The sequence below is a fragment of the Rutidosis leptorrhynchoides genome, chromosome 1 (genome assembly GCF_046630445.1).
Source record: "Rutidosis leptorrhynchoides isolate AG116_Rl617_1_P2 chromosome 1, CSIRO_AGI_Rlap_v1, whole genome shotgun sequence".
Lineage (NCBI taxonomy): Eukaryota > Viridiplantae > Streptophyta > Magnoliopsida > Asterales > Asteraceae > Rutidosis > Rutidosis leptorrhynchoides.
This window is the reverse complement of record NC_092333.1, coordinates 654,821,353-654,893,441: the sequence shown is the minus strand read 5'-3', so window position 1 is coordinate 654,893,441 and position 72,089 is coordinate 654,821,353. Positions and strand designations below refer to the sequence as shown.

The following is a 72,089-nucleotide window of genomic DNA, read 5'->3' as shown; positions in this document are numbered from 1 at the left end:
AAATCAAAATCACCCAAAGTCATCGGAATAAGACCGATTTCAAAAGTTTCGGTACCAAACACAACATTACAATTTTTACAAACATCAACCCCTAGCACCGTTTTACCATCCGCTATTTCGACTTCTACCTGATGACTTAACTTAGCTAGCGGTTTATTCAACTTAGGCACAAATCTTGGAGACACAAACGACAAGTTAGCACCACTATCAAAAAGTATACGTGCCGGACTAGAGTTAACCATGAAAGTACCTGAGACGACTTCATTTGATTGTTTGGCTTCTTCATTCGTCATCAAGTAGTTGCGACCCCTAGCCGTACCCGCCGCTTTCTCCAATTTCTTAACATGATCATTGTTCAAATTGGGACATTCCAGCCTCTTATGACCTTCTTTACCACAATTATAACAAGTGAGTTTGGTTGTAGAAGGAGGGTTGGTGCAATCACTGGCCATATGTCCCTTTCATCCACAATTGTGACAAGAATAACGGAACTCTCCGGGAACACTTTTCTTTACACTACCGACACTCTCGGTTGCACCCTTACTCTTCTTGTTTGAATGACTTGTAGCTTCGAACTTCCTCTTGCCAAAAGTAAAGCCACTCTTTCTTAACACGAGCGCCTCAAAACCTTTGGCCATATTAAACAACTCATCGAAACTTTTCACCACATTTACACTTATCTTCTCTTGATAACTATCATTCAAGATTCGATAGAAATCTTCTTTCAACATTTATCATTCCCAACATACTCCGGGCAAAATTGGGTCTTGGACAAAAACACGGATTTGAGAGTGTTCAAATCCATCGACCCTTGCCTCAAGGAACTTAACTCGTCCTTAAGCCTAGTAAGATCGGCCGAAGTTCGGTATTCATCGAAAAACTCCGCCTTGAACTCGTCCCAAGTAAAATCCATGCATTTTTCTTCACCATAGACTTAGATTTTCGCGTCCCATCACAATTTAGCATCGCCTCTTAACATGCTACAACCATATCTCGTCTTTTTATCGAGAGGGCATTCACATGTACGAAAGGCCCCCTCCATATCGGAGATCCAGCGGGCACACTTAAGTGGGTCCCGTTCACCATCGAAGGTGGGAGGTTGAGAGTCCTTGAAATTCTTATAAAAGAAGTCCCGTCTCCCCACATTATCCCCTTGAAGAACAAGCTTAACTTGTTCCCTTACCACATTAACTAATTGCTCGTCGATCGTATCTAGAAACATCTTCTTAACGTCTTCGAGAAACTCCGCTTTTTGACATTTAAAGATGGCCTCAACTTTGGCCGTGAACTCGGGGTCCTCGCTCGTGCCCCCATTGTCGGTGTCGTGTCCATTTCTCATCTTCATTCTATAAAATGAAAGAGGTTAAACAACGAACAAAAGACATGACATAAACATGTACACATATACATCATACCGCTCCATCTTGCTCAACAATCGTCGTACATCGCTCGTTTGACACGATTTACACCAGTAACAATGGTAGCTAGTCATTGCTACGCGAGCACGTCGCATTAACTCGTTAGTACAACGTCTATCTCACTTGATGATTTCAACTACATCATAAAACAATTAGTGCAAGGTTAGATCACATAAACCTATGCACTAACAATTCCCAATCTGACCCGAAGCCCTACAAATCCCGCATAAAGTGCACGCACAATAAAGTCTAAGTCTAGGCACCTATCTCAAGTCGCCTAAATCCCTTAGACCATGCTCTGATACTGTGATGACCCGGGAATTTCCGACCAAATTTAAACTTAATCTTATATGATTTCGACACGATAAGCAAAGTCTGTAATGATGAAGTCTCAAAAACTTTGAATTGTGTCCATGTATACATTTTACCTATAGACTATGCTCGACGATTCACGAACAATTGTATGTAAATAAATGTGTACATATAATATAATATAACAAAAGTATATATAATAATTGGAAATAGAAAAATATAACTGAAACATTAAAATTAGGTATGTAAAATAATATGCAAGATAATAATATTATTATTAAGTAAAATCCATATTTAAATATATATATATATATATATATATGATTTCTATACATGATTAACATTATATGTATATTGTAAAATATATAAAATTAAATAATCAATATATTTTATTATGTATTAGATAGTTAATAAATATTATATGGTTAGTAATATCAACATGTTGAACTTACAAGATAAATAATAATTGTTACATTAATATTATCATTACTGTTATTAACAGCAATATAAATATTAATATCAATATTAATACTATTACTATATATAATATAAAGATATGAAATTAGATACATTTAACTTGTTATAATATTATTATTACTAATATTATTGTTATTAATAAAATTAGTAGTGAAATTATGATTAATATTATAATGTTATAATCAATAAAGACATTATTATTATTATTATAAAATTAATACAAATAATTATTATTATCATTAAAAATATTATTATCGCCTTTATAATAATTATAATTATTATTAAATATCAGTATTATTATTATTAATGTAAATTTTTATTTATTAATTATTAATTATATATTCATAGAATCAAACAAAAGAATTGAAATTTTGTTTACTGACCCTACTAGCTTTATTCGTTTTTGTCAATGTCCCTCAAATCTGTACGAGATCAGATTCAATTACAGATACCACCAAAATCAGTTAGCACTCAATATCATCTTTTATTTTATTTTTTTTTATTTTTTTCTCTGATGGTATTTTCTGTTCCACATAGGTCGACTAGTATTTTTTTTTTGTATAAAACAAATCAATCAGGTGTTAAACGAATTACCCAAACTCTTCATTATCAGTTATCAATTCCAAACACCCTTAATAAATCCCATTGAATCGAATTAAAAACATAAATCGATTAACTGCACCCATTTTCTCTGTTTCTTAACTTTTTCGCCAAAATCAGATTTTGAATCAAATTTTAAAATCTATTAATGCAAAGTTATTAGGAATCTTGTGTCTAAACTTCCTGCAAAGTTTGAACTTCCAATTTTTCGAATTGAGATTGAATTCTTGAGTCAAAGTTCGATGTCAAAAAGTCAACTGAATCGTTCATAAGAAAATCTGAATTCGATTTGAGGTTTCAAATAAAATTGATGATTGATAGAGTTTCTAACTATGATTTAAAACAAGTTTCATGTTTTAGATATAATGTAAAACGACCTGCAAATCGAAATTAATTTTTTTTCTTTTCAAACGTCGAACAGCAGTGGCTGTGTATATTTTTTTTTTTTCGTTTGCTAATTAATTTAAAACCCATTCTAAATGTTTCTATTATATTTTAAAACCTAAATAAATTTCGTAACTCAAACTGATGATTGTTGAATTAGACGGGATCGACTAGTTATGATGAAGGAGAAGAAAACACATTTAAGATACGGGTTATACAAATTTAGTTTTAGAATAATACAAATAAAAAGGGACAGCGGAATGGTCAAGGGTGTATGCGTGTGAGTGAGGGGTCTCGGGTTCGACTCTGGTTGTGGGCACTTATTTTTGGGAAAACATTTGGAGGTAGTTTTCATTATTATTATTATTATTATTATTATTATTATTATTATTATTATTATTATTATTATTATTATTATTATTATTATTGTTATTGTTATTGTTATTGTTATTGTTATTGTTATTGTTATTGTTATTGTTATTGTTATTGTTATTGTTATTGTTATTGTTTTGCTATTGTTATTGTTATTGTTTTGCTATTGTTAAGTATTAAGTATTACTCTCTTTATTATCATTATTATTATTACTAAGTATTATAACTAAGTATTATTAGTATTATTATTGCTATCATAATGCAAATTATTATTATTATCATTAATATTAGTATTAGTTATGATATTAATATTAATTTTAAAACTTTAATATTATTATTATTATGATATGATGGAAAGGTTTATTAATATTAGCATTATGAAAATAATACAAATTATTATTATTTTCGTAAATATTAATATTTATATATTTTTAAATAATAAAATTGTTAATATTAACGTAAGTATAAGTATTATTAATTATATTATCACGAGTATTATTATTATGTAATTTCTAAAATCAGTATTATAACTATCGTTAACAGTAAGATTAATACCTTTACAAGTATTATTATTATTAATATCATTGTTATTGTCATTAATAGAGTAGTTATTAACATAAGTATATTATTAAAATTATTATCATTATTTTTATCATTACTAATATTAACTTAGTATAATTAGAACTATTGTTTTGATAAACAAATGAAATACATAAATATATATATATTTAACACATATAACATAACAAAATATTTTATAAAAGGAATATATGAAAAATAAACATAATATTAATATAAAAATAATATCATTAATAGGTTATATATATACTTATTCGATTACGATTATGTGTATTAATATATATACACAAATGATATAGGTTCGTGAATCCGAGGCCAACCCTACATTGTTCAGTTGTTCAATATAATCATATGTATTTTTACTACAAAATACATTAGGTGAGTTTCATTTATTTTTTTACCCTTTATATTTTTGGGCTGAGAATACATGCGAAATTTTTATAAATGTTCTACGGAATAGACACAAGTAATCGAAACTACATTATATGGTTGAATTATCGAAATCGAATATGCCCCTTTTTATTAAGTCTGGTAATCTAAGAATTAGGGAACAGATACCCTAATTGATGCGAAACCTAAAGATAGATCTATCGGGCCCAACAAGCCCCATCCAAAGTACCGGATGCTTTAGTACTTCGAAATTTATATCATGTCCGAAAGAGGAGCCCGGAATGATGGGGATATTCTTATATGCATATTGTGAATGTCGGTTACCAGGTGTTCAATCCATATGAATGATACTTTTGTCTCTATGTATGGGACGTATGTTTATGAGAAATATGAAATCTTGTGGTTTATTAAATTGATGGAAATGATTATTTATGTTAAACTAATGAACTCACCAACCTTTTGGTTGACACTTGAAAACATGTTTATTCTCAGGTACGAAAGAAATCTTCCGCTGTGCATTTGCTCATTTTAAAGATATTACTTGAAGTCATTCATGACATATTTCAAAAGACGTTGCATTCGAGTCGTTGAGTTCATCAAGATTATTATTAAGTCAATTATAGTTAGATATATTATGAAATGGTATGCATGCCGTCAACTTTCGATGTAGTGAAAGATTGTCTTTTCAAAAACGAATGCAATGTTTGTAAAATGTATCATATAGAGGTCAAGTACCTCGCGATGTAATCAACTATTGTGAATCGTTTATAATCGATATGGACTTCGTCTGGATGGATTAGGACGGGTCTTCACAGTTGGTATCAGAGCGCTGGTCTTAGCGAACCATGTCTGCATTAGTGTGTCTAACTGATAAGTCGTTAGGATGCATTAGTGATTCTGGACTTCGACCGTGTCTGCATGTCAAAAGTTTTGCTTATCATTTTGTGTCAAAAATTACCTGCTTATCATTCTTAGAGAATCACTTGCTTATCATTCTTAATCTAGACACGTTTTACTGCATTGACTGCATGAATAGTGTATAGACAAAATTCATATCTTAGCGTATCTGCTACTTCATATCTTAGCGTATCTGTTACTGTAATTTTGCCTGACAACTTCCGTAGATTCCTCCGTAACTTATGGGATTTTAGTATTATATATGCATATGTAAATTATGTATTGCAGGGTACTAATCTACATCCTATAATCTATTTCTTATCGAAAATCCTTCATCTGATCGTACGGGATGAATCCTTCAACCAGTTCGAGTCCCTCGAATTCCGATAACTATTCTGATAGTTATTCCGACAGCTATTCCGACGTGGACGTTCACCTAAGCTCCGAAAGCAGCGTCACCGGAATGAATCAACCAACCAGCCATCCCCAATTCATATGATAAGTTCGTAGTCTACTTAATCATTAGAGACAAGAAGAATCGATCCCTTTCACTCACCATATTGTTCGCTGGGCGAAGAACTTGAAACATTCACTGGCGAACCAATCCGAAACACCAGCTTCACCCTCATTTCCAGAGTAGCTTGACATGATTGTATTCTATCCACAATTTGAAACCTTACTCATCTGCTCGTTCCGACCGACAATTATTCCGGAGTAATATAAGAAGTCAACGAACTTCGCGATCGAGTAATCAATTTGGAGAATATGGCGCAAAATGTACCAGCTTCAGCAACATCACCGACACCAACAGTACAATCAATAACAGCACCAGTACCATCAACAATCCATGCTTCAATATCATCATCTGTACTTTGAGTATGATCTTCGTTCGACATGTCGAATATGTAATCTCTAAAGTTTTAAAGATTATTTATTCTTGTTCCAACCGAAAAGCAAAGGAGTTTAATATTATATTAACTCATTAAATCCATGAATATATCTGAAGAAAATATATATGTATATATATTTTCACAAAGATTGTAATTAAAAATTCTCTTGTACAAACTGTTAATGGTGAAAATATTTTAACGATTAGGTAATACCCGAGGACTATTTAAATTTCACATTAATAAGTTACATTGTACGTTCTTCGAATCTGTTTCAACAGTCATATATTATCCTATTTACATCCACCGATATACAAATCCGTTCACCACAGAATAACCATATTCATCCAATTACATATTTGGATTTTGACCTATCAGAATCCAACAAGTGGCATAATGAAGAAATAATGGACACAATAAAAAAAAATTGATTAGAAACAGATTAATTAACAATATGAAATTCTATTAAGAATCCACGCTAACAAAATCCTAGCTAACTGTTCCTAGCTAACTGTTAAATTCCGTATTACCATTTAATTATCGCAATTTATTTATCGCAGTTTATTTATCGCAATTTACATTCTAGCAATTTTATTTATCATCATTTAATTTCTGTTATTTACTTTACGCACTTTATTTATCGTCATTTAATTTCTGTTATTTATTTTACGCACTTTAAATATCGGGACACGTATACAAAGTTTTGACATATCATATCGACGGATCTATATAATTATTTGGAATCACCATAGACACTCTATATGCAGTAATGATCGAGTTCTCTATACAGGGTTGAGGTTGATTCTCAAATAATATATATAGTTTGAGTTGTGATCGAGTCTGAGACGTATACGGGTCACGACACGTATTAATTAATTCGAATATTATATATTAAACTATACATAAATTATTGAATTTCTAATTGTGGACTATCAACTGTGGACTACCAACATTGGACAATTAAAATGAATTAAAATATTGACTATAACATATGAAACTAAACAATTCTTCAAGTTTGCCACTTGACTTCATCTTAAACCTCATTTGTATCTTGACGATTACAATCTGCGTTCAAACCTTTCATGATTCTTGAAGACACCTCAAACGTTAGGATGAATCAACCGCACTTCATTAACGGAAGGAAAGATTTATGCATATAGTTATGCACCTGAGAAACTTTCGGCAACTGAGTAAAAGTTTAACACGTAGTCACGTCAGATCCTTTGACATTTATTAGCAAAAAAAAAATAACTTTGCAATCCCTTTTTAAAGTAACCAATTTTGTCACAGCTCCAGCAAGTCAACTTCGACTTTTCATTCGAAGTAGCCTTACTATAATCCTGATATATACAATTACCCTTTTGATACCGGAGAATTCTTTTATATTCCACCATATTACCAGCAGACGTACCAGCAACCTCGTTGCTTTTTGGCTTAAATCTCTCTGATAAATCATTATATTTATTCATTGAAACCCTATCATATACTCATCCACATCTTATAACTTGAACTCCCATAACAATTACCGGGAATTAGCAATCAGTACTTTGAAAACTCACAGCATATCTACATCAACAGTTATATATATGACATTTATCTCTTAGAATTATGACCTCTCATTCTGAAATTCTGAAAAGCATTCAGTCACAAATCAATACTCTGAATGTTGAAAAAGCTGAATGAAGCAGCATAAACTGTAGATAACCATAAACGACCATAATCATCGAAAGTTTGATGATAAAGATTAGTATGTTGGAAAAGCTCAGAAAAGCTGGAACTGGAAAGCGGATTGAGCTAACCATAAAGGAAACCAAGGAGAAATACAAGTAACATACCCTAAATTCATAGAACCCAGATAAATCTAGATCCGTTGAAATCTTTAGAGAATATCTTGCTCCGAAGTCATGTTAAAATCTTGCGGAAAATCTTTCTCCATCAACCATCGAACTTAGAAATTCCAAAATATCATCATCAATATCTTCGATATTTCTAAGGATATTTTCAAAAATATTCTCGTCCGAAATTATATACCTCTTCGTGCTTCCTGTGTATCATTATATTGGAAACATTCAATAGAAAATTTAGTACCGAAAAACAGATTATGCGAAACTATGAAGAAAGCCGTGGACAAATCACAAAGAATAAGTTTGATTTCAAAGAATCCAAATGATTCAATGTCTGCTACAATCTTTAGTAAATATCTTTCTCCTTACTCTAAACCCTTGCAGACAATAGTTTCTATCATCCTCTGATCTTAGATATTTCGAGATATTATCGTATCTTTCATTATAAATATCCTCCATATTTCTGGAGATATTTTTATAACTATTCTTATCTGAAATCATTAATCTCTTCGTGCTATCAGTATTACATCATATAGAAACTGTTAGTTTCTATATTCTGTAAAATTTCGAGCTTAAAATATGAATGTTATTGAAGTAATGTTGGGAACTGATGCATGAGTTAGTATAATATAATGACACTTGATCAACGTGATTATATTATAGTAAGTCATGCTGAGCTTCTAATGGAATGTGATGATTCACAGATCATAACGCCATCATGTGCCATGTTACATAACTCTGTCATTCTGCTTAACTTCTGAACATATCAAGAAAGTATATTCTTGATAGTTCTATTCTCAGTGAATCTGGTAATTTGACCAATCAAATCGTGCTATTACATTCCTTCTTATTTAGAACATTAATAATGTTCATTCTGAAACTTATATCTGCGAATTCTGGACCATTACAAGAGATGCCAAATCGCCAGAAGAAGAAAAGAAGGGACAAAGCTCTAAAATAGAAATTCGAGTATAAATCGCAGTAAATAGGAGGGAGTATTAACTGTGGATGACAATGATTATAGGAAACAGAAAGGGGGACATTGAAATATAAGGAGAGATATAAAGCCCTATAACAACGCATAAATTACAAACCGTATATATCAATGTTTATCGCAACATAAAGACACGGGAGAATTAAAAGCACTATAACCCCAAGAGCAAAGTAGAAGTAATCAGATTCCTCGGGTGGAAGTTGGAAAAGGAGAATGATTGTTACGATTGTAAGGATAAGGATAAGGATTAGAACTGGATTAAGCATTTCCACAATCTTTTGGATGAATGAACTAAGAAGGAAAATATAGAAATGGTGAGAATAATAGAACGGAAAAGCTTAATTTATAATGGAAATATCAGACAGAGTAATCGAGGCAGATCACCGTATTTAGTTAGAGAGATCTTAATTTCCTTATTTCCCGAAGAATCGGATCTTATAGATCTTCAAGATTTTCTTTTAAATCCCTTGAATTCCAGAATTCAACCAAGGCAACGTAGTAAGGTAAGACACACCTTATTTTTCTAAATTCAATTGTGACTACGTCAGAAGTGAAGACAAATTTCATTTCTTCATTTCACTCTTTTGTGATAACTTCATTCGTGCTCTTCGAATAATCGAATTATTTTATCTGTATTATTCAATAATGATAAAACTCAATTTATCACCTCATATTCGTCATGAAAACATTTTTATTGTTATTCATGACCACCTCACTCAAATTTCGGGACAAAATTTCTTTAACGGGTAGGTACTGTGATGACCCGGGAATTTCCGACCAAATTTAAACTTAATCTTATATGATTTCGACATGATAAGCAAAGTTTGTAATGATGAAGTCTCAAAAACTTTGAATTGTGTCCATGTATACATTTTACCTATAGACTATGCTCGACGATTCACGAACAATTGTATGTAAATAAATATGTACATATAATATAATATAACGAAAGTATATATAATAATTGGAAATAGAAAAATATAACCGGAACATTAAAATTAGGTATGTAAAATAATATGCAAGATAATAATATTATTATTAAGTAAAATCCATATTTAAATATATATATATATATATATATATATGATTTCTATACATGATTAACATTATATGTATATTGTAAAATATATAAAATTAAATAATCAATATATGTTATTATGTATTAGATAGTTAATAAATATTATATGGTTAGTAATATCAACATGTTGAACTTACAAGATAAATAATAATTGTTACATTAATATTATCATTACTGTTATTTACAGCAATATAAATATTAATATCAATATTAATACTATTACTATATATAATATAAAGATATGAAATTAGATACATTTAACTTGTTATAATATTATTATTACTAATATTATTGTTATTAATAAAATTAGTAGTGAAATTATGATTAATATTATGATGTTATAATCAATAAAGACATTATTATTATTATTATAAAATTAATACAAATAATTATTATTATCATTAAAAATATTATTATCACCTTTATAATAATTATAATTATTATTAAATATCAGTATTATTATTATTAATGTAAATTTTTATTTATTAATTATTAATATTAATTATTAATTATATATTCATAGAATCAAACAAAAGAATTGAAATTTTGTTTACTGACCCTACTAGCTTTTTTCGTTTTTGTCAATGTCCCTCAAATCTGTACGAGATCAGATTCAATTACAGATACCACCAAAATCAGTTAGCACTCAATATCATCTTTTATTTTATTATTTTTTATTTTTTTCTCTGATGGTATTTTCTGTTCCACATAGGTCGACTAGTATTTTTTATTTTTTTTTGTATAAAACAAATCAATCAGGTGTTAAACGAATTACCCAAACTCTTCATTATCAGTTATCAATTCCAAACACCCTTAATAAATCCCATTGAATCGAATTAAAAACATAAATCGATTAACTGCACCCATTTTCTCTGTTTCTTAACTTTTTCGCCAAAATCAGATTTTGAATCAAATTTTAAAATCTATTAATGCAAAGTTATTAGGAATCTTGTGCCTAAACTTCCTGCAAAGTTTGAACTTCCAATTTTTCGAATTGAGATTGAATTCTTGAGTCAAAGTTCGATGTCAAAAAGTCAACTGAATCGTTCATAAGAAAATCTGAATTCGATTTGAGGTTTCAAATAAAATTGATGATTGATAGAGTTTCTAACTATGATTTAAAACAAGTTTCATGTTTTAGATATAATGTAAAACGACCTGCAAATCGAAATTAATTTTTTTTCTTTTCAAACGTCGAACAGCAGTGGCTGTGTATATTTTTTTTTTCGTTTGCTAATTAATTTAAAACCCATTCTAAATATTTCTGTTATATTTTAAAACCTAAATAAATTTCGTAACTCAAACTGATGATTGTTGAATTAGACGGGATCGACTAGTTATGATGAAGGAGAAGAAAACACATTTAAGATACGGGTTATACAAATTTAGTTTTAGAATAATACAGGTAAAAAGGGACAGCGGAATGGTCAAGGGTGTATGCGTGTGAGTGAGGGGTCTCGGGTTCGACTCTGGTTGTGGGCACTTATTTTTGGGAAAACATTTGGAGGTAGTTTTCATTATTATTATTATTATTATTATTATTATTATTATTATTATTATTATTATTATTATTATTATTATTATTATTATTGTTATTGTTATTGTTATTGTTATTGTTTTGCTATTGTTATTGTTATTGTTTTGCTATTGTTAAGTATTAAGTATTACTCTCTTTATTATCATTATTATTATTACTAAGTATTATAACTAAGTATTATTAGTATTATTATTACTATCATAATGCAAATTATTATTATTATCATTAATATTAGTATTATTTATGATATTAATATTAATTTTAAAACTTTAATATTATTATTATTATGATATGATGGAAAGGTTTATTAATATTAGCATTATGAAAATAATACAAATTATTATTATTTTTGTAAATATTAATATTCATATTTTTTTAAATAATAAAATTGTTAATATTAACATAAGTATAAGTATTATTAATTATATTATCACGAGTATTATTATTATGTAATTTCTAAAATCAGTATTATAACTATCGTTAACAGTAAGATTAATACCTTTACAAGTATTATTATTATTAATATCATTGTTATTGTCATTAATAGAGTAGTTATTAACATAAGTATATTATTAAAATTATTATCATTATTTTTATCATTACTAATATTAACTTAGTATAATTAGAACTATTGTTTTGATAAACAAATGAAATACATAAATATATATATATATTTAACACATATAACATAACAAAATATTTTATAAAAGGAATATATGAAAAATAAACATAATATTAATATAAAAATAATATCATTAATAGGTTATATATATATACTTATTCGATTACGATTATGTGTATTAATATATATACACAAATGATATAGGTTCGTGAATCCGAGGCCAACCCTGCATTGTTCAGTTGTTCAATATAATCATATGTATTTTTACTACAAAATACATTAGGTGAGTTTCATTTTTTTTTTTTACCCTTTATATTTTTGGACTGAGAATACATGCGAAATTTTTATAAATGTTCTACGGAATAGACACAAGTAATCGAAACTACATTATATGGTTGAATTATCGAAATCGAATATGCCCCTTTTTATTAAGTCTGGTAATCTAAGAATTAGGGAACAGACACCCTAATTGACGCAAAACCTAAAGATAGATCTATCGGGCCCAACAAGCCCCATCCAAAGTACCGGATGCTTTAGTACTTCGAAATTTATATCATGTCCGAAGGAGGATTCCGGAATGATGGGGATATTCTTATATGCATATTGTGAATGTCGGTTACCAGGTGTTCAATCCATATGAATGATACTTTTGTCTCTATGTATGGGACGTATGTTTATGAGAAATATGAAATCTTGTGGTTTATTAAATTGATGGAAATAATTATTTATGTTAAACTAATGAACTTACCAACCTTTTGGTTGACACTTGAAAGCATGTTTATTCTCAGGTACGAAAGAAATCTTCCGCTGTGCATTTACTCATTTTAAAGATATTACTTGAAGTCATTCATGACATATTTCAAAAGACGTTGCATTCGAGTCGTTGAGTTCATCAAGATTATTATTAAGTCAATTATAGTTAGATATATTATGAAATGGTATGCATGCCGTCAACTTTCGATGTAGTGAAAGATTGTCTTTTCAAAAACGAATGCAATGTTTGTAAAATGTATCATATAGAGGTCAAGTACCTCGCGATGTAATCAACTGTTGTGAATCGTTTATAATCGATATGGACTTCGTCTGGATGGATTAGGACGGGTCTTCACAGATACCACTTGAAACAACCCAACCCGTATTCTATACGATAATTTTTTTTTTATAATACACATTTACGCGCCAATAAAATATGTAAACCATTCCACAAGTTCCATTTAAAACGTACCACAATTCAAATGTTTACAAGGCACGAAGGCCATTAATTAAGTTTAATATAAGTTCGACCCACTACAAATGATAGTTTATAATCCAAACGACACTTCGAGCATGGTTTGGGATTAAACTACCCAAAACGTTAGGCCAACTTCCAAAAGCTCCAACGAAACATCATCTAAGGGCACCTAGTGCCCAACAACCCCTTTTCCCCTATCCGCACCTGCATCTAAAAAGATAAACAATGAGAGGGGTAAGCTAATTGCTTAGTGAATGCAATAATTATACATGTTCATATATAATCTACTTACTTGCAATCACTTACACAACACCGCATACAAGCTAGCAATTCGATAACCATGCAAACATCATGCATAAACTACTACTATCCACAATTCACAAAAGCTAGCAACAACAATAGCATATAGTTCACAATTTAATATGCTAGATACGAATTCACACAACCATAGTTAACCAATCGTACAAGGGAACGGTACTCGTAAAAGACCGTCGGAGTTCATAACATCCATTAGTGTTACTTAAACACCGCGAAATCACTAATCCCCCGGGTGATGTCTTGAACACCGCGACTAACTCACCCCCATGACAAATGTGGCGTCCTGAACACCGTGACGATTCCACACGTCAATCCAAACAATGAATGGTGTCTTAAACACCGCGACATCCACTCTCATGACAATGTGGTGTCTTAAACACCGCGATAATACCACATGTCAATCAAACAATGAGTAGTGTATTGAACACCGCGACAATACTACTCGTTACTTAGAATGTGGTGTCTTGAACACCGCGACAATGCCACATTCATACTACACAAATAAATACATTATATACGTACAAGAATAATTATTCCACTCACCTTAATACAAGGATGATGATTATGCACTTTCGAACTTCAAAGAAATGTACCTAATACATTAAGTACACTTTCAATACACAACTATTGGAGCTAACCACATTACTTACACTTGAGCATTTAATGACCCAATTTGCATTAAATAACTCAACTACACCAAAACCGCCCATAAATGGCCAAGACTCAACTTCAATCACTAAAGCTAGTGAATTAAAGTCTACTAACACAAACTTGGGGTATTTCATACCCATTTCACCCAAACTAGGTCAACATTACTCTTTTGACCCATTTTAATACTTAAACCTACAATTTTAGTCAAACATGACCCATTTACAATTCCTCCTTCAATTACAAGTGCATTAGTGACTAAAACACCATTTAACACTTACAACCTCCAATCATAAGACCAAACCCTAGGTTATGGCCATTAGGGTTTTCTTTCATCAACATGACCCAAATCCACCCATATTACCCCCAAATGGGTCTTACAAGTTCCAAATGAACCAAACCCTAGCATAAACTAATTAAAACTCAAAACATGGAGTTAGGACTTACCAACACTATCCTCTTGTAGCTAAAAACAAGGAGAACAACTTTAATTCTTGCTCCAAGGTTTGATTCACAAATCTCCACTCTCAAATCCCACTTGAAATCAAATGGGTTTTTAAGTTTTGAGAGAAATTAGAGAAAGAAAATGAAAAAGAAATGAATAATAGAAGATAAGTGGCTGAGACTTAAAGTCTCCATCAGATCTATATGCGAAAATATGATTTTGACCTTGAACCACTTATTTTAAAAGCAAAATCCGGAACCAGTTCACCCAGTGGGTCGCGGCGCGGCCCCAATTGTCGCGGCCCGAATTACGTATTTTACGAGCTCTCTTAAATCATTCCTGACTCAGATTCTAGTTATTGGTCGCGACGCGGCCTTCTTCTCTGCGGCGCGACATATAAAGGAAAACTCGACCCTTCTTATCATGCCTCCTGACTCTGGTGTGAGTTCAATGTCGCGGCGCGACAAAGGCTTCCGCGGCGCGGCAATGGCCTTCAACTGGCCCATTCGACAACTTACACAACTTAACGATTTATTCAACTTGTACACCTTGTTCACGCTTCCTATGCACGTCTAAACTTCATCTTTTAGTCTCACAAGACTTAACATCAACTAAGACCCATGCATATATTTATACATGCATATATTCTAAACACGTATATATAGACATACAAATTCGGATATATATATTTACACAATAACTAGCACTTAGGTCTTTTAATCACATACGCACAAGTTATAAGCGTACTAATAAATAAGTTTGTACCTTTAAATATGTACGGGAAAAACGGGATGTTACACGATTTGAACAGGGTAAACCCTATTCACTGCCAATTGATCAATACTAATCATTTCTGGTGTCTTCAAGACAAAGAAAAAGGGTTCAACCCTAACCTTGGATCGAAATCCCCTTGCACGAGCAAGAAAGCATCCAAATCGGCTAAAAGGGAGAGAATAATCTCAAACCCTAATTTTATTATGAATACAGAACCCACGTTTAGAAAAAAAGAAAAAGGAAATGGGGATATTAGTAGTACTGTACCCGATAAAACTAGTATTGCGGGAGGTGGGCTAAATAACTTGGCCCAAAAAGAAGAGAAGGGTAGGCTTAATAGAAGTGTTCAGGCCCTAACCCAAAATTATCATGATATAAATAAAAAATCAGCCCAAACCTTTTCCGAAAATAAACATGTAACTAATAGTTCTTTTACCGGAAAAGCTAATATCATGTCGAATAACTCTTTAAAAAGTAATGAATGGATTTTTGACTGTGGTGCGACGCACACCATGACTTTTGAAAAAACTGATTTTTGTTCTGAATCTAATCCTCGGGTAAATAAAATACAAACTACTAATGGAGGGGTTGTTCAAGTGAAGGGGGCTGGGAAAATTGAAATTACTCCAACCTTGAAATTATCTAATTGTTTATATATCCCGGACCTGTCTTATAAACTATTATCCATTAGGCACGTTACAAAAGAACTAAATTGTTCTGTTCTATTACACCCCACCTTTTGTATCCTCCAAGACATTAGGACTGGAGAAATTATTGGACGTGGCACCGAACGGGGTGGGTTGTACTATGTGGACGAAGTAACCCAACAAGGTACCGTGATGCTTGCTCACGGAACACCTACGAGGGAAGCTTGGTTATGGCGTAGGAGGTTGGATCATCCATCTGCTGGATACTTACATGCGTTATTTCCTAGCCTCTTTCCATCCAATGTTACTTTAAACTGTGAAACCCGTATTTTGGCCAAAAGCCACCGAAGTACATTTAAACCTAGTAATACTAGAAAAGATGTACCTTTTGCTTTAATTCATTCTGGTGTATGGGGTCCCGCACCGGTTATTGGGGGGAGAAATTTTCGGTACTTTGTCTTATTTATTGATGACCATTCACGAATGACTTGGATCAATTTTTTAACCCACAAATCAGAAGTTTTTGATAAATTTTCTCACTTTTATAAAATGGTACAAACTCAATTTAATAAAAACATACAAATGTTAAGATCCGACAATGGGGGTGAGTTTGTAAACTCATCAATGAAACTCTTTTGCGAAAATAATGGGATTATTCATCAAACCTCATGTGCTCATACTCCAGAGCAAAATGAAATAGCCGAACGCAAAAATTGACTACTTTTAGATATGACAAGAGCTTTATTAATTGAATTCAAGGCTCCGAAAAGTTTTTGGCCTGAAGCTCTTGCTTCCGCTACCTATCTTATCAACCGATTACCTACTAAAGTTTTGGGCACAAAAACTCCTAAAGATACTCTTTCCCAATTTCATACCCTTCCAACCTCATTTAGCATTGAACCTCGCATATTTGGGTGTTCCGTCTTTGTTCACATCCCAAAAAGTGAGCACACCAAACTAGATCCATGTGCGGAAAAATGTGTGATGGTTGGTTATGGGATCAACCAAAAAGGGTATCGGTGCTATAGTCCAAAGAAACGTCATGTCTACACTACCATGAATTGTGACTTTCTCGAAACTGAATATTTTTATCATACCCAACTCACGAGTGAGGGGGAGAAAGAAGATAATGACACTCTAAGTTGGATACAATGGATACCTAGATCCGAAAATATCCAAACATCAACACCAAACCCATGTCCCGATTCACCAAACCCATGTCCCAGTTCACCAAACTCAAGTCCCGAGTCACCAAACCCAAGTCCCAATTCACCAATTATTATGCCACAAGATTCACCAAATACTATGCCACAAGATTCTGAACCTACCAAAACCTCCTCAAACAATGAACATCCAGTTCAAGAGGAACAAAACAACACAACTTCCGATACCTCAAATGAAAACAAAACCACAGAAAGATATGTCTTACCTCAGAGAGTCAACAGAGGTGTACCACCAAAGAGATACTCTCCAGATAAAGAAGCTCAAAGATCAAGATACCCAGTTGCTAACATTGCACAGGAGAACCTATCAACTGAAGCACATAAATTCAATTATGCTTTATATTCTGAAGACATTCCAGCTACAGTTGATCAAGCAATGAAATCTGACAAATGGAGAAAGGCTATGGTAGAAGAGATAGAAGCACTCAAGAAAAATGACACATGGAAAAAATGTGTTATTCCTCAAGAAAAGAAACACGTAGGATGCCGATGGGTGTTTACAATCAAACGAAAACTAGATGGCACCATTGAAAGATATAAAGCACGCATTGTTGCCAAAGGATATACTCAAACATATAGAATAGATTATTCCGAGACTTTCTCACCAGTTGCGAAGATTGATACCATCAGGGTTCTTTTCTCAGTTGCTGCAAATGAAGAATGGCCACTTCACCAATTTGATGTGAAGAATGCCTTTCTGCATGGTGAACTAAAAGAAGAAGTCTATATGGAAGCACCTCCAGGATTCTCCGAAAACTTCAAAAATGGGGAAGCTTGTCGACTTAAGAAATCTTTAAATGGGTTAAAACAATCCCCACGGGCTTGGTTTGGGAGATTTACACTATTTATGAAAAAATATGATTTTAAACAAAGCAACTCAGATCATACTCTCTTTTTTAAACGAAAAGAAAATTTGATTACATGCTTAATCATTTATGTTGATGATATGATAATAACAGGAAATGATAAAGAGGAAATCTCTAACTTAAAAATGAACTTATTTAAAGAATTTGAAATGAAAGACTTGGGCAGACTTAAGTATTTTTTGGGAATTGAGGTATTACGATCCCAACAGGGAATATTTATCTGTCAAAAGAAATATGTTCTTGATTTTCTTGCAGAAACAGGTATGATTGATTGCAAACCAGCTGATACTCCAATGATTCCAAACCAAAAGCTATATATGGAAGATGAAGTTGATCTTGCTGATAAAGGGCAATACCAAAGGATGGTGGGAAAACTCATCTATCTTGCTCACACTCGACCTGATATAGCACATGCAGTTGGAGTTGTGAGTCAATTCATGCATCAACCACAAGTTCACCATATGGAAGCTGTAATGAGAATCATCAGATACTTGAAGAAAACAGCAGATCATGGAGTTGTTTTTAAAAGACATGGACACCTAAAGACTCAAATATATACAGATGCAAGTTGGGCTGGAGAAAAAGGGGATAGAAAATCTACATCCGGATTCTTCACACTTGTCGGGGGTAATTTAGTGGCATGGAGAAGTAAGAAACAAAAGGTTGTCTCCCTTTCAAGTGCCGAATCAAAATTCAGAGGAATAGCCAAAGGAGTGGTCGAGGCATTGTGGATCAAGAAGCTATTGACGGAAATTGGTTTTCCACCACAAGAAGCAATTCAAATCCTGTGCGACAATGAAGCAGCAATCGCTATTTCAGAAAACCCCGTTCAACATGACCGAACAAAACATATTGAAATAGATAGACATTTTATCAGACAAAAATTAGATGATGAAATCATTTTACCATCAATAAGATCAGAAGACCAGCTAGCCGACATCCTCACCAAATCAGTCAACGAAAGACTCTTCAGCGAAGTTCTCGGCAAGTTGAACATTGGAAACCCCACTATTCAACTTGAGGGGGAATGTTAGAATACAACTACAAAATCAACAAAAGTCAAATTACCATTTTAGGTAATTTGACTTTAGGATCAGAAGAAAACACTCTTCATCACTTCCCGATACAGAAGTTCACAAGTGGGACATCTGACTGAGCATACAACGGATACAAGCAGCCCTCCAAACAGCATTTTTCCCTATTTATCAAAGTGGTTCCAAAAGTGTAATGGAGCCTTACTTCAATTAGAATTAGCTGTTATGTATTTTGTGCATATAAACTCTTGTCATGTATCAAATTGTATTAATTCAAGTCTTGTAATACAAAAACTGATCAATACAAATTCATACAATCTTTTAATTCCTTCAAATTAACAATAACATGTAATATCGATTGAACATATCAAAGTCACCCAAAGTTTATAATTCATGCATACAGCCTCCTAAATCATCCAAGTTAGAAAACTATGTTACTTTCGTACTAATATCATTAATGTAATCATAGTCATAAACTAGTTATTTATAACCTTCTGAAGATATATATGAAGTACCAACACATAAACTAGGATTAAGGACTCCTAAATCATCCAAGTTAGAAAACTATGTTACTTTCGTACTAATATCATTAATGTAATCATAGTCATAAACTAGTTATTTATAACCTTCTGAAGATATATATGAAGTACCAACACATAAACTAGGATTAAGGACTCTGTTATGACCTTGTTAACTGTTAAGATTGGCGATTGGAATGACAACAACATGAGTGGGTCATTTAACTGTTCAAAACGAGCAACTTTCTAACACGAATCAAAATTAGTCTGGTACTCTGGTTAGGTTGTGTCACTGCATCACAATTTCTGGTCATTGTTTTAAACATTTATTTATATGAATCATTAGTGTTTACAAAAAATATGGGTTGAAATAATAATCAATTTAAAAAAGAACAATTTAAGAGGTCTCAACTTTAAAACAATTAGGAACACTTTTGAGTGATCTTTGATAATATTGATATACTTATAAGGGAAGACTACATTTTTTGGCTACTTCACTATTTTCCCATTTGAGCTCTGATGACAAATAAAAATGAATAATACGAAAATCCCCAACCAACCCAGCTGTTAATGAACGGGTTAAAATTGACCCTCTAGCAGTGTCAGACCGTGAGGTACATGATTTCCTCAACCCAACTAGCCTCATATGGTACCACAATGCTTTTGTGTATAATATGCCCGGCTCATACAAAAAAGTAAAAATAATTTAACTTCATAGTTAGCAAGAAAGAATAAATGTTGATAATGTCACATTATCGTAAGACAGTCCAAAAAACGTAATTAGTTTAAGAGTACTTGTAAGGCTACATTGGACCGTATATCAACTTAGAATACATAACCAGAAGTTGGCATCACAATCTCTACACCATATGGTTATTATTTCATTTTATGGTGATTGTTGTGCCTCAACAAGCCAATATATTAAGAGTAAACACATGCTCGGTTTAATGCCTCTATACAATCTCCATGAAAGGGAGCTGAACGCCTTTTCTTCGCCTGAAATAACCAAAAAGCATAATAGACAAATCTAAAAATCATATAACAAAGGAAATAAAAAATCAAAGGATGAAAATGCACCTAAATGCACACAACTGTGGATCCACGAAATCAACATCAAGATCAACAATCTTCTTAACATTCCCATTTCCATAACAAACATCATATTTACTTGTACTAACAGATCAACAGAAAACTAAAAACAGATTGCATATGTATGATACTAGAAATGAAAATCAGTACCTGTTATATCCACATTATCATGTGCCGATGTCACTCTGTTCAAATAAAGGTAAGACTTTTTTTTTTTTTTTTTGGAAAGCAAATAAGGGTAAGACTATAGCACAAAATTATAACCAATAGATGATCTTCGTAATAGTCATGGGTAACAATAAGTTATCTCCCTCCATGCAAGAAAAAATATGTTCTAACTCAGAAAATGACTTCTAAGCTTCGGTGCAAGGCCTAAAAGAATGAAATAACTGCAAAAGACGGAAAAAAATAAAACAATATAAGCATCGGTTTCACTACATTATCAGCTTCTAACAAGCAACTAATAAGAATAGATTCTAACAAGCATTTGGAGCAAATTAAGACTGCAAATACAAACGCTAACATTCAAATTGTAGCATAAAGATAAATGTTATTGATGCGAAGTATACGTATTAAATTAACCTAGGTACAAATGACATAACACCCATTTAACATTCCCAAGTCAGTCTTTTCAATCTGATGACGGGCTTCATCTACAAATTTCAAACACTATATTACTTGATTTATAAATATAATTATTTACTAGTTACTACAGGACTTCAAAATCAAAAATAAAAAACTTACACGGGCACATAGTAACGTAACTCAAATTTCGAGGGATAGATCCAACTGTGTCTGTTTTAAGATCCACACAGCAATACAATTTTATAACTAAATGATAACTAAAGACTACTTACTGGCTTACTGCATGATTTTACATTAAAAAAAAAAATAATGAACTTAGACGTAAAAAAATGAAGGTACTCCAAATTTCAAGGGCATCAAGTAAGAATTGCACATTCCGGCTATTTCCAAATGACCAAATCTTGTATGTCCAAATCACAGTTTGACACATAGAAATAATGTTATGCTAATGTACACACATTTGTATATCCAATACAAGAGTTACAATCAATGACAGGGTGAGATAATTCAACGCATACCAGGGATAACAACTACCAAGAAACTCATAATTCTGGATTTTCATGGAACTAAACAAGATCAAGAAAGATTAAAACCCTAATTCTTCTTACGAAATAAAACAAAATCAGAAGAAAAAGAACCCTGATATTGAATATGTTAGTGCATATTTTGTAATCCCTAGTTCCATGAACTTTAACGTTTTATTCGATCATGTTGTAACCTGTAATATTGTTAAACGTTGATTGTCGATGTGTTATTTTATATTTGTAAACGTTTAAATATAATTCGTAATATTACTTGACAGTCGGCCGACTGACATGGTCAGTCGACCGACTGTCATCTACTGTCGACCGACATAGGAACTGAGGTATTTAAGCCTAATTAATCTTCATTAATTTGGTTAACAACTCTGCACATTACACACACACGAAAACAGTTCTAGGTCGAGTCTCTCTCAATCTTCATGTCCAAATACCACAGAATATCAGTCTAGGCTTCGTGTTTATCAAGATCTAATCTTGGTTTGACTTGTACGAACCCGAAAACCCATAGATATTCGTTTAAGCTCTTTCTAGTGTTATTCCGCCTCTAGATCGTGTTAGGTTGATTCTAAGATCCTCTCTCAGCGTCTACAAAGTGGTATCAGAGCGTTGGCTTGCTGAATCAATTGTTTTAAACGAGTTCTTGGTATATTTTTGGGTCAAAAATTCGTTTTGGATTGAATTTTGTATACTTTTACGTTAAACCTTTGGTTTTAATTGCTTTAGAGTGTTTACAGAAGTCATTCTAAGTTGCTTAAGGTGTTGGTCAGTAGTTTTAGTTCGAAAATTGAGCTTGAAATCGTTTAGAAGTCAAAAACCTGATTTTTTTTTGATTCTAGCTCTGAAAGAAAGTACAGTCGACCGACTTAGGAGACAATCGACCGATTTTCGTGTATTTCGACCGATTGTCATTAGTTCGACCGATTGTCTTTAAACCGACCGACATATGCTAAACCGACCGACTTAAGTTGTAAACCGACCGACTTAAGTACTAAACCGACCGATTGAAGGAACATCGACCGATTGAAAAAAGTACTACCATTTGACTAAATGTAAACAGAACTTCGACCAATTAACCATTGACAGTCGACCGACTGTAGTTGTTCATCGACCGACTGTAGCTGTTAATCGACCGACTGTCACCAACAGTCGACCGACTTAGGATCAGATTCAACCTTAATTAAATTTTAAAATGTCTGATCAGGCAATGGCAATTACTTCCGGCGTTCAAAACATTTTACTATCTGATAGTGAATCAGGCAGTGCCAATCGTGCTCCTAGACTTGATAATACAAATGATTACATTAGATGGAGGGCTAGGTTCATGAATTACATTAGAGGCCTTGATCCTAGAATGTGGGATTTGATACAACATGAATATAAAGAGCCTTTAGGTACTGATGGTAATAGTAAAAAGTATGAAGATTATAGCGTGACAGAAAAAGAAACATATGCCTTAGAATGTAGATGTTATGCTCAATTGACCCAGGGTTTAGACGGTGATATTTATCATCAATTTCAAATGCACTTAACTTCATATTCTCTTTGGAATGCTATTAAGATAGGTGTCGAAGGAAATAAGGCGTATCGTGAAAAGAAAGCTAAAGTAATCAAAAGTGAATGGAAAAGGTTTGCTGCTCTAATTCATGAAACGTTAGAAGAGACAATCATTCGTTATCGTCATCTTGTCTCTGAATTGGGTAACTTAGGTGTAGAAGTTACAGAACAGAAAGCTATCAAACAATTAACAGATGGTTTACCACACAAGTGGGATGCGTTTATTGAACAGATAGAAGACAGAGCTTCGTCTACTGGTGAATCACTGACCCTAGATAAATTCACATCAAAATTGATGGTAAAGGACTTGGATATGGAAACCAAGAAGAAATGTCTTGAGGGTCAGCAGAGTCCTATAATTTACAAAGCTGGTACTTCTGGATTGAGCAATGTTCATGCTCCCTTACAAACAGCGTTTGTTTCTAATGATAGTGCATTAAATAGATCACAACCTGCTCAAAATGTGATGTTTCCAACCCATGTAAATAAGCCTAGTAGTACAAATCAGTCCACCATTAGACAGGAGCCAAAAACTGTAGTTCTCAACACTGAGAATTTAAGAACTAGGCCCCTTTCAGTTGTAGAGGAAGATATGGCTTTAGTTGCTTTGGTAGTTAATTCTTATAATGAAATGGTTGGTGGTCAAATTGGTAATGCTCATTTAGAAGCAGAAGATTATGAGCAGATTGATGAGGATGAACTTGAAAAGATGGATATCCTCTGGGCTATGGGTAGTGTGATTAGACGAGCGAAGAAATTTCTGAAAAGGATAGGTCAACAGAGCTTAGGTGTTACTAGAGATACTAAGTTAGGTTTTGATATGTCAAAAGTGAGATGTTTTAATTGCAATGAGTTAGGACACTTCAAAAGAACATGTACCAGGCCACAGAAAACTGGTTTTCACAACCCATTTCACAATCAGTATAATAAGACAAAGGTTAATGTGCCAGTTGAAACAACGAGCAGTGATACTATCAGAAATGATAAAGCAAAAGGCTTAATTGCAACATATTCAGACGAAGGTTGTGATTGGACAGTATTTGCTGATGATGAAAATCATGCTAACATTGTTAGAATGCCTAAGACCGAAGAAGAAACTGAAAGTGAGAAACAAGAGAGAGAGAGAAAGCTGGTTGTGTTGGTACTGCGAATGAATGCATGTGTTACATATGCAAGATGGAAGCAAGAATTGAGCGAACTTATGCAATGATCAGATATGTTAGAAGAGGTGTTCTTAACAAGAGAGTGTATGAGAAGTTCAAGTACGCAATGCACAATGATGGCGATGTATGGACGGATTACAGTAGTTCGTCTTCATCAGATGGAGAAACTATTGTAGTAGATGATGTCAAGACTTCAGTTGAGTTGAATAATTCTGACTGTTCCAGTTCCAGTTCAGAATCTGAACCTGAATCAGAGACTGAAGAAAAGGAATATGCGTTCATGGCAAACACATCAAGTAACTCTAAGGTACAAACTGAATTTCCTTTGGTATGTAACGATTGTGCTGATCATAAGTTAGAAATTGCTAAACTTGAATCCATAGTTTCTAAATTGAATGATATCCCCTTAGGATGTATCTACTGTCCTGAAGTAAAACAGGAACTTAGGATTGTTAAAGCAAGTTATCTTGAGGTAAAAGGCCTATACGAGACTAATTTAACTCAGTTTAACAATAAAAAGGAATTCAGGGAGACAATCAAAACTCTAGAAAATCAAGTTCATGATTTAAGAGCTACAATTTCAGGTGACCAAAAGGCCATAATGATGTACTTAAATCAACTTGAATGTGCTAAGAGAGAAAAGGAAGAGTTTAAGATTAAGTATGAGTCAGAAAAGGCTAGAAATGACACTTGGCAGCGAATGTCATATGTCATTGACTATACTATCTATAACAAGAATGATGGTAAAAAGGGTTTAGGTTATAAAGAGTGTCCTCCTCCTCTTAGGAATGAGTACATTAATAAACCTTCTGATTCTTGCCTTAGTGAAATCCTAAGTGTTAAGCCTGTAGAGAATGAAAAATCAGACAGTACTAAGCCGGTTGTTGAAGACTTAGCTGAGGACAGTAAATCTGATTCAGAGTATGGAAAAGTTTCAGAGTTTGTGACACCAAAATCCAAACCAATTACTATCCTGAAAAATCCATTGAATGCTAGTAAGGCTAGTGAAAGCGGACAACCCACACCTAGAAAACAAGTAAACTCTAGGAACGCTAATGGAAAGAAAATATTTCAGACACCTGTCAAGTATCAGCAGGGACTCAACCTAGATAAAGAATATGTTCTTACACAAGCACCTGAAGAACTATTTAATAAAAGGAGCCCTAATACTAACAATGTGCCTAAATATGTGCATCCTAACCGTCGACCAGGCTTGAAACATCATGTTGAGAAGCCTATGTCACCCATGAAACAGTCTTTTCCCAATAAGCATCTGAGTTCAAAAACACGTACAAAAGAAACTCAAAACTGTAATAAATGTGGGAAAAAGGGTCATTGTGCTGTTAACTGTCAACAGGGTTGGAAAACACCAAAAAGAAAATCTGACACTGAAACGAAAACTACACACTATGCTTCTAGTTCCAGTTCCATAGGTACTTCAAGTAATAGTTCGAAAAGTTTTTATAAACCAAAGTCAAATTCTATTGCTAATTCATCCACAAGGGTACAGTCAGGTGTGAATAAAATTTTTCAAACGAATGACTATTATGAGAAATCTGTTGGTAAACGTACCGTTTGGAAGCCTAAAACCGAGACAAAGGTTGTTGACAAGTCCAATGATCCATCGGGATCAAAGGGTCAATGGATGGATGTGCAAGTTATTGGTGTCGATGGGAAACCCACTGCCATTCGGGCATGGGTGTCCATCTCAAACTAACTTCTTTTCTTGTTGTGCAGGTCGCCTACGATCCGAGTAGAAATACCTGGATTGTTGATAGTGGGGCGTCCCGGCACATGACAGGAAACATGTCCTTACTTTCTAATGTCAAATCAGTAAATGGAGGATCTGTTTCTTTTGCAGGAGATGAAGGAGGTTTTATTACAGCTCAGGGTGTGATTTCTAATGCTAATGTTAGTTTTGATAAAGTGAATTTTGTGAAGCAGATGTCAAATAATCTGCTGTCAGTTTCGCAACTAGCAGATAAAAAGCATACGGTTGCTTTTGATGATCAAAGATGCTACATTTTGAAGAAAGAGTATGTAATACCGGAAGAGATGATTCTTATGACAGCTCCCAGAAATAAAGATTTGTATATTTTGGATATGTCAACAGCCCATGTTAAAGCTGCAACAGGTCATCAAGCTTTCATATCCAAAGCTACAGAACAAGAATCAATTTCATGGCACAAGCGTATGGGTCATTTGAGCTTGAGAAAGATGAACAATCTTGTTCATAATAATCTGATTGAGGGAGTAAATGTTAAGAGTTTTCAAATTCCTGAAGGATGTCTTCCGTGTAAGAAAGGCAAACAGACTAAAAAGTCACATGCAACAAAGAAACATCATTCAATTGTTGTTCCTCTAGAGTTGTTACATATGGATCTTTTTGGTCCGATTAATCGAACAAGCATCTCTGGAGATTCATATTGTTTAGTAGTGACTGATGAATACTCACGATACTCTTGGGTAATGATGTTAAAGAAGAAGTCTGACACATTTCAAAATATAAAGTTGTTGTTTTTGAAGCTGGAATCTTTGTACAAGTTAAAGGTTAGGAAGACTCGAACAGATAATGGTACTGAATTCAAGAATCAGCAGATGGAGAGTTTCTGCAACGAGAAAGGCATTAAACAACAGTTCAGTCCAGCTTATACTCTGCAATCAAATGGTGTTGCTGAAAGACGTAACAGAACGTTAATTGAAACTGCGAGAACTATGTTAGCCGATTCAAGTTTACCGGTTAACTTCTGGAGTGAAGCTGTGGCTACAGCATGTTATACAATGAACCGATTGTTAGTAGTCAAGAGACATGGAAAGACTTGCTATGAATTGCTACATAAAAGGAAGCCTAACATTAAACATTTCGAACCCTTTGGTGCACCGTGTTCAATCATGATACGAGATACTGGAGGAAAATTTAATCCTAAGACTGTTCCTGGTATATTTCTTGGTTATGGGAATCCAAACAAAAGAGTTTTCAACACTGTATCTAAACGTGTTGAAGAACATTTCGAAGTTGATGTTCAAAGAAATGTTGCTATTCCTGCTGGGAAAGGTTTTTCATGGCAGTTTGATTATGAAGATTTGTTTGATTCTTTTGGTCTTCCGTCCGTTGCTACTGATGATGAAGTTATTGTAAGATTACTGAATGAAATGCAGACGTCTCCATCACAAATGGTTCCGAAATCTCAAACGGCACCACAACATCACCCAGTGCCGCAACAACAACTTGTTTAAGATGATGAAGAATCAGGTGATTATCAAGATGATCCATCTTATGATGGATCTGATTCTGAAGAGGAGTCACAACCTATAGACAGTGGCGAAAGTTTTCATAATCTGCCACAAATTGTAGAGGTTCAGGAAGAACAACCTGAACCTGAAGGTGTTCGTAGATCATCACGAACAGTTGTCCTACCTCGATACTTAGATGATTTTATTGTTGATTCGAAAGGAGTTTCTGGAGCACCATCAAATGATGCCTCAACGTCTGAAAATCAGAAAGCTTCAACTGAGAATGTTATGCAAGCTTTCTATTCTTCACTAAATAGGTCAGGCAAACTCTTCTTACATGCATATTCATGCTTTGTGTGTCAAATTGAACCAAATTCTGTTGAGGAAGCTCTTCTTTATGATGATTGGGTAAATGCCATGCAAGAAGAGCTTTTGCAATTCAAGCATTTAGGTGTATGGAAACTAGTGACTCCGCCTCATGGTTGCAAACCTTATGGGCTTCGATGGGTATAGAAGAATAAAAAAGACGAGCAAGGTATTGTAATTCGAAATAAAGCTAGACTGGTTGTGAAGGGATATCAACAGATCCCTGATATAGATTATGATGAAGTATTTGCACCAGTGGCTAGACTTGAGGCAATTCGAATATTTTTGGCATTCGCATCTTTTAAAGGCTTCAAGGTCTATCAAATGGATGTCAAAAGCGCCTTTTTGTAAGGGACTCTTAATGAGACCGTGTTTGTTAAGCAACCACCGGGTTTTACAGATCCACACTCCCCAGAAAAGGTATATCGTCTAGAAAAAGCACTGTATGGGCTTCATCAAGCTCCAAGAGCGTGGTATGGTACGTTGTCCAACTATATGATTGATAATGGTTTTAGAAGGGGTGTCATCGATCAGACACTTTTCATCAAAGAAAAGGGCAAGCATATAATGCTAGTACAGGTGTACGTGGATGATATTATCTTTGGATCTACAGATAAGACGATGGTGGATGATTTTGAGGAGGTAATGCAGAAACGGTTCAAGATGAGTTCAATGGGAACTATTAAATTCTTCCTTGGTATTCAGGTTGTACAAACAAATCAGGGTATCTTTTTACATCAGACAAAATATGTATCAGATATTCTGAAAAGATTCAAAATGGAAGATGAACGTCCTGCAAGGACGCCGCTATCGGTGAATCACGGGATTACACCGGATAAGGAAGGTGATAAGGTTGATCAAACCTTATATAGAGCCATCATTGGTTCGTTGATGTATCTAACAGCGTCTCGCCCTGATATCATGTTCGCAGTTTGTTTATGTGCTCGCTATCAAGCAAATCCGAATGTACATCATTTGCTTGTGGTGAAAAATATTATGCGTTATTTAAAGCAAACTCCGAATTTGGGCCTATGGTATCCCTGTGATAATGATTTTGTACTGACGGCTTATAGTGATTCCGACTATGGTGGATGCAAGAAAGATTTTAAGTCAACATCAGGAGGTTGTCAATTCCTTGGAATCAGACTAGTTACACGGCAGTGCAAGAAGCAGACAGCAGTGGCCTTGTCTACTTGTGAAGCTGAATACATTGCTGCAGCAAGCTGTGCATCTCAGGTTGTGTGGATACAACAGCAGCTTCGTGACTACGGTTTGAATATTTCTAACACTCCTATTTTTGTTGATAATTCTGCTGCCATAGCTATTACGAAAAATCCTGTGAATCATTCTAAGACCAAACACATAGGGATTAAATATCATTTTATTCGAGACTGTTATGAGAAAAGACTAATTGATGTTATCCAAATTGGCACAACTACGCAAAGGGCTGATCTTTTCACAAAAGCTTTTGATAAACCACGTTTTGATTTCTTGTTAACTGAGTTAAGTGTCAAAATATTGTCAGATGTCGTTCCTGACGAAGAGACCAACGAGTAACTTCATTTTATGTGTTCTGCTTGCATAGCTGTATATACTGTGTGGTTATATTTCTTTTCTTTCTGATTGTTTCTGTCTGTTTAAAATCTAAAAACCAAAAAGATTTTAGATTTTTAGTATTTTAGGGGGAGTAATGAATGCAACATCAGATATTAAAAAAAAAAAAAAAAAACGAGTTTGATCTATATAAAAATGGGATACGGACTTAATCATAGAATGAGATGATCATAATCACAATCATGTAAATATCTTGATAAGGAACTCATGGAAAGGTTTACAGCGGTTGAGGGTAGTCACTTAATTACCACAGGTGCATACTTTAAAGAAAATTGTTGAGGAAATCAACAAAAGGTGAGGGTATCCCCTATCATGACGTATAATCTAGAAACACATGATGTAGAATATCCCCAAGCAAATTCCAAATTGCTGCACCATTGAGTCTCACGACTAATTGGGATATTCAAGCGATCAATAAGTGTTGAAAATGTTCTAATTGACTATGCATACCGACTTCTATCAAACTTTAATTCTTGAATCGTACCTAAACTCCAAAATAGTAAGTTTATCTCAATAAGAGTGTCTTTCCTGTGAACGGGTTGAAAAGTGTGGTTCTATATTACAGACAGTCCATGAATGAATGATTTAAGTTAATTGATACACAAATGAAGAAAAGAGATCTTCATCGCAAGGAAGTCAATTCGAGAACTAAATCAAAGTCAAGACTGCAATGTGTTGTTTAAAAAAAAAAATGGCACATTGCATATCAAGTAATTATATCATGAAAACAGAAGTGAAATCATGGAAGACGAAAATATCAAAGTCAAGATAATGATGAAATCGAGAAGAGAAGTCTTTGCAAGAATACAAATGAGTGTGAAGATTACCAAGAAGAACTTAAATCATTCATACTTCAACAAAACCATTCTATTGGACTTATTATCATTGTCTGTGATATGAGACTGTACCCATTAAGGCCTAGACAGCGAAAGATGTTTTCAGAGAGATATTCTGAATACTCACTTATTAAGAAAGCTACGTCTTTCATTCTGTTTCCTCCAATAACTTTAATAATAAAGAAGAAATGAGATTGATAGCAGTTGGTTGATTGCATGATTGATAGAATATTGAATATACTATGAGATCCATCAGAATCATATGAATTGAAAAGTATACTTTACGATAGAAGCTAATGGCTGACAGGGATATTCCAAAATTACTATGAGAATCTTCCTGTTCAATTGGACCTAACGTATGTGTTTGTGGTAACGGAAAGCGTCAATAGACTTGTGCTCAATTGACTACCTAAAAAATCGTGCGATCTCACATTGATGACCGAGTCTGTGATTGAATCTAACATAGCAATATGTTAATGTAATTAATTAACTTGATCATCAAAATGTCTAAGAGAAAAGTCTGTAAAAGGTTGATGAAAATAGAAACCATGTTAAAATCATTTCTCTGTTATTGTTTGCTTTTACTTGTGAAATTTTGTGTACATACTGTTGTCTGAATGTTAATTGAACATGTATACATTTTGATAATTTAGCTTCCTTAGGTTTATGACTTACTGAAACTGCTTCCTGTAAATAACATGTTTTATGCCATACAATCTTGGATCTTTCTTAACCTTGATCATTGACTTTCTGACATGAATTGTACTACATTTGCATTGTTATTGTGAAAAGTTTTAAAATCCTAAAAACTACAAAAAGATTTTTCAGTGTGTTGATATTTATTTTGAAAAATACAAAAACATTTTATTTGTTTGCTTATGTGAATATGTGTATATTTCCTTGAAGTTACAAATTGTGTCTCGACGTCAAAAAGAAACGAACTACACATCTCAAATCATAAACCTGTTAAAGTCTTCAAAATGAAAATATTTTGCGTGTAAAATCAGCCAGCGGAAGTGAATAGAAGGAATTATTGGGGTTTCTAAAACGCAAAACTATTTTATAAAGGGAAGAGACAGTCGACCGATTTATAACATAAGTCGGTCGATGTTGAAAAAAGTCGACCGACTTACTCGTTTGTTATAATGTCGACCGTTTATCAAGTATGTCAACCGATTGTCACATATGTCGACCGACATAACACCAAAGTCGACCGATTGTCGAGCTGGGTATAAAAAGGCCTCAGACGGCCGATTTTCTTTATTTCGTACGATTGTGTTGATTTACCAAAAAATTCGAACTTTGCAAGGAAGAGCTTTTGATCGTGTTTTTCGTATACATCTTTGAATTGTGATTCCAGCGCCGTTAACCAATCAAGGTAATTCTTTTTCAATCGAAAGTTATTGAAGTTTTCTTGTTTATTTTTCATTTTCGATTAAATTGGTGCGAATTAGGATCTGTTAGAGTTAGTTGAATACTAGATCATGTATATCGACTTTCTCTGGATCGTTATTAGTCTTTGATTGAAACAAAACACCATAAAATTGGAGGATTTGAGTTTGGACCTGCGTTTTTGCTTCGTTAGATAAATCGACCGATTGACTTCCTAAGTCGACCGATTTACCCTATGTCGGGCGACTTTTAAAGTCGATCGATTTGTATAAATGTCGGTCGACTGTCCTTGAAAATCGACCGAATTACATAGTATGTCTACCGACTGTTGTTTCCTGTATTCTTTTTATGGTTTTCGATTTAACGCTTTTCGATTATTGTATATATGTTTGTATAGCAGATTAAATGGCTCAACTAGGTAGTCCAGTGAACGAAGACGTACATGAGGAAGAGGTGATTCTGTCCAAGAATCTTCCAGGCCTGACGGCAAGCGAAAATGCCAATCTAGAGGCATGTCTAAACGAGGAAGGACCTGAAGCAAAGGAAGGCTTCGTTGATATTATCAAATTTTTGAAAAGGTCCAGGATTCATACTGCAATAACTCTAGAATGCAAGGCATACTACTCACACCAACGAGAATTCTAGAACAATGCTTCTATTGTCACTGAACAAGGAAGAAAGGTGATACGAAGCAGCGTTGGTGGTACAATTGTAAAGATCTCGGCACAGACAGTTCGTGAAGACTTAGGTTTTCCAGATAATGATTCTATGCCAGTCACACTGAATAGAACTAAGGTCCGAAGGTGTATAGTAAGATGTGGATACTCTGGTGATCCAATGAAAGGTGCTGTTAAGAGAACTCGATTCTGCCATCAATACAAATACCTAACTTTGGTGTTGTTAAGATGCATGAGTCCAATGGTAGGCGGTTTTGATGAGCTGAATGAGACTTATAGCTCAATGTTTGAAGCACTAGTTCTTCATGCGGACTTCAATTTCTCCGAAGTAATTTTCAGAAGCATGTTGGTGAACGTGAAAAAGAAGAGCCACTTAATGTTTCCTAGGTTCTTGCAGGTGATGATTGAAAAGCAAGTGCAAGGATTGAATAAGGTTTGGGAGGATGAGATTAAGCTGAATCATCTGAACGATTTGACTTTCAATCGAGTCAAGCAAAAGAGAGGTCCGGATGAACCATTCAAGAGATTGGTTGGCCACCTCGCAAATGAAAACTATGTATGTCCACCAGGTGCTGCCTGTCGTCATGAGAACAGTACGTCTGGTAATGAAGATGATATCGTCGCAGTTGGTGAAGACGATCAAGAGGTTAATCAGCCACCGCCAGTTGTTGCAATTGAACAGACACTGGTTGATGAAGACGATGAAGGAGATGACTTTGACCCTGATCAATTCGAGCTGCGAAAGCGAAAAAAATCTGAGGGTCCTTCGGTTACAACAAAGTCGAAGCAGAGGCGCATAAGATTCATTAAGAAGGCAAAAAGGACTGAGTCGTCCTCAGCTACTGAACAGCGACAATCACAGCAATCACAACCACAACGACAACCTTCAGCTGCTGCTACTCAAGAAACACGTGCTGAAACTGATACAGGAGTTCATGCTGCTGCATCCACGACTGCTATTACACAAGATGCTGCGGTTTCTACATTAAGTGAGAAGGTTGTCAATATGGCTTCTGAATTTGAAAAGTTTAAAGAAAAAGCTGATGAACGAGAGAGAAGAAAGGATGCTGAGATTGCCAAACTGACCAAGCAGGTTGAAGATCAACAGGTTGAATTAAAGAAGTTACAAACTAAGTTTGATGCTCAGAATTTGCTGATTGTAAAGGCTGAGACTACAGCGAACAAGGCATTGTCGAAGGTGCTTGAGTGGGAAAATAATTTCGATATTGAGGCTGTTGACCTCGAGGAGGATATAGACTTTGGTAATTTTAACGATCAAGGCGAGGATGAGCTAGGTTTGGATATTGCTAAAGGCACAAGCGAGAACCCACTGTCAGTAATTCCTCTAAATATTGATTATTCTTTACGTGATTTTTTGGCAAAGCAGGATCGTCTGAATCACTCAGTTGTATTTGATGATTTAGAAGAAGGGGAGATCCCGCCGGATCTAAGCGCTGAGGAGCAGGCCGAGCTAGTGCGTCAAGAGCAACAAGCAAGTACTTCAGCTGACGCAACTGCTAGCTCATCTTTTGAGAATCGTTACGATTCTAATGATGATTTTGAGGAAATTGTCGTAAGTAATGAAAACGACAAAGATTTTGATGAAGTAGTTATTGAAGATGAACCAATAGGTGATTTTCCGGAGTACGAATGTAATAACGATAAAGATCTACCTACATTTCAAGACTACTTCAAAATGAATGAAGAGCTTCTAAACCGTAAATGCGAAGAAAAAGAAAAGACCGAAGATTTGCCTCCAGGGTTTTTACCGGTCAAGATAAATAAAGAAAAGATAGAAGTTCTAGAAGCTGAGTGGAAGATCCTATTGAGGATCAGAAAATATTGTGAGAAGCCAGCGCCGGAACCTGAATGGATGAATTACATTAATAGACCGGCGAATCTTTTGGCTAAAGGAAAAATAATTGCGTGGGCCTACATTAAAGAGTTGAATATATACGCAATAAAGAAGGAGTACGGAGTGGATTACATCAAACATGGATACGAGTTCACGTCTCTACCGTACTTTGAATTTATGCAGGTGGCTAGGCTCAAAATGTTATATAGAGATTATGACGGAATTCCTAATATTGTCTGCAAGAAGATAAGACACTCGTACTTGTCAAAGAACTTTGAGGGATTCGTCCCTCAATTTCCCACGATCACTTATCGAACAAACAAGAAAACGGGCGAACGAAGAAAGATTGTCAAATACAAGCCGGTAAATTATACGAGAAAGGTTCCTGTGATGAAAATGCCGCAGAACTTTAGCCCACGTTTTCGCTGGTGGTACTACGATGAACGCTCATGTAGCGACCCGACAAAATCATCATTGACGGCGCCGTCTACTTAGGTCCCGTTACGTGGTCATAAGTCTTTAAAACAACGTTTGACCAAAAGATATGTCGCATTCATTTCAAATGTAAAGATTGTTCAAAGTTTACGAGAATAGTTCCACCACAAAATTTCGTTACAAAGTTATAAGTACAAATGAAACTTATGCGACACAATTTAAAAGTAGCCAAAAGACGCTCTGTGTATGCATATATACTCGACATCCAATGCAAGTATCAAAATAATGAGCGGAAGCATGTATCATGTATCGTTCAAGGACCTGAGAAAAACATAGAAATCTGTCAACGAAAACGTTGGTGAAATCATAGGTTTAAGTAAGTAAGTACAAGTGAACCACAAAATTTGCATCAATGAAATAATAGTAATACATTCCAAAAGTTTGTTTCACGAGCACCCAATTATCAATGCTTAACATTCCTTCCATTGAACCCCATCACTTAGTGCTAGAACATACACTGTTTCTCGAAAATATATTTCATTCGTAAACGGTAGCGAACCGTTTGAATGAGGGTTTGTCAAACCCATATGGATCCATACAACATAAGTTCTCGCTTACACCCGGCAAGTGTAACTAATGATAATCAAATTGAGGATTTTGTTCTAAACTCGTATGTAGAATGTTTGTTTTCCTGTACTTGTGTTCACTTAGTAAAGAAATGTTTATGTTTTCTCATCCCAAATGTAAGTTCAAAAAGAGTAAAAGTGGGACTATGATCTCACCTTTGATTGCAAGAGTATAAATGTACTTCACAAAGTAAACGTGTGCATGAATGTTGCTTAGCCTTGACCTAAACAAGTAAGTTGTATCAATTAACCGGTTACGACACAAGGTCGAGCAAAATGTGTTCAATTAGTCCTATGGCTCGTTACGACTCGAATAGTATAGCATGTGAATCACGTTGTCAAGTTTCATGCAAGAATCAAGTATAAAAGCATGTTAGAACGATTGTATAAAAGTTTGGTTAAGTTTGACTAAAAGTCAAACTTGGTCAAAGTCAACGAAAAAGTCAACACGTTCGGGTCGGGTCCCGAACTATTTTTCTATGCTAGTTATTCATATATAAGCATGTTAAAACAAGTTGCATGTAAATTGGAGGTCTAGAACATGTCAAACATTTTTAGTAAAAAGGTCAAGGGAAACAGAATCTGGATGCGGCTTATGTCGCGCCGCGACCTGGAGCGCCGCACCGCGGCCATACACGGGGTCTGGTGCCTGGTCAGTTTCAAATGTTCAAGTCTTGGTCAAAACTTCAAACAACCATAAAACGCAAACCGTAAACAACTAGAAGGCGTATCTTATACCGTTGGAAAGCTCTTTTGACAAGGAACACAACTAAACATGTATCATCAATCAAAAACATCATTTTCAACAACCGATTTCTCGTCAAGTGATCAATAAAAGTCTATTTTCAAATTTTCAAGTTCATCAAATGCATTTTGAGTTTCGGGAATCCAATTCTCACATATGATATGCCGTTTTGAAGGTAATGAGGCATACATTACAACTAAACACTAACAATTAACATTCCATGGCATTCAAGCATCCAAAAATTCATGTCAAGAACTATCAAACCCTAGTCAAACATCTCAAAATCAATAATCATGCTTTTGAAGTTTTCTTAATCAACCTACACATCAAATTAAAGCTAATGATGCTAGTAACACATTTAATACATGAACTTTAACAATTAAACAACATTTAATCATCCAAAATCAAAGATTAAGCACACCCATTTCAAAGTTCATACTAGTTACTCCAAATCAACAAATCGAGCAAACAAAACATATATTCATATTATACACGAGCCATAGACACTAACTAACACAAATTTCAAGTCAAAAACACGAATTTAAAGAAAATTAGTGATTTTAGAAAGTTACCCAAAATGGATGAAATTGGTACCAAATCGAAGAGGATGAAGAGAGGATCACGAATATGTAATTTGTTTTGAAGTTTGCTTCCCGATCCGGATTTAGATGATGATTTATGTTTGTGTTCTTGAGAGAAAAAAAAAAGAAAGAAAGAAAAAAATAGAAATGGATGAATGAGTGGGTGGAGGTGGAAGATGGTTGACTAGTCAAGTGCTAGTCACCATTTTGGGGTTTTGGCAAAACAAGTCCCTCAAGTTGTAGTCGGGTGCGGGAATTACCTAAACGGAATATTTTAAAACGCGTATTAACGGAGGATGTTAAAATCCAATAACGGAAAAATATTAAGAATGTTAGCTAACGGAGGATACGAATTTAGTTACGAAGGATATTATTAAAATAAAAAGACGGGCGTTAAAATAATTTAACGGAAAAATGCGGGATGTTACATTACCCACACCTTAAAAGAAATTTCGTCCCGAAATTTAGTTGGAAGTAATAGTCGATGTCTCTTCCTTGAGACCTTGCATTGTCAATGCTATGAATAAGTGAAGATACGTCCTTGGGCATTCCCACGAATTTGGACAGTCGGGGTTTTATGTTGCATTAAGGCTTGGTTTTACGATCCACAATTTCAACCGGTCTTTCTACGAAGAGGATTTGTCATCAATAGTAAGTTTATCTAGAAGGATAGCACGTTCCTGTTCCTCAGGACACGTATCTAAGTTTGTTACATGGAACGTAAGGTAAACGGGAACTTAATTGAGTCGGAAGTTCTAAACGGTAGGAAGCGGTTCCAATACGCCTCAAGATTTCAAAAGGATCAATATTGCGGATATAAATTTCCTCGATTTCCCGAAACGGATTACACCTTTCCAAGGTGTGGTTTTCAATATTACACGGTTACTGACTTTAAATTTGAGAGATTTTCATCTAACATTGGTATAACTCCTTTGGCGACCATGGGCCGTCTTGAGCCCTTCTCGGACTTGAACTATCTCAAAGGTTATTTCTTGAATGATTTCGGATCTGATGATTTGCTTGTCACCTACTTCGGTCCAACGAATAGGAGAACAACATTTGTGGTTATATAAAGTTTCGAAAAGTGCGCGTTAACACGCGAGTGGTAACTACTGTTGTAAGAGGGATCAACTAAAGGCGACAACACAAGTTTGTAACATGTCTTTCCAAGATGTAAATTGTTCGTTTGATTAGCTCGTCTGTTTGTGGAAGATACGCAGTACTCACGTCTAAACGTGTTCCGAAGGCTTCTTGTAAACAAGATGTGTAGCGAGTATTTTCGATCCGGGATAATTGACAATGATACACCGTGTTGGAATATAATTTCTTAAGATATGTTTGGACAAGTTAGTTAGGGTTCGAAAGCGTTTGTTGGAACAGGTTTCTTGTCGGCTACTGAAAAATGTTCGTAAGGGCTAGTCACCCTCATGGCGAATACTAGTAACACGTGAAGGGTCTCTCTCTCCATTGAGAAATTATATAAAAAGGTTTCCGTATACAGAAGTACGAGCAAAAAGATAGGAGTGAAATGAGAACTTAGAATAGGATGAGTTCACATTTTGAGGTATCCATATCGCGCATCTAGTGGCCAAATGTTGAGACTTGGTGGGAAACGAGATAGTACACGTAGTTGTATAGCTCGGGGTTGAGTAGTAGTTGGCCGTATAACAGAAGCACAAGGACGTTAAGTCAAAGAAGAAAGGGGTATCCTTGGATTGTGTGTTATCTTTGGTCCCAGTAATATCAGACGGTAATAGTGAAATAGCATAGCTATGTATCGTGGTACGCGATGACGAGAAGATTGATCGGATCCATAAATAAGTATTCAAATTCTCCGTGTAAAATAACGAATTTCAGCTTCCTTGATTTCGAGTCGAGAGGGGTTGCCTTTCAGGCGTTCACGTAGAAGTATTTCTATATTTGAGTTCCATTTTGTGCCACACGAATTTATCTAGTAAGGTTGGTGTGAAAAATCACGTTCAAAGTCCGGACACGGAAAATGTTTAATTCTTTCCCTTAGTACATTAACAAGGTTAAAGGGCGAGCGATACGGAAAAATTGGAAATTAATCTTTGGTAATAATCGCGAGATCCAAAATTTTACGAATACAAGTCGGAGTCGTGAGGGTTTCTCCAAAATTAATTAATTAATTAAATTTTTTTTTTTTTTTTTGCGAGATCTACTGTAATACCTTGACCACTAACAACATGGTTTAGAATTTGGACTTCGTTTAACCAAAATTCTTACTTGGAGAATTCGGCATAGAGTTGCTCTTTTCTCAAGAGTTCGAGCGTAAGACGGAGACGTTGTTCGTTTTTCCTTTCCCCTTGAATAGCTTAAAACATCAATTATAAGTACGGTAACGGATTTGTCTAGGTAAGTTTGCATACGCGGTTCCGGAGGTCTATGAATACGGGCGGAGCCTTAGATAAACTGAACGGCACTAAAAGAAATTTATAACTATCGTATCGAGTTCGGAAAGAGGTTTAGGAGACATCTTCTCCCTTAACCCTCAATTGATGATAACCATAATGAAGGTCGATTTTAGAATATACGCGAGATCCGTGTAACGGTTCAAGAGGTTGTTGATACGGGGAAGAGGATATCGGTTCTTAAACGGAAATTATTTAGTTCACTAAAATCATATATATGTGGGGAAAACATTCCCTTCCTAACGTATAGGTTTTGGGCTCCCTAGTTCTATAGATGTCAAATCAAAGATCAAATTACCTACCCAATAAGTTTGACGTACACTCTCCGATAAATTTGTCGGTACGCAATAGTTTTCCGTTGGTCACTTGAATGGCCTAAGTAATATCTAGGGGGTGGTGGAGTGCAAATAGTAGGCTCCAAAGCCTTGGATACCAAACATTTATCGACATCCGAATCGAATAAACATGAAGTATAGGAGTTGTTAAGAAGAAACGTACCCATGACTAGTTCATGTCGTCTCGAGCATCCTCGGTGCTAATGTTGGAAGTTCGGCCGCGTGTGTTGGGGTTGGCTTTCTTCGTTGGACATGCATTCCTAAAATGACCCGGTTGGCCACATTCGAAACAAACACCCGGCTTTTGTGTGTTGGGTCCCTTTTGATTGACGGGGGCAGTACTTCCACAATATTTGGCAATATGACCACTTCCCTGGCACCGGTGGCAAATTAGCTTGCCACATTCACCAAAGTGATGCTTGTGGCATTTGTTGCAAAAAGGTCGAGTTCCAGCATAACTTTTCTTGCCGACGGAGGTGAAAGGTTCCTTGGCAAAGTTGTTGCTGTTGTAGTTGCTGGATTGAGAGGCTTCCCATTTTCTTTTGTTGTTACCCGGTTGGTCCTCGGCCGTTGGTGCCGGTGCTTCAATTTCATCCACCGTTTCTATAGATTGACGAGCCATCGTTAAAGCCTCTTGTAGGTTGGCGGGTTTGGATGACATTACCCTGTGTTGAATGCTCTTCGGAAGGCCATCCATGTAAAGTTCAACTCTTAGGGACTCGAGAGTCATGAGGTTTGGACACATTAAGACTAGTTCAGCAAACCGTTGATTATAAGCTTCGAGGTCATTTCGGACCGTTTGTAAATTTCTTAGCCCCTGTTCGAGCCTTCGAGTCTCGTCGCGCGGAAAGTATTCGGTGATCATTCTTTCTCTTAATTCGGTCCAAGTGAGTGCGTGGGCTTCATAGATACCCACTGATTGTACATACGTGTTCCACCATGAGAGAGCAATACCGGTGAGAGTGAGGGTGGAAAACTTGACCTTATCTTGGTCCCGACAACCGCTTATGTTAAAAACGGCTTCCGTTTGTTCAAACCATCTGGTGAGAGCAACCGGTCCCTCGGTTCCATCGAAAGTGGGAGGTTTGCACCCCATGAAGTTCTTGTAGGAGCACCCCTCGTTTGAATTACCAGCTCCATGATTATTGTTGTTGGAAAAGTGATCGGCCACGGCCGCACCCACGGCGGTGGTTATCATTCGTTGAAGAGCTTGTTCGAGAGTTTCGGAAGGAGTATTGGGTTGTCCTTGGTGAGCCATTGTTCCTTCATGACACAAGAATACCGTTGTTTAGTATTATCAATAATACTAATCGTGATATGGAATCAAGATAAAGAGGAAATTTTTTTTGACTCGCCTTAAATTCTTTATGTCATAATGTCGGAACGTTCATATGAGTCACCGTAATATAATCCCGGAAATTATATTACCCTGATTCATATGTGCATTCGACATCATTTCATATAGTCAAGGTGGCGTGTCAATCAAATTAAACAACGTGAGATTAAGATGAACTAAGAGTAGATATGAGTAGAAGCGTTCGAGTATAAATGCACAAGTAGTCAAGTAATTCCTACTTCAAGTCTATATGCCGGTTGTAGTCTAGACTCACCAATGTACCCTATGACTCGGGGTCGACACCAATGAACTCTAAATCCCTACAACCAACGCTCTGATACCATCTGTAGCGACCCGAAAAAATCATCATTGACGGCGCCGTCTACTTAGGTCCCGTTACGTGGTCATAAGTCTTTAAAGCAACGTTTGACCAAAAGATATGTCGCATTCATTTCAAATGTAAAGATTGTTCAAAGTTTACGAGAATAGTTCCACCACAAAATTTCGTTACAAAGTTATAAGTACAAATGAAACTTATGCGACACAATTTAAAAGTAGCCAAAAGACGCTCTGTGTATGCATATATACTCGACATCCAATGCAAGTATCAAAATAATGAGCGGAAGCATGTATCATGTATCGTTCAAGGACCTGAGAAAAACATAGAAATATGTCAACGAAAACGTTGGTGAAATCATTGGTTTAAGTAAGTAAGTACAAGTGAACCACAAAATTTGCATCAATGAAATAATAGTAATACATTCCAAAAGTTTGTTTCACGAGCACCCAATTATCAATGCTTAACATTCCTTCCATTGAACCCCATCACTTAGTGCTAGAACATACACTGTTTCTCGAAAATATATTTCATTCGTAAACGGTAGCGAACCGTTTGAATGAGGGTTTGTCAAACCCATATGGATCCATACAACATAAGTTCTCGCTTACACCCGGCAAGTGTAACTAATGATAATCGAATTGAGGATTTTGTTCTAAACTCGTATGTAGAATGTTTGTTTTCCTGTACTTGTGTTCACTTAGTAAAGAAATGTTTATGTTTTCTCATCCCAAATGTAAGTTCAAAAAGAGTAAAAGTGGGACTATGATCTCACCTTTGATTGCAAGAGTATAAATGTACTTCACAAAGTAAACGTGTGCATGAATGTTGCTTAGCCTTGACCTAAACAAGTAAGTTGTATCAATTAACCGGTTACGACACAAGGTCGAGCGAAATGTGTTCAATTAGTCCTATGGCTCGTTATGACTCGAATAGTATAGCATGTGAATCACGTTGTCAAGTTTCATGCAAGAATCAAGTATAAAAGCATGTTAGAACGATTGTATAAAAGTTTGGTTAAGTTTGACTAAAAGTCAAACTTGGTCAAAGTCAACGAAAAAGTCAACACGTTCGGGTCGGGTACCGAACTATTTTTCTATGCTAGTTATTCATATATAAGCATGTTAAAACAAGTTGCATGTAAATTGGAGATCTAGAACATGTCAAACATTTTTAGTAAAAAGGTCAAGGGAAACAGAATCTGGACGCGGCTTATGTCGCGCCGCGACCTGGAGCGCCGCGCCGCGGCCATACACGGGGTCTGGTGCCTGGTCAGTTTCAAATGTTCAAGTCTTGGTCAAAACTTCAAACAACCATAAAACGCAAACCGTAAACAACTAGAAGGCGTATCTTATACCGTTGGAAAGCTCTTTTGACAAGGAACATAACTAAACATGTATCATCAATCAAAAACATCATTTTCAACAACCGATTTCTCGTCAAGTGATCAATAAAAGTCTATTTTCAAATTTTCAAGTTCATCAAATGCATTTTGAGTTTCGGGAATCCAATTCTCACATATGATATGCCGTTTTGAAGGTAATGAGGCATACATTACAACTAAACACTAACAATTAACATTCCATGGCATTCAAGCATCCAAAAATTCATGTCAAGAACTATCAAACCCTAGTCAAACATCTCAAAATCAATAATCATGCTTTTGAAGTTTTCTTAATCAACCTACACATCAAATTAAAGCTAATGATGCTAGTAACACATTTAATACATGAACTTTAACAATTAAACAACATTTAATCATCCAAAATCAAAGATTAAGCACACCCATTTCAAAGTTCATACTAGTTACTCCAAATCAACAAATCGAGCAAACAAAACATATATTCATATTATACACGAGCCATAGACACTAACTAACACAAATTTCAAGTCAAAAACACGAATTTAAAGAAAATTAGTGATTTTAGAAAGTTACCCAAAATGGATGAAATTGGTACCAAATCGAAGAGGATGAAGAGAGAATCACGAATATGTAATTTGTTTTGAAGTTTGCTTCCCGATCCGGATTTAGATGATGATTTATGTTTGTGTTCTTGAGAGAAAAAAAAAAAGAAAGAAAGAAAAAAATAGAAATGGATGAATGAGTGGGTGGAGGTGGAAGATGGTTGACTAGTCAAGTGCTAGTCACCATTTTGGGGTTTTGGCAAAACAAGTCCCTCAAGTTGTAGTCGGGTGCGGGAATTACCTAAACGGAATATTTTAAAACGCGTATTAACGGAGGATGTTAAAATCCAATAACGGAAAAATATTAAGAATGTTAGCTAACGGAGGATACGAATTTAGTTACGAAGGATATTATTAAAATAAAAAGACGGGCGTTAAAATAATTTAACGGAAAAATGCGGGATGTTACAGCTCAGAGGAGGCAGCCATCGTTTTGGACAAATTGAAGGAAGATGAGACAGACTCGATACGGGTTTTAGATCCCGTTTGGTTGAGAAATTGCTGTAAAGCTGACATCTTCACATTGTACTACAATCGGATGCTGTACAGGCCAGAAAATAGAGTTCAAGCACAACAGTAAATTCGTGTTGCAAAGGTTTACTATTTGAATAATATGGTTACAGATCCGTACAGAGATTGAAGCAGATCGAAGACTTATGAGGAACTAGGTCTTAGGGGGAGTTTGTTAGTGCATATTTTGTAATCCCTAGTTCCATGAACTTTAACGTTTTATTCGATCATGTTGTAACCTGTAATATTGTTAAACGTTGATTGTCGATGTGTTATTTTATATTTGTAAACGTTTAAATATAATTCGTAATATTACTCGACAGTCGGCCGACTGACATGGTCAGTCGACCTACTGTCATCCACTGTCGACCGACATAGGAACTGAGGTATTTAAGCCTAATTAATCTTCATTAATTTGGCTAACAACTCTGCACATTACACACACACGAAAACAGTTCTAGGTTGAGTCTCTCTCAATCTTCATGTCCAAATACCACAGAATGTCAGTCTAGGCTTCGTGTTTATCAAGATCTAATCTTGGTTTGACTTGTACGAACCCGAAAACCCATAGATATTCGTATAAGCTCTTTCTAGTGTTATTCCGCCTCTAGATCGTGTTAGGTTGATTCTAAGATCCTCTCTCAGCGTCTACAGAATAACTCAACAAGATCAAAAGAGAAGCCCTGATTTCTATAAAATCAAACAAGAACGGAAAAGAAAAACCCATAGTTTGTAAACAATGATTCCCTTGTGTCAGTTGACGACTTGATGTGCCTCTATTTTTTCATAACAAATGGTATAATATAGTTTCGGATGCATAGACTTTTAAGTATTAGATAAATAAAAGCACACATAACTATCGACCCTCTGTAAACATGTCAATAGTATTTTCAGAAGAAAAAACAAATTATACCCGAATGCAAGTGTAACGATGACTATCGACCCTTTGCATACATATCAATAGTAGATAGATTTGGATAAAGAAGATTATACGCGAATGTGTGTGTCACGATTACATCTGCCATGGTGAATATCTTTACATTAATCTTCAGTTGGCGGTTCCTGCAACAAACGTATTTGGTAAAATTTGTTAGAGGGTTTTAGTGGAGGTGATAATTTCGACCCACTTACTGATGAATGGGTTGTTTCGGTTTATTGATAAAGAATCTATACCTTATCCTTTGTGCATTCAGGTAATCCCACTGTCAAAAGATACTCTTACATATGACCCCAATTATGACTTGTTACTGTTCCAGTATTCATAAAAAAAAGTGAGTGTGAAGTATATACTACTACAATCATATATTAGCAAGCTGAATGTTATTTGAATGGTTCTGACCACCTAAATCTAATATTTAAACAATATATACAGCGTTAGTAAAATACTTTTATAATAATTTTAAATACATTAACTGTCTGTAAATTAAGCAAATGGACATAAGCAAATGGTGGGTCAACCCGGTCCAACAAGTTTTGACCCATGTTATAAATTACGGTATATCTGTTTTAACCAGATTCATTTTGCCACCTTTAGAGGTACATGAAAATGTACTGAATCAAGAATACTTGCACATTCACAGAATCCTCAATTGTGCCAGCTAGTATTCTAATCATTTCAACTGTCCAGTTCAAATGTATATAACCCTAGGAAATAAAAAATTGATATTATTATTTAAAAAGTTTTAAGGGACAATGGAAGACATTGAAAATATGATACTGACCCGGAGAGTTACATGCAATCAATGATGGATTTAAACAAATGATACCTCAAAAAGCAACATGCATTCTCGTAGATCCTACGAGGTGAAGCTGAGAAAAAGAAAGGTTGCAGCCAAAACTAAACTAAACAATGAGATAAAAACATAAGTTCATACCTTCATTTTATGTAGTCCAAATCACCGATCTCATGAACATCATCTTTTACTTTATGTCATATGCTGTTACACTATCAAGAACCAAAACGAAGTCAAATTGAGATTTTAGAAGCATAAAGATTATGTACAACCTATGATTCCTAAGGTCAGGTCAACAAATGATGTTACATGTGGCAGTTCACAGTTGCATTGTGTGTAAAAACGGTTCTAGTTTTATTTACCTCCAAATCAACACCGAGGACAATTGGGCATAGCCCTTTAACACGAAAGCCGCAAACCCACTAAACGAACCACCCATTTTGACTCTAACGAGTCAAATGATCCAACCTTTAATAGCTTTGTGACAAATAAAACAATCCAATGAATGTGACTCAAGGAGGTTGATTATACTAATAGACGGTCGGGTGTTATTTGAATGGTTCAACCCTCCTTAGTCTAGTTTATAAATAATTTACACTGTGCCAAATATAATAATATTAAACACATTGACTTTATATTAAGGAAATCGAAATAATGTGGGTCAACCCTGTTAGAAATAGGAGGTTATGTATATTATTTGTGGAAGAGAGGATTGATGATTTAAAAGTTTGATTGATCTTGAAGGCTTTGTTTATTACTTGATTTGCTTATTGAATTGCTTTTGTTACAAATGAGGGGTGAAGCCCTCTATTGATACTACTCAATGGAGTAGTCTAGATCACTCCATCATCTACTACTATCTAGATATTTCCTAGTATTTCTAGACCTAGATATTTTACAAGATTATTCTACACACATTCTACACACTTTCACTACTACATATTACAAGAAGCTTCTACATAATGGGCTATAATCTTGATCCAAAATATTTGTATACTTGCAAGCCCAAATCTAAAACACATAGCCCAAAATCAAGTTTAGTTTCCAACAGCCCCCCTTAAACTTGATTTCGTCACTCCGAGCATATTCTGTAATCTCTGAAATGTCTCGTGTTTTAGGGGCTTTGTGAAAATATCAGCAACTTGGTCAAGTGACTTCGCGTACTTTATCTGCACCTCTTTATTTGTAACACACTCCCTTATGTAATGGTATTTTGTATCGATGTGTTTGCTTCGATCATGGAAGACTGGATTCTTTGCTAGAGCAATCGCAGACTTGTTATCCACATATATCTCTGTAGGTTCCTTTTGAAAAAACTTAAGCTCATTTAGTAACTTCCTGAGCCATATTGCATGACAGGTGCATGATGTTGCTGCAACAAACTCGGCTTCACACGTTGACAGAGTCACAATGGGTTACTTCTTCGAGCTCCATGTGAATGCCGTATCTCCCATATAGAACACGAAACCACTCGTACTCTTACGATCATCTTTTTCTCCAGCCCAATCACTATCACTGTATCCAACTAGCTTGAAGTGATTAGAAGGCGAATAAAACAGGTCATAGTCAATCGTACCTTTGATGCAGCGAAGTATCCTCTTGGCTGCCTTCAAGTGATTTATTGTAGGTGCTTCCATGTATCGACTTACTAGTCCAACTCCGTAGAGAATATCTGGCCTCGTGCAGGTTAGGTATCTCAGACTTCCAACCAAACTCTTGTATTGTGTTAGGTCCACCAAGTATCCTTCATCATCTTTTGACAATTTGAGATTGCAATCCACCGGTGTGTTCATTGTCTTGCATTCATTCATCTTAAACTTCTTGAGCACCTCATTCGCATAACCTTCTTGGGATATGAATATTCCTTCTTTCTTTTGTTTTACCTCGATCCCAAGATAGTAAGCCATAAGTCCAATGTCGGTCATCTCGAACTCCCGAACCATTGCTTTCTTGAACTCCTCAAACATTTTGGGATTACTGCCAGTGAATATCAAGTCATCCACATATAGGCACACAATCATAACATCTCCTTCCTTGCTTACTTTGGTATAGAGAGCATGCTCATGTGGGCATTTTGTAAAGCCATTCTGTTGGAAATACTTGTCTATCCTGCTATTCCATGCTCGAGGCGCTTGCTTCAACCTATATAAGGTCCTTTTCAATTTCAGCACCTTATTCTCTTGGCCTTTCACAATGTATCCCAAAGGTTGTTCTATATAGACTTCTTCTTCTAAGTGGCCATTAAGGAACGCGGATTTGACATCCATTTGATAAATCTTCCAATTATGCTGAGCCGTAAGTGAGATTATTAATCTTATAGTTTCTAGACGAGCGACGGGAGCAAATACTTCTTCATAGTCTATGCCAGCTCGTTGACTATATCCCTTCGCCACCAACCTTGCCTTGTATCTTTCAACTTCACCTTTGGAATTCTTCTTGGCCTTGTACACCCACTTTACACCAATAGCCTTATGCGCTTTTGGTAGTGTAGCAAGATCCCACGTATCATTCTTCTCGATTGCTTGAATCTCCTCGTCCATGGCACATTTCCACTTTTGGCTTTTTGCTGCATCTTCGTAACTTATTGGCTTACAATCGGCAAGAAGGCAGAACAATGATAGATCCTCCATAGGCTGGGTTACCTCGTACAACTCCTCAATGCTCCTTGTGTGATGTTGTAGCCTACTTGATTCTCCTCCTGATGTTGGTGTCACTTCATTAGGTGTAGTGGTTGGAGTATGTGGAGAGTGCGGAGATGGTGTACTAGAAGGTTCTTGAACTTCTAGATATTCTTCGTTCTTTGCAGTACTCTCGAATGGATTAGGGAGAAAGTCGTAGTTCTCCTCTTCGGGAACATTCCAATCCCATGTTGCTTCTTCATCGAACACTACGTCTCGACTTGAGATTACTTTACCATTCTTGGGATTGTATAGCTTGTAACCCTTCGAACTTGAGTCATAACCTACGAATATGAGTTTCTCTCTTTTATCATCGAGCTTCGTCCTCTTCTGATCTGGCACATGAGCATATGCCACACTTCCGAACACTCGAAGGTGTGAGATGCCGGGCTTCCTTCCACTCCAAGCTTCAATGGGCGTTTTGTTTTTGACACTTCTAGTGGGCGAGCGATTTGATAGATAGATCGCACAGTCCACTGCCTCAGCCCAAAACTCCTTAGGCATCCTTTTGCTCTTTAACATACTCCGGGCCATATCAAGAATGGTCCTATTTTTTCTTTCCGCAACACCATTTTGTTGAGGTGAATACGGAAGAGTTAGAGGACGTCGTAACCCGTTGTTGTCGCAAAATTTCTTGAATTCCTTGGATGTGAACTCTCCTCCACGATCGGATCTCAACGCCTTTATGGTGAGACCACTTTGATTCTCCACAAATGCTTTAAACTTCTTGAACATTCCAAAAGCTTCCGACTTCTCTTTTAGAAAATAGACCCATGTCTTTCGACTAAAATCATCAATGAATAGAATAAAATATCTATTTTTACCAAAAGAAAGTGGGCTGATGGGTCCACACACATCCGTGTGAATAAGTTCTAGAGGTTTCTTCGCTCTACTAGAAGCTTCTGTTGGAAAACTGTTTCGAAAGTGCTTTCCTAGAAGGCATCCCTCACATATTTGATCCGGATGATTAATTGGAGGCAAACCCTTCACCATTCCTTTACTTGATAATAATTTTAACCCTCCAAAATTTAAGTGCCCGTATCTCATGTGCCAAAGCCAAGAATTATCTTTGAAACATGCTTTTAAACATCTTGGAATGTCATGTTGAATATTTAGCATGAACATCCTATTCGTTGACATTGGCACCTTAGCAATCAAACCTCCTTTTTGGTCTCTTAAAGAAAGAGTACGATTTATCATGTGAATATCATAGCCTTTCTCTAAGAGTTGTCCAATACTCAGTATATTCGTCTTCATATTAGGCACATAATACACGTTAGAGATAAATTGATGCCTTCCATTTTTCAAGCGGATGAGAATCTTACCTTTGCCTTTAACCGGGACTTTAGAGGAATCTCCGAAGGTGATATTTCCACTAATTACCTCGTCTAACTCCACAAACATGTTTTTGTCACCGCACATATGGTTGCTTGCACCCGTGTCGAGATACCACAAATTTGATTCTCCGTTATCTTCACCTTTGCATGCTAGTAACAAAGTGTTTTTCACGGCTTCGGTATCTTCTTGCACTAAATTTGCTCTTTCTTGCACGTAATTGTTTGACTTCTCGCATTCCGAAGCATAGTGGCCAAATTTATGACAATTATAGCATTTGGTTTGAGAATTGTCATACCTTGGCCTTCTACTTGTGTAGCCTCTCCCGCGACCTCTTGTCGGGTGAAAATTTTGACTTCTTTCTTCATTTCTGTAAGAACTATAACCTCCACGTTTGATATATCCTTGTCCTCGTCCTCGGCCACGTACTTGACCACGACCTCGTTGACTCGTTTGATGAGTCTTTTCACTGCTCTCTTCCTTGAAAGACAGTTTTGCTTGTAAAGCTTGCTCCAATGGCTCCTTATTATTCTTATTGAACCTCTCTTCATGGGCTTGTAGTGAACCCATGAGTTCATCGATAGTCATTGACTCTAGATCTTTAGATTCTTCGATGGCTACGACTATATAGTCGAATTTTGAATCTAATGATCTAAGAATCTTCTCAATGACTCTTACATCACTTAGAGTTTCACCATTCCTCTTTAATTGATTGACAATCGCCAAGACTCTTGTAAAATAATCGGAAATTGATTCTGAGTCTTTCTTATTTAAGGATTCGAACTCACCTCGTAGTGTTTATAGTCGAACCTTTTTCACCTTTTCAACTCCCTTGTGAGAATTCTACAAGATCTCCCATGCTTTCTTGGCGGTGGTTGCACTTGCAATTTTCTCAAAAGCTCTATCATCTACACTTTGTTGGATGATGGAAAGAGCCTTTTGATCATTCGTCTTCATTAATTTTTTCTCCTTGCCGAGAGAACCTTTTTCTGCAGGTTCCTCATAGCCTTCCTCCACAATATCCCATAAGTCTTGTCCACCTAGGAAGGTCTTCATTTGGATGCTCCATCGATCATAATTATCCTTTGTGAGGCGAGGAAATGTGATGACATTGTTGGCCATCATCTTGTCGAACCAAGCTCTTGATACCAATTTGTTAGAAATAGGAGGTTATGTATATTATTTGTGGAAGAGAGGATTGATGATTTAGAAGTTTGATTGATCTTGAAGGCTTTGTTTATTACTTGATTTGCTTATTGAATTGCTTTTGTTACAAATGAGGGGTGAAGCCCTCTATTTATACTACTCAATGGAGTAGTCTAGATCACTCCATCATCTACTACTATCTAGATATTTCCTAGTATTTCTAGACCTAGATATTTTACAAGATTATTCTACACACATTCTACACACTTTCACTACTACATATTACAAGAAGCTTCTACATAATGGGCTATAATCTTGATCCAAAATATTTGTATACTTGCAAGCCCAAATCTAAAACACATAGCCCAAAATCAAGTTTAGTTTCCAACAAACCCAGTCCAATTAGTTTTGACCCATGTTAAAGATTACAGCATATGTAATAACCCATATTCATTTTGTCTCGTTTAGAGGTAAGTTAAAATGAAAATGTACTGAATCAAGAATACTTACACAATCAGAGAAACCTCAATTGTGTCGTGTTTGCTATTATTCCAACCATTTCAAATATTCCATTCAAAGGTATAACCCTGGAAAATAAAGGACATTCAGAATATATATAAAACTCACCTAGAAAGTGATATGCGACCAAATGATGGCTTTCGACCAACGATACCACAAAGAGCGACGGGCATTCTCACAAGTAGTAAATAAATATAATAGGATGGTTTAACAAATGATCTTACATGTGGCATAGCCCTGCACACACAAAAGCTGCAGACCTACTAAACGAACTACCCATTTTGCCACCTTTACGAATAAAAGCAAATAAACTTGGAGCAGCTTACTGAAACAGTTACAGCATGCAATCCCAGGATATTCCAAACTATCAAATATATCACATGTAAAAATGAGAGAAAGAACAGGTGCAGTCAAAAACTAAACCAAAAAAAATGAAACATAACTTCATACCTCCATTTATGTAGTCCATTTCACAAGTCTCATGAACATCATCCTCTATTTCATATGTTGTTACACTATCACGAACCAAAAGGAAGTCAAATTCAGATATTGGAAGTATAATGATTATGTGAAAATATATGATTCCTAAGGTCAGTTGATGTGCCTCTTTTCAAAAGATTAGATAAACAAGAGCATAGATAACTATGTACACTTTGTATACATGTTAAAAGTAGCTGGATATGATATTAGATTATACCCGACTTTAAGTGTAATTGTTGGTGCATGAATCCCCAGCCGTAGTTTATTCTTACGTTTAGTACATTCGGTTATGTAATAATGTTATTTACTAGTGACTATTGATTACTATGGTAATTGTGCGTTCTTAGTTTATTAAATAATCAATATGTTAAACTGCACACAGTCGACCGAGTGTGTGTACACACTCGACCGACTGTGTAAGTCAGTCGACCGACTGACAGACACACTCGACCGAGTGTGTCTGACTTGCAGTATATATACGGGTTTAGACTTCTTTGATGAGGTTACTCGTCCCATTTGTTCCAAATCGTTGTTTTTCGTCTCCAGAAAACCCTAACACCGAATACCACCGAAATACATCGTCTAGGTGTCGATCTAATCTAGGTTTTGCACTAGGTTCGACCAATTCGATCCCGAAATGACCCGTATCTTGATTTACCTCTATTCTATTGTGTTCCGCCTTTAGTTTAGAGTTCAAGCGACCTAAGATCCATAGATTTATCGTCTACAAAGTGGTATCAGAGCTGGAGTTTCTGGTTTTTGCTTGATCAAATCATTTTTTGGGTCAAAGTTTGTGTTTTTGGTCTATTAATATGTGTTTACACGTTATTGTTAGTGTTTTTATTGTCAAAAGGTGTTTCTGGAGTGCTTATTTTCGTTATCTACGTGTCGTTTTTGAGTTTTCTATCCATAATCGATTTCAAAATCGATTTTTGTCTAGAAAACCCTAATAGTCGACCAGCTTCTGTCAAGAACACACTCGGCTGTGTGTGTCCTGACAACCGACCGAGTGAGTGCTAAGATCGACCATGTGTATTGTTCCACCGATCGTGTGAGTTTTACTAGAGCCGTGCCAGATTCCCTAAGTCAGTCGGCCGTGTGAGTTTGTCACTCGACCGTGTGAGAGTTTCAATCGACCGTGAGAGTTAGACAATCGGCCGTGTGTGTTTGCAATACTCAAGGCTTATATAGTAACGAAGTGCTGCCAAAATTTTGTTAGACAATCGACCGTGTGATAGGTACATTCGATCGTGTGTCTTATACAGTCGACCGTGTGTCAGAGATAGTCGACCGTGTGACTTAATCAGAATCTTAATTAATCTTTTATTTTCAAACTTAATCAGTTAACATGTCGGACACTAATGAACAAGTGACAAATGAATATAGCGCGTTAGTAATTGCCCCTGGACTACAAAAACTGTTACTTAACGAAAGCGAATCTGGATCGACAAATAAAGTACCTCGACTTGACAATCTTAAAGACTTCTTGGATTGGAAAGTTAGGTTTGTTATTTACTTAAATGGTGTTGACTCTAGACTTTGGGAATGTATTGAGAATCCATTTGTTTGGCCTTGTGGAGGTGATGGTGAACCCAAAGAAACACAACAGTTTAGTCCTAGAGAGCGTGAACAATATAATCTTGAGTGTAGATGTTATGCTCAGCTAACGCAAGCGTTGTCAAAGGACATTTTCCAGCAGTTCAAAAACCGTAACAAAACTGCGTATACTCTTTGGTTGGCCCTTCAATCTGCAACAGAGGGTACTGCTACTTATCTGGCAACAAAAGGTAAGGTCTTGAAGGATGAATGGAGGGTGTTTGCTGCTCTTCCTTCAGAGTCACTGGGCCAAACTTTGGAGAGATATCGTTTACTGGTAGCAGAGATGGCGGATTATGGGATTGATGTACCTGATGATAAGGCAGTCAGGGTGTTGAAAGATGGTCTTCCAGAAAAGTGGGACCATGAGATTGAAAAGATTCAGAACATGTACAGCACATCAGGTCGTACGTTAACATTGACAGCTTTTACTTCTAAGTTGATGGAGAAGGATATTCAGGTAGAAGCTAAGAGGAAGAGACTTGTTTCGATAGTTACTTCTGCATCCACTTTAGCTTCATCTTCTGGTCATGCTCCATTACAAACAGCCTACATTACAGCAAATGCTTCTCAAATGTCTGCTCCACAATCTCAGTCTGGCTACTTTAATGTTAAATCACAAGCTCAGACTCAGAACTTGAAATGTCCCGTTCTTATTGATTAAAAACGTTCCATATTAATTGATTTCGTTGCGAGGTTTTGACCTCTATATGAGACGTTTTTCAAAGACTGCATTCATTTTAAAACAAACCATAACCTTTATTTCATCAATAAAGGTTTAAAAAGCTTTACGTAGATTATCAAACAATGATAATCTAAAATATCCTGTTTACACACGACCATTACATAATGGTTTACAATACAAATATGTTACAACAAAATAAGTTTCTTGAATGCAGTTTTTACACAATATCATACAAGCATGGACTCCAAATCTCGTCCTTATTTAAGTATGTGACAGCGGAAGCTCTTAATAATCACCTGAGAATAAACATGCTTAAAACGTCAACAAAAATGTTGGTGAGTTATAGGTTTAACCTATATATATCAAATCATAATAATAGACCACAAGATTTCATATTTCAATACACATCCCATACATAGAGATAAAAATCATTCATATGGTGAACACCTGGTAACCGACATTAACAAGATGCATATATAAGAATATCCCCATCATTCCGGGACACCCTTCGGATATGATATAAATTTCGAAGTACTAAAGCATCCGGTACTTTGGATGGGGTTTGTTAGACCCAATAGATCTATCTTTAGGATTCGTGTCAATTAGGGTGTCTGTTCCCTAATTCTTAGATTACCAGACTTAATAAAAAGGGGCATATTCGATTTCGATAATTCAACCATAGAATGTAGTTTCACGTACTTGTGTCTATTTTGTAAATCATTTATAAAACCTGCATGTATTCTCATCCCAAAAATATTAGATTTTAAAAGTGGGACTATAACTCACTTTCACAGATTTTTACTTCGTCAGGAAGTAAGACTTGGCCACTGGTTGATTCACGAACCTATAACAATATATACATATATATCAAAGTATGTTCAAAATATATTTACAACACTTTTAATATATTATGATGTTTTAAGTTTCTTAAGTCAGCTGTCCTCGTTAGTAACCTACAACTAGTTGTCCACAGTTAGATGTACAGAAATAAATCGATAAATATTATCTTGAATCAATCCACGACCCAGTGTATACGTATCTCAGTATTGATCACAACTCAAACTATATATATTTTGGAATCAACCTCAACCCTGTATAGCTAACTCCAACATTCACATATAGAGTGTCTATGGTTGTTCCGAAATATATATAGATGTGTCGACATGATAGGTCGAAACATTGTATACGTGTCTATGGTATCTCAAGATTACATAATATACAATACAAGTTGATTAAGTTATGGTTGGAATAGATTTGTTACCAATTTTCACGTAGCTAAAATGAGAAAAATTATCCAATCTTGTTTTACCCATAACTTCTTCATTTTAAATCCGTTTTGAGTGAATCAAATTGCTATGGTTTCATATTGAACTCTATTTTATGAATCTAAACAGAAAAAGTATAGGTTTATAGTCGGAAATATAAGTTACAAGTCGTTTTTGTAAAGGTAGTCATTTCAGTCGAAAGAACGACGTCTAGATGACCATTTTAGAAAACATACTTCCACTTTGAGTTTAACCATAATTTTTGGATATAGTTTCATGTTCATAATAAAAATCATTTTCTCAGAATAACAACTTTTAAATCAAAGTTTATCATAGTTTTTAATTAACTAACCCAAAACAGCCCGCGGTGTTACTACGACGGCGTAAATCCGGTTTTACGGTGTTTTTCGTGTTTTCAGGTTTTAAATCCTTAAGTTAGCATATCATATAGATATAGAACATGTGTTTAGTTGATTTTAAAAGTCAAGTTAGAAGGATTAACTTTTGTTTGCGAACAAGTTTAGAATTAACTAAACTATGTTCTAGTGATTACAAGTTTAAACCTTCGAATAAGATAGCTTTATACGTATGAATCGAATGATGTTATGAACATCATTACTACCTTAATTTCCTTGGATAAACCTACTGGAAAAGAGAAAAATGGATCTAGCTTCAACGGATCCTTGGATGGCTCAAAGTTCTTGAAGCAGAATCATGACACGAAAACAAGTTCAAGTAAGATCATCACTTGAAATAAGATTGTTATAGTTATAGAAATTGAATCAAAGTTTGAATATGATTATTACCTTGTATTAGAATGATAACCTACTGTAAGAAACAAAGATTTCTTGAGGTTGGATGATCACCTTACAAGATTGGAAGTGAGCTAGCAAACTTGAAAGTATTCTTGATTTTATGTAACTAGAACTTGTAGAATATATGAAGAACACTTAGAACTTGAAGATAGAACTTGAGAGAGATCAATTAGATGAAGAAAATTGAAGAATGAAAGTGTTTGTAGGTGTTTTTGGTCGTTGGTGTATGGATTAGATATAAAGGATATGTAATTTTGTTTTCATGTAAATAAGTCATGAATGATTACTCATATTTTTGTAATTTTATGAGATATTTCATGCTAGTTGCCAAATGATGGTTCCCACATGTGTTAGGTGACTCACATGGGCTGCTAAGAGCTGATCATTGGAGTGTATATACCAATAGTACATACATCTAAAAGCTGTGTATTGTACGAGTACGAATACGGGTGCATACGAGTAGAATTGTTGATGAAACTGAACGAGGATGTAATTGTAAGCATTTTTGTTAAGTAGAAGTATTTTGATAAGTGTATTGAAGTCTTTCAAAAGTGTATAAATACATATTAAAACACTACATGTATATACATTTTAACTGAGTCGTTAAGTCATCGTTAGTCGTTACATGTAAGTGTTGTTTTTAAACCTTTAGGTTAATGGTCTTGTTAAATGTTGTTAACCCAATGTTTATAATATCAAATGAGATTTTAAATTATTATATTATCATGATATTATCATGTATGAATATCTCTTAATATGATATATATACATTAAATGTCTTTACAACGATAATCGTTACATATATGTCTCGTTTAAAAATCATTAAGTTAGTAGTCTTGTTTTTACATATGTAGTTCATTGTTAATATACTTAATGATATGTTTACTTATCATAGTATCATGTTAACTATATATATATCCATATATATGTCATCATATAGTTTTTACAAGTTTTAACGTTCGTGAATCACCGGTCAACTTGGGTGGTCAATTGTCTATATGAAACATATTTCAATTAATCAAGTCTTAAAAAGTTTGATTGCTTAACATGTTGGAAACATTTAATCATGTAAATATCAATCTCAATTAATATATATATACATGGAAAAGTTCGGGTCACTACAGTACCTACCCGTTAAATAAATTTCGTCCCGAAATTTTAAGCTGTTGAAGGTGTTGACGAATCTTCTGGAAATAGATGTGGGTATTTCTTCTTCATCTGATCTTCACGCTCCCAGGTGAACTCGGGTCCTCTACGAGCATTCCATCGAACCTTAACAATTGGTATCTTGTTTTGCTTAAGTCTTTTAACCTCACGATCCATTATTTCGACGGGTTCTTCGATGAATTGAAGTTTTTTGTTGATTTGGATTTCATATAACGGAATAGTGAGATCTTCTTTAGCAAAACATTTCTTCAAATTCGAGACGTGGAAAGTGTTATGTACAGCCGCGAGTTGTTGAGGTAACTCTAGTCGGTAAGCTACTGGTCCTACACGATCAATAATCTTGAATGGTCCAATATACCTTGGATTTAATTTCCCTCGTTTACCAAATCGAACAACGCCTTTCCAAGGTGCAACTTTAAGCATGACCATCTCTCCAATTTCAAATTCTATATCTTTTCTTTTAATGTCAGCGTAGCTCTTTTGTCGACTTTGGGCGGTTTTCAACCGTTGTTGAATTTGGATGATCTTCTCGGTAGTTTCTTGTATAATCTCAGGACCCGTAATCTGTCTATCCCCCACTTCACTCCAACAAATTGGAGACCTGCACTTTCTACCATAAAGTGCTTCAAACGGCTCCATCTCAATGCTTGAATGGTAGCTGTTGTTGTAGGAAAATTCTGCTAATGGTAGATGTCGATCCCAACTGTTTCCGAAATCAATAACACATGCTCGTAGCATGTCTTCAAGCGTTTGTATCGTCCTTTCGCTCTGCCCATCAGTTTGTGGATGATATGCAGTACTCATGTCTAGACGAGTTCCTAATGCTTGCTGTAATGTCTGCCAGAATCTTGAAATAAATCTGCCATCCCTATCAGAGATAATAGAGATTGGTATTCCATGTCTGGAGACGACTTCCTTCAAATACAGTCGTGCTAACTTCTCCATCTTGTCATCTTCTCTTATTGGCAGGAAGTGTGCTGATTTGGTGAGACGATCAACTATTACCCAAATAGTATCAAAACCACTTGCAGTCCTTGGCAATTTAGTGATGAAATCCATGGTAATGTTTTCCCATTTCCATTCTGGGATTTCGGGTTGTTGAAGTAGACCTGATGGTTTTTGATGCTCAGCTTTGACCTTAGAACACGTAAAACATTCTCCTACGTATTTACCAACATCGGCTTTCATACCCGGCCACCAAAAATGTTTCTTGAGATCCTTGTACATCTTTCCCGTTCCAGGATGTATTGAGTATCTGGTTTTATGAGCTTCTCTAAGTACCATTTCTCTCATATCTCCAAATTTTGGTACCCAAATCCTTTCAGCCCTATACCGGGTTCCGTCTTCCTGAATATTAAGATGCTTCTCCGATCCTTTGGGTATTTCATCCTTTAAATTTCCCTCTTTTAAAAATCCTTGTTGCGCCTCCTTTATTTGAGTAGTAAGGTTATTATGAATCATTATATTCATAGATTTTACTCGAATGGGTTCTCTATCCTTCCTGCTCAAGGCATCGGCTACCACATTTGCCTTCCCCGGGTGGTAACGAATCTCAAAGTCGTAATCATTCAATAATTCAATCCACCTACGCTGCCTCATATTCAGTTGTTTCTGATTAAATATGTGTTGAAGACTTTTGTGGTCGGTATATATAATACTTTTGACCCCATATAAGTAGTGCCTCCAAGTCTTTAATGCAAAAACAACCGCGCCTAATTCCAAATCATGCGTCGTATAATTTTGTTCGTGAATCTTCAATTGTCTAGACGCATAAGCAATCACCTTCGTTCGTTGCATTAATACACAACCGAGACCTTGCTTTGATGCGTCACAATAAATCACAAAATCATCATTCCCTTCAGGCAATGACAATATAGGTGCCGTAGTTAGCTTTTTCTTCAATAACTGAAACGCTTTCTCTTGTTCATCATTCCATTCAAATTTCTTCCCTTTATGCGTTAATGCAGTCAAGGGTTTTGCTATTCTGGAAAAGTCTTGGATGAACCTTCTGTAGTAACCAGCTAGTCCTAAAAACTGGCGTATGTGTTTCGGAGTTTTTGGGGTTTCCCACTTTTCAACAGTGTCTATCTTTGCCGAATCCACCTTAATACCTTCTTTGTTCACTATGTGACCGAGGAATTGAACTTCTTCCAACCAAAATGCACACTTTGAAAACTTAGCGTACAATTCTTCCTTCCTCAATACTTCTAACACCTTTCTCAAATGTTCACCGTGTTCTTGGTCATTCTTTGAGTAAATAAGTATGTCATCAATGAAAACAATGACAAACTTGTCAAGGTATGGTCCACACACTCGGTTCATAAGGTCCATGAACACAGCTGGTGCATTAGTTAAACCAAACGGCATGACCATAAACTCGTAATGACCGTAACGTGTTCTGAAAGCAGTCTTTGGAATATCATCTTCTTTCACCCGCATTTGATGATACCCGGAACGTAAGTCAATCTTTGAATAAACAGACGAGCCTTGTAGTTGATCAAATAAGTCGTCGATTCTCGGTAGTGGGTAGCGGTTCTTGATGGTAAGTTTGTTCAACTCTCGGTAGTCGATACACAACCTGAATGTACCATCTTTCTTCTTGACAAACAAAACAGGAGCTCCCCACGGTGATGTGCTTGGTCGAATGAAACCACACTCTAAAAGTTCTTGTAATTGGCTTTGCAGTTCTTTCATCTCGCTGGGTGCTAGTCTGTAAGGAGCACGAGCTATTGGTGCAGCTCCTGGTACAAGATCTATTTGAAATTCAACGGATCGATGTGGGGGTAATCCCGGTAATTCTTTCGGAAATACATCGGGAAATTCTTTTGCGATGGGAACATCATTGATGCTCTTTTCTTCAGTTTGTACTTTCTCGACGTGTGCTAGAACAGCATAGCAACCTTTTCTTATTAGTTTTTGTGCCTTCAAATTACTAATAAGATGTAACTTCGTGTTGCCCTTTTCTCCGTACACCATTAAGGGTTTTCCTTTTTCTCGTATAATGCGAATTGCATTTTTGTAACAAACGATCTCTGCTTTCACTTCTTTCAACCAGTCCATACCGATTATCACATCAAAACTCCCTAACTCTACTGGTATCAAATCAATCTTAAATGTTTCGCTAACCAGTTTAATTTCTCGATTCCGACATATATTATCTGCTGAAATTAATTTACCATTTGCTAATTCGAGTAAAAATTTACTATCCAAAGGCGTCAATGGACAACTTAATTTAGCACAAAAATCTCTACTCATATAGCTTCTATCCGCACCCGAATCAAATAAAACATAAGCAGATTTATTGTCAATAAGAAACGTACCCGTAACAAGCTCCGGGTCTTCCTGTGCCTCTGCCACATTAATATTGAAAACTCTTCCGCGGCCTTGTCCATTCATGTTCTCCTGGTTCGGGCAATTTCTAATAATGTGGCCCGGTTTTCCACATTTATAACAAACTACATTGGCATAACTTGCTCCGACACTACTTGCTCCGCCATTACTCGTTCTGACACCATTTTTTCCTTTCGTTCTGTTAACCCCTGGTCCGTAGACATCACACTTCGCCGCGCTATGACCATTTCTTTTACACTTGTTGCAAAATTTGGTGCAGAACCCCAAGTGATACTTTTCACACCTTTGGCATAGCGGCTTCTGATTGTTGTTGTTGTTGCGGTTATTATTGTTGTTAAGATGATTGTTGTGGTTGCTGTTATTGTTGTTGTTGTTGTTGTTGTTGTTGTTGGGCTGTTTGTTGTAGTTGCGATTGATGTTGCGATTGTTAGGATAGTTGTTGCGATTATTGTTATAATTGCTGTTGTTATTGTATTGGTGATTCTTATCACCGTTTTCCTCCCACTTTCTTTTAACTTGCTTCACATTGGCCTCTTCAGCAGTCTGTTCTTTAATTCTTTCTTCAATCTGGTTCACTAGTTTGTGAGCCATTCTACATGCCTGTTGTATGGAGGCGGGCTCGTGTGAACTTATATCTTCTTGGATTCTTTCAGGTAATCCTTTCACAAACGCGTCGATCTTCTCTTCCTCATCTTCGAATGCTCCCGGACACAATAGGCATAATTCTGTGAATCGTCTTTCGTAAGTGGTAATATCAAATCCTTGGGTTCGTAACCCTCTAAGTTCTGTCTTGAGCTTATTGACCTCGGTTCTGGGACGGTACTTCTCGTTCATCAAGTGCTTGAATGCTGACCACGGTAGTGCGTACGCATCGTCTTGTCCCACTTGCTCTAGATAGGTATTCCACCATGTTAACGCAGAACCTGTGAAGGTATGCGTAGCGTACTTCACTTTGTCCTCTTCAGTACACTTACTTATGGCAAACACCGATTCAACCTTCTCGGTCCACCGTTTCAATCCGATCGGTCCTTCGGTTCCATCAAATTCCAAAGGTTTGCAGGCAGTGAATTCTTTGTAGGTGCATCCTACACGATTTCCTGTACTGCTAGATCCAAGGTTATTGTTGGTATGTAGCGCAGCCTGTACTGCGGCTATGTTTGAAGCTAGAAAAGTACGGAATTCCTCTTCATTCATATTCACGGTGTGTCGAGTAGTCGGTGCCATTTCCTTCAAAATAGTCAAATGGAACAAGTTAATCATACAGAATATTAAGAGTAGTTAATAGTATTTCGTAGCATAATATGAACTCATTTATAAAAGCTTTTTCTTCATATTAGCGTTTTATAAGTTTAAATTCGGGTAGTACCTACCCGTTAAGTTCATACTTAGTAGCTAATATACAATTCAACTACTACAATTCTATATGAAAAACTGATTATAATAATATTTCGCGTTCAAACTTTTATACAATATTTTACAAACTTACAATACCGCTTATTTTACATAAAGCATGAAATATAGCACACAATAACTTTGATACAAGATAGTTGTGAAGATAATTCTATCTAGTACACAAGTCGTTCAGCAAAGGCAATAAAGACACGTAATTCATACGTCCAGAAACAAGTCATGCATTCTGGTTTTACTAGGACTACTTCCCATCCTTGGTCTTGTGCAACATAACCGTTATGGCCGTTGATAAGACAGCGTGTTGTAACGTCGTCAAAGGGACGAGGGTTACGTAATGTCCAACAGTCCCGTAACAATCTAAAAACCTCATTTCTTACCCCAATTACCGACTCCGTCACTTGTGGAAACGTTTTGTTTAATAGCTGTAGCCCGATGTTCTTTTTCTCACTTTGGTGAGAAGCGAACATTACTAACCCATAAGCATAGCATGCTTCTTTATGTTGCATGTTAGCCGCTTTTTCTAAATCATGAAGTCCTATATTCGGATACATTGAGTCAAAATAATTTCTTAACCCGTTGCGTAAAATAGCATTTGGGTTCCCCGCAATATATGCGTCAAAGTAAACACATCGTAACTTATGGGTTTCCCAATGTGATATCCCCCATCTTTCAAACGAAAGTCTCTTATAAATCAAGACATTCTTGGAACGTTCTTCGAATGTCTTACAAACTGATCTCGCCTTAAATAGTTGTGCCGAGGAATTCTGACCGACTCTAGACAAGATTTCATCAATCATGTCTCCGGGTAGGTCTCTTAAAATATTGGGTTGTCTATCCATTTTGCGTTTTTATACTGCAAAATAGACAAGAGTTAGATTCATAAAAAAAAATACTTATTAATACAAGCAATTTTTACATATATCATAAAGCATAAGCACACTATATTACATATATTACACCACATGAATACAACTATCTTATTCCGACTCGCTTGTTTCTTCTTCTTCGGTTTTGGTTCGTTTTGCCAAGTTTCTAGGGATATATGATTTTCCCCTAATATGAGCCGTCGTTATCCACATTGGTTTAGAAAAACCTGGTGGTTTAGAGGTTCCCGGGTCATTGTTACAACTTAAGGACTTCGGGGGTTGACGATACATATAAAGTTCATCGGGGTTGGAATTAGATTTCTCTATTTTTATGCCCTTTCACTTATTATTTTCTTTTGCCTTTTTAAATTCAGTTGGGGTAATTTCTATAACATCATCGGAATTCTCGTCGGAATCCGATTCATCGGAGAATTGGTAATCCTCCCAATATTTTGCTTCCTTGGCGGAAACACCATTGACCATAATTAACCTTGGTCGGTTGGTTGAGGATTTTCTTTTACTTAACCGTTTTATTATTTCCCCCACCGGTTCTATTTCTTCATCCGGTTCCGATTCTTCTTCTGGTTCCTCTTCGGGAACTTGTGAATCAGTCCACGAATCATTCCAATTTACATTTGACTCTTCATTATTATTAGGTGAGTCAATGGGATTTGTTCTAGAGGTAGACATCTATCACATAATATCAAACGCGTTAAGAGATTAATATATCACATAATATTCACATGTTAAAAATATATAGTTTCCAACAAAATTTGTTAAGCAATCATTTTTCAAGTAAACACGGTCGAAGTCCAGACTCACTAATGCATCCTAACAAACTCGATAAGACACACTAATGCAAAATTCTGGTTCTCTAAGACCAACGCTCGGATACCAACTGAAATGTCCCGTTCTTATTGATTAAAAACGTTCCATATTAATTGATTTCGTTGCGAGGTTTTGACCTCTATATGAGACGTTTTTCAAAGACTGCATTCATTTTAAAACAAACCATAACCTTTATTTCATCAATAAAGGTTTAAAAAGCTTTACGTAGATTATCAAACAATGATAATCTAAAATATCCTGTTTACACACGACCATTACATAATGGTTTACAATACAAATATGTTACAACAAAATAAGTTTCTTGAATGCAGTTTTTACACAATATCATACAAGCATGGACTCCAAATCTCGTCCTTATTTAAGTATGTAACAGCGGAAGCTCTTAATAATCACCTGAGAATAAACATGCTTAAAACGTCAACAAAAATGTTGGTGAGTTATAGGTTTAACCTATATATATCAAATCATAATAATAGACCACAAGATTTCATATTTCAATACACATCCCATACATAGAGATAAAAATCATTCATATGGTGAACACCTGGTAACCGACATTAACAAGATGCATATATAAGAATATCCCCATCATTCCGGGACACCCTTCGGATATGATATAAATTTCGAAGTACTAAAGCATCCGGTACTTTGGATGGGGTTTGTTAGGCCCAATAGATCTATCTTTAGGATTCGCGTCAATTAGGGTGTCTGTTCCCTAATTCTTAGATTACCAGACTTAATAAAAAGGGGCATATTCGATTTCGATAATTCAACCATAGAATGTAGTTTCACGTACTTGTGTCTATTTTGTAAATCATTTATAAAACCTGCATGTATTCTCATCCCAAAAATATTAGATTTTAAAAGTGGGACTATAACTCACTTTCACAGATTTTTACTTCGTCGGGAAGTAAGACTTGGCCACTGGTTGATTCACGAACCTATAACAATATATACATATATATCAAAGTATGTTCAAAATATATTTACAACACTTTTAATATATTATGATGTTTTAAGTTTCTTAAGTCAGCTGTCCTCGTTAGTAACCTACAACTAGTTTCCACAGTTAGATGTACAGAAATAAATCGATAAATATTATCTTGAATCAATCCACGACCCAGTGTATACGTATCTCAGTATTGATCACAACTCAAACTATATATATTTTGGAATCAACCTCAACCCTGTATAGCTAACTCCAACATTCACATATAGAGTGTCTATGGTTGTTCCGAAATATATATAGATGTGTCGACATGATAGGTCGAAACATTGTATACGTGTCTATGGTATCTCAAGATTACATAATATACAATACAAGTTGATTAAGTTATGGTTGGAATAGATTTGTTACCAATTTTCACGTAGCTAAAATGAGAAAAAATATCCAATCTTGTTTTACCCATAACTTCTTCATTTTAAATCCGTTTTGAGTGAATCAAATTGCTATGGTTTCATATTGAACTCTATTTTATGAATCTAAACAGAAAAAGTATAGGTTTATAGTCGGAAAAATAAGTTACAAGTCGTTTTTGTAAAGGTAGTCATTTTAGTCGAAAGAACGACGTCTAGATGACCATTTTAGAAAACATACTTCCACTTTGAGTTTAACCATAATTTTTGGATATAGTTTCATGTTCATAATAAAAATAATTTTCTCAGAATAACAACTTTTAAATCAAAGTTTATCATAGTTTTTAATTAACTAACCCAAAACAGCCCGCGGTGTTACTACGACGGCGTAAATCCGGTTTTACGGTGTTTTTCGTGTTTTCAGGTTTTAAATCCTTAAGTTAGCATATCATATAGATATAGAACATGTGTTTAGTTGATTTTGAAAGTCAAGTTAGAAGGATTAACTTTTGTTTGCGAACAAGTTTAGAATTAACTAAACTATGTTCTAGTGATTACAAGTTTAAACCTTCGAATAAGATAGCTTTATACGTATGAATCGAATGATGTTATGAACATCATTACTACCTTAATTTCCTTGGATAAACCTACTGGAAAAGAGAAAAATGGATCTAGCTTCAACGGATCCTTGGATGGCTCGAAGTTCTTGAAGCAGAATCATGACACGAAAACAAGTTCAAGTAAGATCATCACTTGAAATAAGATTGTTATAGTTATAGAAATTGAATCAAAGTTTGAATATGATTATTACCTTGTATTAGAATGATAACCTACTGTAAGAAACAAAGATTTCTTGAGGTTGGATGATCACCTTACAAGATTGGAAGTGAGCTAGCAAACTTGAAAGTATTCTTGATTTTATGTAACTAGAACTTGTAGAATATATGAAGAACACTTAGAACTTGAAGATAGAACTTGAGAGAGATCAATTAGATGAATAAAATTGAAGAACGAAAGTGTTTGTAGGTGTTTTTGGTCGTTGGTGTATGGATTAGATATAAAGGATATGTAATTTTGTTTTCATGTAAATAAGTCATGAATGATTACTCATATTTTTGTAATTTTATGAGATATTTCATGCTAGTTGCCAAATGATGGTTCCCACATGTGTTAGGTGACTCACATGGGCTGCTAAGAGCTGATCATTGGAGTATATATACCAATAGTACATACATCTAAAAGCTGTGTATTGTACGAGTACGAATACGGGTGCATACGAGTAGAATTGTTGATGAAACTGAACGAGGATGTAATTGTAAGCATTTTTGTTAAGTAGAAGTATTTTGATAAGTGTATTGAAGTCTTTCAAAAGTGTATAAATACATATTAAAACACTACATGTATATACATTTTAACTGAGTCGTTAAGTCATCGTTAGTCGTTACATGTAAGTGTTGTTTTTAAACCTTTAGGTTAATGGTCTTGTTAAATGTTGTTAACCCAATGTTTATAATATCAAATGAGATTTTAAATTATTATATTATCATGTATGAATATCTCTTAATATGATATATATACATTAAATGTCTTTACAACGATAATCGTTACATATATGTCTCGTTTAAAAATCATTAAGTTAGTAGTCTTGTTTTTACATATGTAGTTCATTGTTAATATACTTAATGATATGTTTACTTATCATAGTATCATGTTAACTATATATATATCCATATATATGTCATCATATAGTTTTTACAAGTTTTAACGTTCGTAAATCACCGGTCAACTTGGGTGGTCAATTGTCTATATGAAACATATTTCAATTAATCAAGTCTTAACAAGTTTGATTGCTTAACATGTTGGAAACATTTAATCATGTAAATATCAATCTCAATTAATATATATAAATATGGAAAAGTTCGGGTCACTACAGAACTCTCCTTCTCATCAGACTCAGACTCAGACTCCTGTGTTTCAAACTGAGAATATCAAGAAGAGGCCCATCGAATCAATTCAGGAAGATATGGCTTTGGCAGCTATTGTTGTTAATGTAACATCCCGCAATTTTCCGTTAAATTATTTTAACGTCCGTCTTTTTATTTTAAATAATACCTTTCGTTATTTATATTCATAGTTTCCGTTGACTAACGTTCATAATATTCCTGCTATTTAATTATATCATCACTCGGTTACTCGAGCGTTTTAAAAATACTCGTTTGGTTAATTCCCGCACCCGCTTTGAAACTTGAGGGACTAATCTTGGCACTTGGCCAAATTTGGTTAACTAGTCACCACCACCACCACCCATTCATTTGATTCACCTCCCACTATTTTTATTACTTCCATTTTTACTCTCAAATATCCAAATCCTAAATTCATCATCCAAATCCGGATCAAGAAGCAACCATCAAAACAAATTACATATTTGGAATCCTCTCTTCATCCTCTACATCTTGATACCAATTTCATCTCATTTGGGTAACTTTCTAAAATCACTAAATTTGGTGTTCTTGATGTTTTGAATTATAAAAATGTTAATTAGTGTCTATGGCTCATGTATAACATGAATATATGTTTCGTTTGTTCGATTTGTTGTTTTGAGTAACTAGTTTGAACACTTGAAAATGGGTTTGCTTAATCTTTGATTTTGGAAGATTAAATGTTGTTAAATTGTTAAAGTTCATGTTTTAATTGTGTTACTAGTATCACTAGCTTCGTTATGATGCGTAGGTTGATTAAGAAAACTTCAAATACATGATTTGTGATTTTTGTGAATTTTGATTAGGGTTTGATGAACTTGAAATGAACTTTTGATACTTTGGGTGCCATGAAATGTTGTTAGTAAGTGTTTAGTTGTATTGCATGAGTAATTACCTTCGAAACGGCATATCATATGTGTGGATTAGATTCCCGAATCATGTAATGCATTTCAAGAACTTGAAACTTTAAAAATGGACCTTGAATGACCACTTGGCGAGAAATCAGTTATTGTAAATGATGTTTTCGCTTGATGAAAAGTAGTTAGTTGTGTTCCTTGTCAAAATACCTTTCCGATGATATAAGATACATGTTTTGGTTGTTTTCGGGTCATAAATGGTGATTGTTTGAAGTTAGGTTCGTGCATAAAACTTAAAAACTGCCAGAATTCTCTGCATAGGTAATGGCGCGGCGCGCCATATACCCGCGCGGCGCGCCAAAGTGGGCTGTCCAATTTTGTCAATTTTCGAATAATGTTTGCCATGCTACGGACCTCCGATTCACATGAAACTTGTTCTAACATGCTTATATATGAATAACTAGTACAGAAAAATAGTTCGGGACCCGACCCGAACGTGTTGACTTTTTCGTTGACTTTGACCCGACCCAAGTTTGACTTTTTGTCAAACTTAACCAAATGATTATGCAATCTTTCTAACATGATTCTTTACTTGTATCTTGCATGAAACTTGACAATTTGATTCACATGCTATATAATCGAGTCGTAACGAGCCATAGGACTAATTGAACAACTTTGACCAACCGTGTTTACCGTTATTGATACAACCTATTTGTTTAGGTCAAGACTAGCATTTGTTCTTGCATACGTTTACTTGTGAAGTATCTTTTACTCTTGCGCTCAAGGTGAGATCATAGTCCCACTTTTCAATCACTTTTATTCTTTACATCGTGGGCTGAGAAACGCATACATTTCATACTTATATACTTTTCATACTTTTACACTTTGAACAAATACGAATACAAAGATGCATGTGAGTTTGAACAAAAGTCCTCAATCCAATTATCATTAGTTCCACTTACAGAGTGTAAGTGTAAGCGAGTAATTATGTTGTGTGGCCATACGGGTTTAACAAACCCTCATTCAGACGGTTCGCTACCGTTAGTGAATGAAATATAATTTCAACAATGTATAGTGTAAGTTCTAACACTAAATTCAAAATTCAGAGGGAAGATTCAGTTAAGCCTTGATAATTGGGTGCTCGTGATACAAATACTATTTTTGGAATGTGAACGTTTTTGGATAAGCAATTTATAAAGAACCTTGTGGTTCAATACTATACTTACTAAACCTATGATTTCACCAACGTTTTCGTTGACAGATTTTCTATGTTTTTCTCAGGTCTTGAATACTTAGTGATACATGCTACCGCTCACATTTTTGATACTTGCTTGGATGTCGAGTATACATGCATATATGGGGCATCTTTTGACTTTATTTAAAACTGTGTCGCCTAGATTTCATTTGTACTTATAACTTTGTAACGAAACTTTTGGTTGAACAATTATTGTAAACTTGGGAACAATCTTTATTTAAGAAATGAAGGCGACATGTTTTGGTCAAACGTCATTTTAAAGACTTACGACCACGCAATGGGACCTAAGTAGTCGGCGCCGTCAATGACGATTTGGTCGGGTCGCTACAGTTAACTCATACAACGATATGATTAGTGGACAAGTGATTAATAGTCATCTTGAAAATGAAGACTATGATCAGATTGATGAGGATGATATTGAAAGGATGGATATACTTTATTGCATGGGTAGCATTGTTAGACGGGCTAGGAAGTACTTGAAGAAAACCGGACAGAGGTCTTTGAGTTTGAATCTAGATTCGAAGTTTGGTTTTGATATGTCAAAGGTTAGGTGTTTCAATTGTGATGAGCTTGGTCATTTTAAGAAGACTTGCACGAGGCCACCCAAGACTGGTTTTTCTGATCCTTTTCACAATACAACCATTTCAGTTACTCCACAACATGTTATTGTTGAGAAAGAATCTTTGGGGTCTACTCAATCTAAGGCCTTGACGACCACGTATGCTGATGAAGTGTGTGACTGGTCTATCACGGCAGATACACATCAAGCTAATGTTGTGTTTGTAGGTAGAACTGAAGCTGAAATTGAAGAAGAAAGAATTGCTAGGAGAAATGCAGGTTGTACTGGAAAAGATAATCCGAATTGCACTTGCTATGTGTGCAAATGTGATGCTAGAATGAAAAGAGCTGAGGAGATTATGAAGTTGTGCCTCAGAAAGAGAATTAAAGATCGACTGTATGATAAGTTTCACCAAGCTCGAGACCTATCAGATTTTGAGTTTACGACTGATTCTTCCGATGAGGATGAAGAAAGAAGTTGTCATGTTGGTACTTGGTTCAGACAAGAGTTGGGACACTTGCTCAACTGTGATCTTAAGAGTGGTGACAAGAAGATTGTTACAGTTCGGAGTCCAGTGTGTTCAGACGAAAGCGAGAACAAAGGAGGTTATGAGGCTGACTACGCGGACAGTACGAGTTCAGAGTCTTAGTCAGAATCAGATGAAGACACTCAGGTTGGAAGCAATACATATGCATTTATGGCCAACACATCCGGTAATGATAAGGTATGTAATGATTCAGTTTCTAAATGTTCTAGATGCGTTGATTATGAACAGGAAATTGAGAGGCTCGAGTGTGTAATTTCAAAGCTTAATGAGATATCTGTTACATGTGAGACCTGTCCTAAGCTTTTAGTTGACCTTAAGGATCTTAGATTGGAGAATCAGACTAACAAAAAGAACTATGATGATGCACTTTTATACCTTAACAAACAGAAAGACTATGTTGATGTTATTAAGTCTTTAGAGAATCAGGTAGGTCACTTAAAATCAACTGTTATAGATGATGAAAAAGTGATTACTATGTATTTGGGACAGATAGAGACTCTTAAGGCTGAAAAGGATTCATTTAAGTTGAAATACGAGTCTAAAAAAGCTAGGATCGATAATTGGCAGAGGGTGTCTTATGTGAAACAGACTTTGAATCCTCCTAAACAGCAGGGTTTAGGTTACAACCAGGTTGCCCCGCCACTTTTAGGTGAGTATATTAACAAACCAGTTGAGAAAAGTAAGGGTCATGTTGTAGAACTAGAATATGGTAAGCCTAAAGAAGCACCTGTTGAGAGTACTGTTAAGATAGTTTAGTCGAAGAAGCCTTTAGATGTTGTCTATGAAACAGAGTCAGATACTGATATCGACACTGAGAAAGACAGCAAACCATTTGAGCTTGTCACTAAACTAGTTACCTTTATGAAAAATCCTGTTAAGGCAAGTAAGATGACAGAGAGTCAAAAGGCTCAATCTAAGAAAATCGTGACTCCCAAATAGAATAAGAAGAAGAACACCCAGGGAGTGTCACCTAAGTTTGTCAGTAAGGGCAGAATAGATGAATCAGGTCCTAAGGTAGAACAATCACCAACAGAGGCAAGTTCCAAATCTGGGAGTGTGTCCAAGTATGTTCCGCCTGGTCGTCGACAGACTGTTAAACAACAAGTCTCGTCATCCCCTACGACTAGAGAACATACTGAACCATCTAGGAGACAGTTTTCACCAATTAGACGCAAAGTGTTTAATTCTCATGATTTTGATAATGTTAACTGCTTTAATTGTGGGAGGTTGGGACACAGGGCTATGAATTGTAGACCCATTCGACCGACACCAAGAAGGAAGGTTGATTTTAGTCCAAATCGGTCCTTTAATAGGAGATCACCTTCACCGGAGTTTAA

At 35.4% G+C, this 72,089-nt stretch overlaps 1 long non-coding RNA gene across 3 annotated transcripts; it reads right to left on the bottom strand.

The window, feature by feature from the left end:
• Positions 1–20,826: 20,826 nt before the first annotated feature.
• Positions 20,827–52,231, bottom strand: LOC139885819 (uncharacterized). 3 transcript variants are annotated; one of them, XR_011772115.1, is made up of 7 exons: positions 52,166–52,231; positions 52,042–52,079; positions 51,824–51,967; positions 45,833–46,249; positions 45,478–45,551; positions 45,218–45,366; positions 21,350–21,573 (listed from the first exon to the last, which is right to left on the bottom strand). It is a non-coding gene; the product is annotated as an uncharacterized lncRNA (long non-coding RNA). The 3 variants fall into 3 exon arrangements; XR_011772114.1 differs by lacking the exon at positions 21,350–21,573 and adding an exon at positions 20,827–21,091 and having other exon boundaries at positions 51,824–52,079; XR_011772113.1 differs by having other exon boundaries at positions 51,824–52,079.
• Between the last annotated feature and the right edge of the window lie 19,858 nt (positions 52,232–72,089).